Source organism: Pogoniulus pusillus, chromosome 4, assembly GCF_015220805.1.
Source record: "Pogoniulus pusillus isolate bPogPus1 chromosome 4, bPogPus1.pri, whole genome shotgun sequence".
Classification (NCBI taxonomy): domain Eukaryota; kingdom Metazoa; phylum Chordata; class Aves; order Piciformes; family Lybiidae; genus Pogoniulus; species Pogoniulus pusillus.
This window is the reverse complement of record NC_087267.1, coordinates 18,164,479-18,229,482: the sequence shown is the minus strand read 5'-3', so window position 1 is coordinate 18,229,482 and position 65,004 is coordinate 18,164,479. Positions and strand designations below refer to the sequence as shown.

General features: G+C 47.7%; 2 protein-coding genes and 1 long non-coding RNA gene across 4 annotated transcripts; 2 read left to right on the top strand and 1 right to left on the bottom strand.

The window, feature by feature from the left end:
- Window positions 1–7,070: 7,070 nt before the first annotated feature.
- CREBL2 (cAMP responsive element binding protein like 2) lies at window positions 7,071–25,023 on the top strand. 2 transcript variants are annotated; one of them, XM_064142290.1, is made up of 4 exons: window positions 7,071–7,208; window positions 16,454–16,651; window positions 18,195–18,342; window positions 24,373–25,023. In XM_064142290.1, exons 1-4 carry the CDS (start codon window positions 7,194–7,196, stop codon window positions 24,375–24,377), a joined length of 366 nt encoding a protein of 121 aa, XP_063998360.1. In that variant the 5' UTR covers window positions 7,071–7,193; the 3' UTR covers window positions 24,378–25,023. The 2 variants fall into 2 exon arrangements, with proteins under 2 accessions (XP_063998360.1, XP_063998361.1); XM_064142291.1 differs by lacking the exon at window positions 24,373–25,023 and adding an exon at window positions 19,028–20,185.
- A 212-nt stretch (window positions 25,024–25,235) lies between these two features.
- LOC135174758 (uncharacterized) lies at window positions 25,236–30,446 on the top strand. The gene is made up of 3 exons (XR_010302078.1): window positions 25,236–25,293; window positions 25,469–25,556; window positions 30,377–30,446. It is a non-coding gene; the product is annotated as an uncharacterized LOC135174758 (long non-coding RNA).
- Window positions 30,447–32,658: 2,212 nt separating this feature from the next.
- GPR19 (G protein-coupled receptor 19) lies at window positions 32,659–42,237 on the bottom strand. The gene is made up of 2 exons (XM_064142288.1): window positions 41,632–42,237; window positions 32,659–34,083 (listed from the first exon to the last, which is right to left on the bottom strand). Exon 2 carries the CDS (start codon window positions 34,061–34,063, stop codon window positions 32,819–32,821), a length of 1,245 nt encoding a protein of 414 aa, XP_063998358.1. The 5' UTR covers window positions 34,064–34,083; window positions 41,632–42,237; the 3' UTR covers window positions 32,659–32,818.
- Window positions 42,238–65,004: the final 22,767 nt, after the last annotated feature.

The following is a 65,004-nucleotide window of genomic DNA, read 5'->3' as shown; positions in this document are numbered from 1 at the left end:
GGCTGTCTGCTTAAAAAAAAAGGTAGCTTGATTTCAGTGTTTGCCAGTGCTTCACAGAGACTGTTTCCTTCTTCCTTTGATTCAGTCTTGTCTGAAACCTATTTAGCAGTATTGTAACATTTAAAATGAAAAAAAAAAAAAAGAGAGAGAGTCCAGAGTGTGTCTTTTTGGTTTAAAATATGATCCTTTTAAACACCTCCCCCCTAGAGCTTGTATTTTTTTTCTCCTTTTTTTTTTTTTCCCCAACTAGTCACTATTTTCTAATTTTGATCTTCTAGAATCATGGAATCCTAGAATGAATCAGGTTGGAAGGCACCTCAGAGCTCATCTACTCCAATCTCCCCACCATGGGCAGGGACATCCCTCAACTAGACTCGGCTGCTCAAGGACTCCTCCAGCCTTGCCTTGAACATTCCCAGGCAGAAGACATACACAACCTCCCTGGGCAGCCTATTCCAGAGTCTCATCACCCTCACACTGAAAAACTTCTTCCAGTCTAACTCTGTTCTCTCTCAGCTTCAAACCATTCCCCCTTGTCCTGTCTCTAGACACCCTTAGGAAAAGCCCCTCTGCAGCCTTCTTGGAGGATCCCTTCAGGTAATGGAAGGCAGCTCTAAGGTCTTGGAGTCTTCTCTTCTCTAGGCTGAACAACCCCAGCTCTCTCAACCTGTCCTCATATCAGAGGTGTTCTAAGGAAGAATTACTATTTTCTGGTTCTGTGGAAGGGCTTTCTAAAGCTTTGGGGCTTTTGATCAATCCTAGCAATCTTGAATAGAAATTTGAGATCATAATAAATATTCTTTACAGAAAAGGCACATAATAGCCTTTGACCAGGAAACAGAACAATGAAATGGTGTTCTCCAGAGACAGACTCTCTGTGGCCCTGAGTTACCAAGAGAGAGGAAGAGCCCTGGAGCAGGCTTCCCAGAGAGGTTGTAGAGTCTCCTATGGAGATTCTCAAAACCCACCTGGATGTGTTTCTGTGTGACCTGGCTTGGGTGATCCTGCTCTGGCAGGGAGGTGGGATTTGGAGATCTTTAGAGGTCCCTTCCAAATCCTACCATTTTGTGATTCTGTGATTTATGAAAGTGGTTAAAGTCACCATGAAAGTCCTCAGACCCACTTACAGCACATATCCAGCTTGCTGTACGAGTCTGACATTTTGTGCTCAAACTGTGTGGAAACCTTGTTTGTGCCCTTGAACAAGACCATGGTATCAGACTGAGATTAGTAAATGTTTTGAGTGTGAGCAGAGCCCACGACATGGAATCTGGGCCTGGCCAAAACGGTTTCAAAGGATTTTATAGCCTTTTGGAAAGCAAGCAGGGCCAGCTTCAGACAGCAGCTCTTGGCTGGCTCCAGTAGGTATGCATATGCAGGCATATTTGTTGGCGTAGGCCAAAGGGGAGAAGCACGTTGCAAAATATCTTCAGAATAAAAACTGACACTGAGCTGAAGCAGATTTTTAAACCTCTTGAGAGTCAACAGTATGCTTCCCCTCCCCCACCCAAACCAGCTCTGCATAGAGATCAATGTCCACAATTAAAAGCAAAAGACTAATCCTGCTGTAAGCTCACCTCAAGTATTCCATGAATTTCACATGATCCACCCACTTTTCTCTGTACCTCTGCAATTACCATATCAGCATCAATAATTCTCTGTTGTTCAAGTGCCAGATACAACATGGCTCTCACATTCCTGAACGTGGCATTATTGTGCTGCTCTGTTTGTTTGTTGTTTCAGAACAAGACTCAGTTTTCTTCCCTTTCACACCACATTGAACTTTAACCCACTCCTCATCATCTTCTTAACCAGAGATTTGTTTTGCTTTCTGCTCCTCCTTTTTTTAGAGTTAGTTTAAACTCTGCTTGCAATCCATGCTATTCAAATGACATTTTGAATCATTCCTTGTTTTACCCTCTTGTCTTACTTGGACCTATCAATCATATCACAGAATCCTAGAATGGCTCAGGTTGGAAGGGACCTCGGAGACCATTTGCTCTAACCTCCCCACCACGGGCAGGGACACATCTCAAACTAGACCTGGCTGCTCAATGCCTCATCCAACCTGGCCTTCAACACCCCCAGGCAGGAGGCAGCCACAACATCCCTGGGCAGCCTATTCCAGAATCTCACCACCCTCACACTGAAGAACTTCTTCCTAAGATCCAGTCTAACCCTGCTCTCCCTCAGCTTCAAACCATTTCCCCTTATCCTATCTTTAGACACCCTCAGGAAAAGTCCCTCTGCAGCCTTCCTGGAGGATCCCTTTGGTTACTGTAAGGCAGCTCTAAGGTCCCCACAGAGTCTTCTCTTCTCCAGGCTGAACAACCCCAGCTCCCTCAGCCTGTTCTCACAGCAGAGGTGCTCCAGCCCTTGTGTGAATTATATTCTCCCTTCTAATAGCTAGAAAGGATGGAGTAGTTCCCTTCCAACTACACCATAAGCATTTTCATGCAGTATTTTAATTTACAAAAAGTTTACTCCTTCTGCAATATAAAAACTTCATGAGCACTATGTGCTGTTCCTGTGTTTACCAGATCTTTCAGAGCTTCAGCACATAGATATATGTATAGGACACAGAATGGTACATAAATAAGCATTTTTTGTCACTTACCAAGCTGAGTGATGCTGTCAGTACACCAGAGGGACAGGATGGCATCCAGAGGGACCTGGACAAGCTGGAGAGGTGGGCCCAGGTGGACCTCATGAGGTTCAACGAGAGCAAGTGCAGGGTTCCTCACTATCAATACAGACTGGGGGAGGAGGTGATAGAAAGCAGCCCTGGGGAAAAGAACATGGAGGTGCTGATGGATGAGAAGCTGGACATGAGCAGACAGTGTGAGCTTGCAGCCCAAAAGGCAAATCACGTCCTGGGCTGCATCAAAAGCAGCATTGGCAGCAGATCCAGAGAGGTGATTCTGACACTTTGCTCTGGGGAGACCTCAGCTGAGTACTGCGTCCGAGTCTGAAGCCCTCAACACAGGAAGGACATGGACATGATGGAGTAGGTCCAGAGGAGGGCCATGAAAGTGTCAGGAGGCTGGAGCACCTCTGCTATGAGGACAAGCTGAGGGAGCTGGGGTCCTTCAGCCTGGAGAAGAGGAGGCTGGCAGGAGACATAACAGTGGCCTTCCAGTATCTGAAGGGGACTACAAGAAGGATGGAGAGAGACTGTTTGCAAAGGCCTGAGGTGATAGGACAAGGGGCAGTGGCTTCAAAAGAGAGAAGAGCAGATTTAGATTGGATATTAGGAACAAGTTCTTTACTATGAGAGTCATGGAACACTGGAACAGAGGGCCCAGGGAGGTGGGTGGGTCCCCATCCCTGGAGATACTCAAGGTGAGGCTTGACAGGGCTCTGGGCAGACTGATTTAGTGGAGGATATCCCTGCAGACTGCAGGGGGAGTTGGGCTAGATGACCTTCATAGGTCCCTTTCAACCCAGACCATTCTATGATTGTATCATTCTATGATTTTTATGCTTCTAGAAATGCTTCCTGGCTATCATACTAAAGAGTGTGGGCAAACACAGTTTCTTTCTCAGTTGTACAAAAAAAACCCCAGGCATTCAAACAGAGGCTGTTCTCGCACAGTCTCTTCCTCCTAGCAAATGAGTTAGCATCTCTGCTAAAGCAACTGGCATCTAGAAACACTGGGAAACAAACAAGAAAATATCTGAACTGCATCCTTGTTTTCTCCTCCATGAAGGAACGGACCTCAAAGACTCTGAATCTGTGGAGACTCCACAAATGGATGTGTGCTAGTTTGAAGCAGGCTAGAATGTTTTGGTGAGAAGAACTACATTACAAGCTGTGAAAGACACACAATGGTGATGTCTGCTTCACTCACCGTCTCGCTGAGATGTATGGGAAGAAGAAATTGAAACATTAGATAACACTCTCACCATTTTTTTCTCTCACTCTCACTTGGGTTGCTGGCTAAGCAACATCGTACCCTCTAACCTCACCCTTCATTTGGAGCAAGCCACCTTTGCTTCTTAACCTCTTGGCTGAACCTCTATTCTTCCTTAGGACTGGGGTAAGGTTGAGAGGGGCAGGGGGAAGGTGAAGGGGTGGCTGAGAGCCCCTCCTGGGGACTCAGGTTTCTGGGAGGGATGTTGTGTTTCTGTATTACTTTTTCCCTTGTCTATTTCTGTCTATAACTGTATATACTGTAAATATCTGCTTGTATATTGTGCTAGCTGTAAATATAAGCTTCATTCATATTTCCAGAGCTGGCTGAGTCTAGTCTGGGTGATTTCTAAAGTGGGGGGGGGGGGGCAGGGAACACCCAAACCATCACAGGATGGTAGAGCAATTTCAGCAGAATGCTGAACCTTGATATCAACAGGTTGTAAAAAAAATTCTTATTTCAGGTGGGCTTTCAGAGGAACAAATTTCCATTTGCCCAGATTAGAACATTTACAGTTCTAAAGAGAATGAACATCTCTTGGAGATGTGTTGACATCATGTTAAATATGAGCATATGGTCCTAAATCACCCTATGATTTTTATCTCCCTTTTAGTCACACTGACATATGCAATGATATTTACACCATTGCCTCATCACTGAACAAAGTTTGTTTACATACCTCAAAGTCTCTCTGGATCTGAGAAGTGCAACTCTTCTTTTAATAAAGAGAATTCACTTGAGCAGGGAACTGCCAATATTTTGGGTTCAATACAGGGTAGTGTTTCCTTGGTATGCATCACCATGGCTTAGCAATAAACCTGTCAGGACATCTTGTCCATTCCTTTTTCTTTTGCCTTACAGCATCCTGGAGCAGTAAACTCCAAGTGTTTAGCGTTTGCTCTGTGCAGTACTTTCTTCTAGCTGCTAAAATCAGTTTTAAACATCGTGAGCTGGTGTGCACCATGTATCTGCATACATATATATATATATATATATATAAGATGCAATTCCATTCACAACTCTTCTTTCTGACAGACTGCGATTTGCTTTGCATGTTTATATTCAGCCAGAGTGGAAAAGCAGGCTGAAATGTGTATTTTGAGTTGTTCTGTGCTAGAATACCCTCTTCTCCCAGGCAACCAGCAATAGAACAAGGGGACACAGTCTCAAGTTGTGCCAGGGTAGGTATAGGCTGGATGTTAGGAAGAAGTTCTTCACAGAGAGAGTGATTTCCCATTGGAATGGGCTTCCCAGGGAGGTGGTGGAGGCACCGTCCCTGGGGGTCTTCAAGAAAAGCCTGGCTGAGGCACTTAGTGCCATGGTCTAGTTGATTGGATAGGGCTGGGTGCTAGGTTGGACTGGATGATCTTGGAGGTCTCTTCCAACCTGGCTGATTCTATGATTCTCTTAAATGTTTGGGCAGGGAACTTGTGCTTATTGTGGTCAGAAGCTGAGAGCTCTGTTTCTTAAGTGACACAAAGAAGATTGGGTAGTGTGGAGTAATGTAGTGGAAGGAAAAGATGCAGCTGTAACTTTAATTTACTGGTGAGAAGGATTCTGCCCTTTCTGAATCAGCATCAGGGCTCTGCCTAATCTCCTTCCTCCACTCATGTTGCAACAGAGGGTTGCTTAAGTGAGCCATGTTGGCTCTTTGCCACTCAATATTTCCCTTCACCAGGGAAACCCCCAACTGGCTTTTAAAGCCAGCTTTATGGCCTCAGGATAGTGCCAAAGGTGGTATGAGGCACTTCACCACCTTCTTCAAGAATTTGAAGGCAAAGAGGGGGGGAGGAGGCAAATTTGGTGAGCTGATAGAGAGCTATTCCTTCCACTTCCTTAGCTGCTGCTTCTTGTTTATCACACTGGTCGCCCTTGCTTTAAGCTTTTCGTCTGTGTGTTTAATTTCAGGCACAGAGCTGCAAGAACCGACCACATTGGCTTTGGATAGGCAGATAGGCAGCAGCGTGCAAGCTGCCTGCCCTTTAACAACTGAGAAGCACACAAGATTCTAGAAAAGAAAAACAACCACCACCACCAAAGCAGAAAGCTGAGAAAAGTTCTTTGTTTCTGCCACCCAGAAAGCGTATCCCTCCAAGAGGAAGGTCTGTGATTCAGGGGGAAAATCCCATGGCAAAGCCTTTAGCCCGAACAATTGCATGTAAGCGAGGTTAAGTCATGGGAAACTCTTGTGAATAGAGTTGCATGAACAAAGAAGGAACATGCAGCAACATGAAACATGCCTGGCTTCAGCTTTGGCTGCCAGCATCAAAGGCGGGCAGCGCTGACAGGGCTGTTCGCTGGGGGACAGGCCTCTTTTGAGCTAGCAGGGGCCGAATTGCAAGGGACCCAGGAGGGGCATTCGTGCTTTGCATCAAAAGCCTCCAGTGTTAACCTTTTGTGGTCAACGTGAAGAGGGGAAAACAGGTATTTTTCAAAGAATAATTCCTAAAGAGTCTGCTTCTTCGCAGGCAGGGTGGCTTGGGACCTCAGTCCATGGACACCGTGAAGTGTCCAGGAGGCCAAGGAGACTCAATGGCCTGCAGGAGCTCGCAGGGCAAAGCATGGCAGGCAATAGCAGGGAACTGAATTTCGGGGCCGGGGGGTGGGGGTGTGTTGTTTAATTTTAAAGTCATTACACAGCTGCTCAGCTGGCACCTTATCGGTTCTGGAACAGTAAGAGGTTGCTGCCTGACAGAACTGCTGCCCACTAGCTTGGCGGTGAAGGAGGCACTGTCAGTGGCTACATCAGCGGTAGGGAGGATTTGGGTTAAAACAAGCGTTCGAAGTCTAGAGAGCCTGTATGAGAGTCGGATCAGACAGTCTCCCTCACGGCCAAGATACAGGTGAGGGCTGGCGCCCGTCGCAGACCCCCTAAGCCTCCCCGCGGCGCCTTTGCTGGAGGGCAGGGCCGAGGCAAGGCCTCCACAACGCGGCAGTAGACGCCGGCAGCCGTGCGGGCAATGTAGTTCTCCCGCCCGAGAGGGGGGGGGCAATCATCGCGCCGCTGCCCGCCTCTCTCCGCGGGGCCTGCTGGGAGTTGTAGTTTGTCTCGCCTCACAGCTACGGCAGACCAGTGGCGGAGGGCCCGTACGAGACTACTCTTCCCAGCATGCGCCGCTCCGCCGGCCCGCTCCAGCGCAGGGCGGGGCGGGGGGGGCTGTAAACAAACAGGGCGGCGAGTGATGGCGGCGGCGGCGGGCCGCGGCAGCGGCTGCTTTTGAGTGCTCGGTGCCGTCGGCGCGGGGCCGAGGCGGGTCTGGTGCGGGGCCGGCGGCACACATGGATGACAGCAAGGTAAGAAGCTGAGGGGCGCGCCTAGGAGCTGGGGCTGGTTTGTGGCCGAGGGCAGACGGTGAGGTGGTAAGTTGGTGCCGGGAGCTTGGGTAACCTTCCGACCTCTGAACCTGATGGGTATAGGCTCCCAGGGGTGAGCAGTTATGTGATGTAACACACACGCACCCCAAACCCACCCCCCCTTAAAGCCTCGTAGCAGTTACGGGGCAACTGAGTATGAGCTCAGTGCTCCCGATAAAGGCTTTTGATATAAACTGCTCTGAAGCGCCTGGAAGGCCTCTGGCCCTTGCCGGCAGGGAGGAAGAGTTGTCCCCGTCCTTCTCCCTCCGTGCTGCCTGTGGTGAGGCACAGTGCTTGAATGCTGCTTCGTGAGGGTTTTCTCTGAGGATCTAGCTGTGAGCCAGAGTTTGGGTCCAGATCAGTGATTTGGTCGTGTGTGGTGAATCACGTTCCTAGGACACCCTAAATCTCTTGGGTAAATAGGAACTGTACAAGTGCTAAGGTACTGGGGTAGGCGTTTGTGCTGCAGCCCTGTGATGGGTGCTGGTGGTTCTATTCCGTCTGTATCTTACGAGAACAGCACACTGCCCTCTCTGGAGCTAGAGATATTCCATACAATCAGAGCAAAACATCAGAAGATGCACAAGGAGTGTCTCCTCTGCCTACTTGTGCTGGGGTGCCCTTAAAGCACGACCTATGTGGCACATGTGAGGACTGAAAAAATAACTCCTGTGTCCATTCAGTGCCTTGTTTTGCAACTGAAACTCCCTTGAGTTTGGGTATTTCAGCTTACTTCAATAGTGGTTATGGTATTATCATATAGAATAGTTTGGGTTGGAAGGGACCTCCAAAGCTCATCTAGTATAACCCCCATGCAGTCAGCAGAGACATCCTCCACTACAGTCGGTTGCTCACAGCCTTGTCCAGCCTCACACTGAAGATCTTAAGGGACGGGGCCTCAACTACCTACCTGGGCAACTTGTTGCAGTGTTCCACCACCCTCTTGATAAAGAACTTGTTCCTCACTTCCAATCTAAATCTACTCTTCTGTCATTTCAAACCATTGCCCCTTTTCCTGTTACTGCAGGCCTTTGCAGTCAGTCCCTCTGCAGCCTTCTTGGAGGCCCCTTCATGTACTGTCAGGCTGCTCTTAGGTCTGCCTGGAGCCTCCTTGTCTCCAGACTGAACGACCCCAGTTCCTTCAGCCTGTCCTCGTAGCAGAGGTGCTCCACCTCCTGATAATTTTGATGGTCCTCTTCTGGATCTGCTCCCTCAGATTCATGGCATTCCTGCATAGAGGGTTTTAGAGCTAGATGTAGCACTCCAGCTGAGGTCTGAACAGAGCATAGTGGCAGAATCCCTTTTCTGCATCTGCTGTCAGCACTGCTTTTGATACAGCCCAGAATGTGATAGCTCAGCAGATTTTACTCCAGGCAGTAATCTTGGGTGATACTGGGTTGTGGATCCTCATATCTTCTGCAGCTCTTTAGCTGATTTTAGTTAGTAAGTGCCTGCTGCTCTGAAGGACTTCACTGTAATTGTTTTGAAGGGCTGCAGTTAAGGAGGCTGCAAGTTGCCATGAGTGTTTGATGGCTCCATTCAGGAGATCCCATTTCTCCTGGGAGGGTGCTTCCCATTGCTTGTTGTTATGTTAGGATGAGGCAAGCACTATTTATACTTCGTTTTGTAGCCAGTGCTGTCCTACAGCCTGAGCCAGCATGTCCTTAAGACCTTCTGCAAGATGCACTGAGTCACATTCTGCTCCTAACTGTGAGGGCTGGCCTGTCTGATGAGAGGAGGAATTGTCTGGGAATTGAAGTGTGGCTGTGAAATCAATTTCCCTGGAAAAATGGCGACAAGTAAGTTAACATTTGTAGTGGAGTAACCATTCCATAGCTGCAGCTACCCAAGGTCACTGTTTTCTTCCAGTTACATGACATAAGGAATTCAGACCTCACCTGTAATGATTTTTCCTAGTTGTTACTGCACTGTGATTTAGCCTCACGTGGTCTAAGAGAGCATGAGGAAAATTGCTCTTTGTAGCATCCTGTGATGTTCCTTAAAGTGGGAAGGAAGCAGTTAAGAATGTCTGAATGTCAGGTCTGGAAAACTTTGATGTTCCAGTTTTCACACAATTGCAGAAGATTAGGGGTTGGAAGGGATCTCCAAAGATCATCCAGTCCAACTGCACTGCCAGAGCAGGATCACCCAGGGCAGGTCACTTAGGAACACATCTAGGTGGGTTTGGAATGTCTCCACAGAAGGACGCTATATAATCTTGGGAAAGTGGGAAGGTTCTTCTCCTACTCTACCCTGCTGAGACCGTATCTGCAATACTGTGTCCAGTTTGGGGCTCCCCAGTTCAAGAGAGACAGGGATCTGCTGGAGAGAGTCCAGTGGAGGCTAGGAGGATGACTGAGGGACTTAAACATCTCTGCTATAAAGAAAGGCTGAGACACCTGAGGCTGTTTGGTCTGGAGAGGAGAAGGCTGAGAGGGGATCTGATCAATGTCTCTCAATACCTATGGGCCCTGTGCAGAGGGACCTGGGAGTGCTGGTGGATAACAAGTTAACCATGGCACAGCAATATGCCCTTGTGGCCAAGAAAGCCAATGGGATCTTGGGGTGTATTAAGAAGGGTGTGTCCAGCAGATCAAGGGAGGTTCTCCTCCCCCTCTTCTCTGCCCTGGTGAGACCTCCTCTTTAATGCTGCTTTCAGTTTTAGGCTCTCCAGTTTAAGAGAGACGGGGACCTGCTGGAGAGGGTCCAGTGGAGGGCTAGGAGGATGATTAGGGGACTGGAGGGCACTGCCTTATGAGGAGAGGCTGAGTGACCTGGGTCGTTTTAGTCTAGAGTAGACAAGACTGAGAGGGGATCTAGTAAATGTTTATAAATATCTGAGGGCTGGTCAGAAGTGAGGGGACAGCCTCTGCTCACTTGCTACGTGTTGCAGCACAAGAGATTCCACCTCAACACAAGGGGGAACTTCTTTAAGGGACACAGAGCAGTGGAACAGGCTCCCCAGAGAGATTGTGGAATCTCCTTCCCTGGAGACTTTCAAGGCCTGTCTGGATGTGTTCCTCTGTGATCTGTGCTAGATTGTGTGCTCCTGCTCTGGCAGGGGGTTGGACTCGATGATCTCCTTGTGTCCCTTCCAACCCCTAATATCCTGTGATCCTGCGTGCCAAGATGAAGGTGCCAGGCTCTTTGTGCTGGTTCCTAGTGACAGGCCAAGGAGCACCAGGTACAAGCTGGAACACAGAAGGTTCCTCCTCAACATGAGGAGACACTTCTTTATGACAAGGTTGGCAGAACTCTGGAGCAGGCTGCCCAGAGAGATTATGGAGTCTCCTTCTCTGGAGACATTCCAAACCCACCTGGATGGGTTCCCGGATGACCTGCTGTCCCAGTTTGGACCATGAGCTCACCCAGTTCTGGAGAGCAAAATCGACTCTTACCCTTCTCCAGGAGTAAGAATGAGGACACTGTACACTGATTGGAAGTTTAGAGAGAGATTCTGTTTATAAGAGCATACATATATATATATATATATATATATATATATATATATATATAAGGCAATCGGGTAGAATAAGTACAAAATCCACTAGGTCCAAACTGGGCTTCTGGAATCCTCCACCCCTCCCACCCTCAGTCAGCCTGTAAGGTAGGCTGGAACTGCCCCCCACCCCTTCCAAAACTGGGCCTACAAGGCCTTGGTGGCTCAACTCCCTGCTTGCCAGCTTCTTCATGAACCATAAGATAAGAGGAATGTGTGCTGCTCTGAGAGAGAAGAAGTGGAAGCAAGGAAGGGGAGAAGTGCAGTCAAGCACTATCATTTAAGCTGTGATACCAGAAAGGGAATAGAATAACAATATTGCAATATCCTGGGATGGGCTTCTGTGTCTATGGTTTTAAGGGGGATCTAGGACCCCTCACACTACCACACCTACCCTGGGTGATTCTGCTCTGGCAGCAGGATTGGACTGGATGATCACTAGAGGTCACTTCCAACTTGTGCCATTCTGTGATATACATTGAGAGGCAGGGGAATTGTACTAGGATAAGAATCCTACACCTGAACATTGATGCCAGGCAAGAATGATTGTATGGTCGAAGTACTGTATTAAGAAGGGGATTCTGTTTGTCTGTCTTCTGAAGTCTAAGTGAGCTGAAGTAGGAGTTTGGTCAGATTTTGGACAAATCTATGTCATTAGTAGTACTGCTGTGACCAATTTTTGGGTCTTGACTGCATATGTCTCCCTGGGAACAAACCCTAACCCCTCCTGCTGCATGCTAAAAGATCATATCCCTTTATAAATTCTGGAGAAATACAAAGGGAATTAAAAAAGTTTGCTTGCTTGTTTTTTCTTGGTCTGCTGCCACGTTCAGCATCAACTAGCACTTCTGTTTTGTCTCCTTTCTGCTGCCACGTTCAACATCAGCCAGCACTTCTGTTTTGTCTCCTTTCTGTCACATCAGCATAGCAAATCAATAGGCAAATGGGGAGATGTCAGATGATGGCAAAGGTTTTATCAGGCTTTTTTTTTTCCTCCTCCATCTGAATTGTTTAGAATTATGGCAGAAGCATCTAAATACTGGTGAGGAAAAACTGCTAAGGGTGCAGGGTGTGGTTAAATCACTTACTGCAGAATCACAGAATATTAGAGGTTGGAAGGAACTTCCAGAGATCATAGAGTCCAACCCCCCTTGCCAAGGCAGGATCAGCTAGGGTAGTCCATGTGGGGTGGCACCTAACTATATAATGACCTGCAGTTCAGAAGCCATGGAAATGGCACAAGTCTTTCAAAGTGGTGTGAAGGCAGAATATTAGTCTCACTGCACTGCTTTAAAGTCAGAGTTAAAAGAGAAGGAAGTTTTTTGGTTTTTTAATAGTCCTGGTGGTTAGAGCATTGGCAGGCTGTGATGCAAGAGATACAAGCCTTTTTCCTGCCATAAGAGAGCTTGTGTGCAGGGTTGCTGCAGTAGAAAAGACACTGGGGCAGAGAAAGCAATGAATCCACCCAACTGTAGAAAGCTCCTTAAGAGTGACTAAAGGGAAAGCAGTAGATTGAAAGTGCTGGATCCAGGATGCATTTGAATGTGTAAAGACTCACGTCCAGTGTCCGACTACCTTATGGACTGCAAAGTGCCTTTAGCTGAGTTGTGTCTACATCTTCAGTGCCATTCATAAAAATCTGCCTTTAAACTCAAGTTTGTACAAGCTCACTCAATAATCTCCTAGCATAAAGATCTTCTCTCCCTTCCCTTTGCATGTTTTCTGTGTTGGGGTGACCTGTACTTTAAAAAGGCATCAGCTGTATCTAAACATGCAAGATGCTTAAAAATAACAGATACTTAGAAAAAATATTTTGTGAGATTGTCCTGGTGAATGTGAGCCTACAGTGTGCACTTACACCTCAGAGCCAGTGGCATCTTGAGCCACATCAAAAGCAGTGTGGCCAGAGGTGGAGAGAGGGAATTCTGCCACTTTAATGCTCTGGTGAGACTTTGCCCGCAGTGCTGCGTCTAGAGCCCTCAACACAGGAGGGACATGGACCTGATGGAGTGGGTCCAGAGGAGGGCCACAAAACTTGACAGGGGGATGGGGCAGATCGCTATGAGGGCAAGCTGAAGGAACTGGGGTTGTTTGGACTGGAGAAGAGGAGGCTCCAGGCAGACCTAAGAGCAGCCTGACTACCTGAAGGGGAAGCCAAGAAGGCTGCAGAGGGACTGTTTGCAAAGGCCTGCAGTGACAGGACAAGGGGCAATGGTTTGAAATGACAGAAGAGTAGATTTAGATTGGATGCAAGGAACAAGTTCTTTAACAGGAGGGTGGTGGAACACTGCAGCAGGTCGTCCAGGTAGGTAGTTGAGGCCTCATCCCTGGAGATCTTCAATGTGAGGCTGGACAAGGCTGCGAGCAACATGTTGTAGTGGAGCATGTTCCTGCTGACTGCATGGGGGTTGGACTAGATGAGCTTTGGAGGTCACTTCCAACCCATTCTACAATCGTAGTGTTGGATGGTTTTAACCTATGTGAAGCTGTGCTGCCTTGCAATCACTTCTTGTTGCCATTTCCTGCCCAGGATGCTGGCTGTACAAAAGGTCAGGTGATATTTGCCAGCAGCTTTAATTCACTGGTTATGAGAAACAGCATGGTAGCAACTACTCACCTGCCTCATGTTCTGGTGAAAGGGCACGGCTGAGACATCCTCTTGTGCAGAACTAAGACTCAGATTATTTTGTTGTTCATTCAGAATACTGGGACTCACACCTTGAGTGCTAGCTCATGCTTCTTGAGAGTCAGAAGTGAGAATGTAAAGGTGTTGTGTTTTTTTTTTAAAGAGGGCTGGAGTGTGTGTCTCTACCAGACCTTACCTAGATCATTAATTCAAAGATTTAAACTACTTTTTATTGGCACACAAAAGTCTCAGGTGCTGAAAGTCTTTGAGAATGGAAATACTGTGGCCATTGTGTATAATGCAATGCCCAGAAATGTTTGAAGTGCAAGTAAGAATAGCAAGCAAACAGAGAGTACCTACTTTGTACATTGACCTCCTGCTGGGCTAGGAGTAGGAGTCACACCAAAATTAAACCTGAGTGTGGTTCCATCAGAGGACAGAGCTGTACTTGGCATGCCTGAAAGGGGGCATACACCTTGCTTTCCTTGAAACTTCTTCCAGTGTCAAGTAGAGATCCTTGGGGATCTGTACTGGGTTCAGGGCTGTTTAACATCTTTGTCAGTAGCATGGACAGTGCAATCAAGTGCACCTTCAGCAGGTTTGCAGATGACACCAAGCTGTGTGGCATGCTGGACTCACCTGAGGGCAGGGATCCATTCAGAAGGGTCTCGATGGGCTTGAGAAGTGTGCCAGTGTCAACTGCATGAGGTCCTGTAGCTGGGTGGGGCCAATCTCAGGCACTTCTCCAGGCTGGCTGCGGAGTGAATCAGAATGGTCTGGATTGGAAGAGGCCTCCAGAGGTCATCTTTGCTGGTTGAAGTATCTGAACTAAAGATCTTAAGGTGAACTCCACTTTGTGGGAGTCGAATGGATTATTCAGTAACTTAACTGAATTGAGCAGTTCGGATGGAAAGGTTCTGGTTTGATTGAGCCATTCTTGGCCCAATTCTTGGCCATTCTGAATGCATTGTGCTTCTTTCATTATCTCTAGACCTCCTTTAGGTACTTTGTTTCTCTATTTGCTTATGGTGGGCAGTTATTACTGAATAAATTAGTTGAGGCAGTATAGAGAGGGTAGAATTCTGTTGGCATGTGATCGTTGACTCACTTGCCAAAGAAAGAATGGCCTCAATTGTATAATCTTGATGATTTTTTTTCTCCCTTTGTTCTAGCACATCAAGTCACTCTGTCATTGTTTTTATTGCAGACAGCTAAGCTTGTAGAAAAAGTGACTTCTTTGAATGCCAAAGCTGGCTTATTTTATAGCATCACACCATGCTATAAAAAAAAATGCTTTTTTTTCATCATCAACTCTGTTTCAGGCCCCACCTATTGAGAAAAAAATTACTTCTGTATGCAGTATGGTGAAGCACTAAGCCAGGAGTTAAATTCTTCTGTGTAGGAGTGTATGTGTTAGGTGTTTCTCCACACCCCCTTCATTCAAGCAGTATGATCACAATGCAAATAAAGGGGAGAAAAACTGATTTCAGAGGGGTGTGTGGCTGAGGTAATGCTTCCAGATGATGCTACCTGATGGCCAGGGTACTGTTTCAGGCCACGTTTAAGACTTTCTTCTCCTGTGCTCTGGTGGTAAGAGTAAAATGTTTGGGTGGGAAAGCATAGAGTAAACACTGAGGAAATTAGTCCTTTTGTTCATTTGTTTTATCTGTAGCAAAAGAAGCTTTTAGGCCTGTTTAAAAACAAAACACATACCCCAAAAACTCTTTTCAACCCAAAAACCCAACAAGCAAACAAACAAAACCCAAAAGAACACAATGAACCAAAAAAAGAAAAGGCCAAAACAAAAAACTCAAAACACAAAGAGGGGAAAATTATTGCAAAATCTGCACTCCATAACTAGGAGGTTATGTTTCTGTAAGGGAAATGTGGCTGTGTGATAAAGTATTGAAGGCAAGCATAGCTAGAGTGGTTATGTACAACTAGAGTGGAGGCAGCAGGAGTAGGACTCAGGGTAACTGAGTTCCCTGCTGAGTAAAAACCCTCAGAAAATCCCTTTTGAAAGAAATTGAGGAAGCTCAGGTGGCTGGTGAGTAATTCTGACAAGTTTCATCTTTAGAGTAGGCTGGAACGGTGGTGACATCATTGGAGCAAAACTAAGTTTTGGATTCTCTTGGGATAAGTAATTTGATTATTTGTTTTCTTCCATATTAAATTGTTCCACTTCATAATATAACATTTCTAGAGCTGGCAAGGTTTAGGGGTTGTTGGTAATATTAAAACAGTTTCACTGCAAGTTGACTATATCTGACTTCTCACGTGCCAGATGTCCTCCTGGTTATCTGAAATAGTGTGTCTGCCTCTGCCCCACCCAGTACAAGAGAGGAATGGGGCTGCTGGAGAGGGCCCAACAAAAGGCCACTAAGATGGTGAAGGAACCGGAGCATCTCTCGTATGAAGAAAGGCTGAGAAGGCCAGGGGAAGGAAGAGAAAGCTCAGGAGATCTCATCAGTGTGTACACATGCTGGAAGTCGTGGGGTATGGAAGACTAGGACAGGCTCTCTTTAGTGGCACCCAGTGCCAGGACCAGAGTTGATGGATACAAACCAAAATACAGGAGGCTCCCTTTGAACACTGGGAACTGCTTTTGATTGTGAGGGTGACTGAGCACTGGCAGAAGTTGATCAGAAGGCTTCTGGAATCTCCCTCCTTGGAGATATTCACAAGCCACCTGGGCATGGTCCTGGGCATCTACTTCTAGGTGGCGCTGCTTGAGCAGAGGCATTGGACCAGATGACCTCCAGAGGCCTCTGCCAACCTCAGCCATTCTGTGAAACTCCTTCAAATCACAGAATTAATCAGGTTGATAGCATTTCCAATAGGACTGCTTAAGCACTGGCCTCACTGTGAAGTTCTGTCTCTCCCTTTTTGTGTTTATGTAATTGCTGAAAACTTCAGACTGCAGCTCCCTTATTTCCTCTTGCTCCAGAAGCAGTGAAAGTGTGTGCAAGATTTTCTACTGGAGACACTCATCAGGCACAGTGGCATGGTTACAGCATTACCTGTGCAGAGCAGGGTCTTAACTGCACTCTTCTCTTTCAGGTGGTTGGAGGTAAGGTAAAGAAACCAGGCAAGCGAGGTCGCAAACCAGCCAAAATAGACTTGAAGGCAAAACTTGAAAGAAGTCGTCAGAGTGCGAGAGAGTGCAGAGCCAGAAAGAAGCTGAGGTACCAGTACCTGGAAGAGCTGGTTTCAAGCAGAGAGCGAGCCATCTGTGCTCTCAGAGAAGAGCTTGAAATGGTAAGCAACCAGCACTGATCCTATCCCTTCCAGTACCTGAAGGGGCTACAGGAGAGCTGAGAAGGGACTTCTGACAAGGGCTTGTAGCGATAAGGTGAGAGGCAGTGACTTAGAGGTGGAAGAGGGGAGTTTGAGACTGGAGATTAGGAAGAAGTTCTTTGCAGTGAAGGTGGCGAGACACTGGAACAGGTTGCCCAGGGAAGTTGTGGATGCCTCCTCCCTGGAGGTGTTCATAGCCAGGTTGAGTGGGCCCTTGAGCAACCTGATGTAGTGAGAGGTGTCCCCGCCCATGGCACGGGGGTTGGAACTAGATGATCTTTAAAGTCCCTTCCAACCCAAGCCACTCCATGATTCTGTGATTATTTGGGATCTCTCTTTGTGGGCATTTGTTCTTGAAATGACTGTGAATGAGAGTGGGATTTTGCTAGCCATAAGGTATCAAAACATCAGTAACAGATGACCTCAGCTATTTGCCTACATTGCCTGTGTTGATCATGAACCTCATGGTGCCAGTTATCTGCTGATTTTTGAACTGGAAGCAAGGAAAGCATCATTGCATTGAGCAATGGGAAACTTGGGAAAGTTTGTGTTGGAAAACCTCTGACAGAGGTAGAAGGAGATAGAGGATGGAAAGCGATGTGTTAAAGTAGATGGGACTTGATCTTGAAGGTCTTTTCCAACATGGTTAATTCTATGATTCTCTGAATATCAAGGAGGAAAATTATTCACAGTGTGTCACTGCTTCACACAGAGCTTTGTTTCTGCTAGAGAGGGTAATTCCTGCAGCATAGTCTGTGTAGATAGTTGCACAGCACATGTAGGTGTGTTCCAGCACATGTAGGATGGGTGTCTTGGCCAAGTAAGTTACATTAACTGAAGAGAATGTTTCATGGGGAAGTGCAGGCTCAGCTCCTCAGGGATACTGAGATGCATTAAAAATTCACTGGAGCTCAGGATATTTCCTTGACCTTGCATTAAGTTTGTTGGAATAGGCAGGGCTGATGGCCACAGGTGAGTAGGCATGCTAGTTTGAAGCAAGCTAGAATGCTTTGTTGAGAAGAAGGGTTGGGATAGAGTGGGAAGTCAGGCAGGTTTTCCAGTGTGCTTTAGGGTTTGCCAGTGAAGAATGAGGGAACTAGGAGTAAGACACATGTGCTGTAACCATGCCTTGCATAATCAGAGAGACCTCTTAACAGGCAGTCGTGTGAAATGTTTGGTTTTAACAGGCCATGAACTGGAACGGAGTTCTGGCATGCCAGCAGCAAGCACTGCACAAAGTGTTCCATCCTGTTTAATAATTACAGCATTGTGTCTGCTGCTGCTGAGCAGCACTTAAGTGACTGAAACAGGATTTGCTAAGGACAGGTATGCCACTACAGGCATGTGCTTGGCTCATTAGTGCTCTTGCAGCTCTGTAAGAAGCTTCACCCAGTAAAACTCAAACCTTAAATAAGTCTAGGTGAAGGCAAAGATTACAGCTGTGTTTTGTCTGCTGGTGTGCTCCTGGCAGTTGGCTGATGCTTGATGTCTTTGCATATTGCAGTACAAGCAGTGGTGCATGGCGATGGACCAAGGGAAAATCCCCTCTGAAATAAAAGCCCTGCTGACTGGAGAGGAGCAAAGCAAAACACAGCAGAACTCAACCAAACTTGTGAAGACTGGAAAGACAGAAGCAAACAGCAGCAATCCCTGTAAGTATCCAGCCTGTGATTAATTCATATTTTGTTACATCTATTGTGGTGTAGGAGGATGGCTGTGCTGTAGCAAGCAGCATAAGGATGTGCTTTTGGGCACAAATGGTTGATTGAAGCAAAGAGCTCAGTGGGTGGTACAAAGACTCTGTGTAGTGTTTACATGCAGAGCTCAGAAATTACACTAGCTAGGAAGCTGGGCAGTTAGTTTAAAGGAAGACTCAGCCTTTGTGTTTCCCCAAGGCCTGCGGAGGCCTGCGAAGATGCCAGAGCTTCATCTTTTACCATGTTCTGGTAAATGGAGCACAGAACACAGACCTGGATTTTAAAAACTCCATCAAGAAAACATTTTTCTAGCTGCAAGCATTCAAAAGGGAATGGACTCAGAGATTGCTGTGCAGTTTTCTTTCTGCCTCACTTGTGCTTGCCCAGGGAATGAAATGACTGAATGTGGGGACTGAAAGAGGAAAAGGTTGTGTGATGTGAAGTCTGTGCAAGGGAACAGAGTTCAGTGTAGCACAGGCAGTTCTCTGTCTAACGTTGTCTAATTCTATAGTATTTCATGCTAAATGACACTTCAAGGTTTGTAAGAAGAGGAATGGGTAGCTTTTGTGTTTCTTCAGAAACCACATGAACCCCACGTTTGTCAGTGTAACAACCTTCCCCCGTGGTGCATCCTTCACAGGAGGCCAGTGCAGAACCTTTGGTGCTGCAGCAGTGCTAACTTGGTAGCTAGCAGAAGCATGCTGTGATGGGAGAAGTGGATGCACCCCGAGATGCAGGGTGAAGGATTCCCCTTCTGCTGCCTTCACTTTGTTCCTGCCCACGTGAATCTCTTTGACTGTGGTGTTCCTAAGCCTGCATGGAGTGGGGCTTTTGAAGTAATAGGCATTTGTGTAAGGGGAGTCTTGTTCTTCCTTTCTCTACATCACCCTCCCCATATACAGGTAGGGCAATTTCTGGGCATTCTTGAGAAGAGATGTGGGCTACTTTTGTGTCAGAGCCCAGAATGAGACTGGCATTGTGCCTAGTAGTTTGGTTTGTAACCTTTGTGGGAGTCTGAGAGGTGCTGTGAAATGTAAAAGCAAGAGGAGGATCTAGTAATGGCTTTGCTAAGGCTGAATGAAGAACTGTGGATGAAGGAGAAGGAGCCTGATCAAAAGCTTTCAGTAAGCATGTAATGGTAACCTGAATAAAGATGTTGCTCTCAGAATCTTTTTCTAATGCAGTATGGGTTTGATATTATTGGGACCCTCAAAAAGAAGTACTAGATCTACTCAGGACTTTGCCCATACTTCTTTCACAGGATGCATTTCTCACCCCCCCATACTCTCAGTAAGGGAGTCAAAGCCTGTCTTTCCACATTGCTTCAAGCAGTGGAACAACCTCTGTCTCCTACCCCTTGTGCCCTGCTATATTTCTGTATCTACCTACACTTTGGGCCCTTTCTAGGCTGCAGCTTCACCTGAATCCTGCTGTGCTATGGTTTCTCGGCCAAAAAGAATGCCAAGAACTGGTAGCAAGGAAAAATAAGCTGCACTGATTTGGTTTTCTGATGCAAACTGATGGCAAAAGTCTTGTGAGCTGATTTCCTCATCCTAGCTATTGACAGGTAACTCCCCGCTTTCCTTTAGACTGCTTTTTCTCCTGTATGAGCTTTTCTGCCTTGATCTGATCAATGTGGAGAATGGAGCTCTCCAGATTTTCAGCAGAGGTTTAGCTTGCTCACTCTGTGACAGTGTCTGCCTTTGTGTGTTGTGAAATGCATGGAACTTTTTTTTTTTTACTCTTATGTTTTCTTTTTTGTTTCATAGAATAAATATTATAATGAATGGCTTCACTAGACTGAATGTCGCCTTCTTTTTGTTGGACTAATTGGGCCTGTTGAGCGTTCTCTCAGCTCAGGATTAATGGGAAGCAGTGAGAATAATGAAGTGCTGTATTCCAGTGTCCAACACAGCTGTTTTCAGAATGCCATTCTGAGCACTCATATTAGTCCTTGGGGCATGATTTGAAGTTTATTCTTTAGACCCTCCACACACATACTTATTTAGCAAATGCTAGAAGTGGAATCAGAGAATCATTCAGGTTGGCAAAGACCCTTGAGGTCATCAGGTCCAGCCATGAACCCTACTCTGCCAAGGTCACCAATAAACTATGGTGCTAAGTACCACATCTAAACAACCTTTAAACACATCCAGGGATGGTGACTTCATCTTCCTGGGCAGGCTATTGCAGTGCTTGGCCATTCTTGGAGTAAAAAATTTTGTCCTAATGTCCAGCCTAAATCTCCCCTGGTGCAGCTTGAGGCTATTCCTTCTTGTTCTGTCACTGATTCCCAGTGGGAAGAGACTAGCACCAGCCTCCCTCTGTCCTTTCAGGCAGCTGTAGAGGGCCATGAGGTCTCCCCTCAGCCTCCACTTCCTCACACTAAACAGTCCCAATTCCCTCAAACCCCTCTTTGTCAGACTCCTCCTCCAGGCTCTTCCCCACCTTAGCTGCTCCTCTTTGCACCTATTCCAACCCCTTGATGTCTTTCTTGTACGAAAGTGCCCAAAACTGCATCCAGCACTCAAGGGATAGTCTCACTAGTGCCATGTACAGTGACAATCCCTGCTCTACTTCTGCTGGTCACATCATTGCTGATCCAAGCCAGGATGCCGTTGGCTTTCTGTGTCACTGCTGTCTCATGTTCAGCCATTCGTTGATCAGCACCATAGGTCTCTTTCTGCCAGACACCTTTCCAGCCACTCTGCCTCAAGCCTGTAGCATTGCCTGGGGTTATTGTGGCCCAAGTGCAGGATGCAGCACTTGGCCTTGTTGAAGTTCATCCCACTGACCTTAGCCCACTGATCCAATCTGTCTGTAGAGGCCCCTACCCTCAAACTGCATGGACATGGAAAACTGTTATGAAAGATGAAGTAACGTCGAGGCAGAGTTGGGAAGGGTGTGACAATCATGTCCTCACAGACCTGGTATGTTAAGCTCTGAGCTGCAGTTTGTTCTGAAAGACAGCCACAAAGCCAGCCTGTAAGTGTTGGGATTTTTTGTCTGCTGAGTGCTTGCCTGTCATTTTTTCTGGATTCACAGACACTGAAGGGGAAAAAACCTACCCCTTGGCTAGATGTCCAGAATTATATGAACAAATTGGATTTTGTAAGGTGATCATGCCAGAAGTGTAGTGCATTATTTTTTATTAGAATAGCACATTCTAGTTTCAAATGTAAAGTATCTATTGTGGTTCATGGTATTTCAAATGCTATCTGTGTGCTTCAGTGTCTTATTTAATCAAGGACACAGAAAACATGCAGGGGGGTTATGGTTTGCGTGACCAGAACAGCTCCACTCAGTTTTGATCTCTCCAGCCAGCAGTGTCCTCAAGCAGCCCAGAAGGCAGCCCTGTGATGGACTGCATCCGGAGGAGGGTAAGCAGCAGAGCAGGAAAGGGGATTCTGCCCCTTTACTCTTCTCTGCTGAGACCTCACCTCCAGTCTTGCATCCAGGTCTGGTGTCCCCAGCATAAGGAGGACACACCTGGTGGAGAGAGTCTGGAGGAGGCCAAGAACTGCAACACCTCTGCCATGAGGATAGGCTGAGTGAGCTGGGGTTATACTCTTAGCACCACATCTCTGCCTCTTTTAGACACCTCCAGGGATGGGGATTCAACCACAGCATCACAGAAGGTTAGGGGCTGGAAGGGACTTTGACAGATCATCTAGTCCAACACCCCTGTCAGAGCAGGATGACCTACACCAGATCACACTGGAATGCATTCATTAAGGTCTTTATCTCCAGAGAGGGAGAATCCACAACTCCCTTGGGCAGCCTGTTCCAGTGTTCCATCACCCTCACAGTGAAAAAACTTTCTCATGTTTACATAGAATTTCCTGTGCCTCAACTTCCTCCTGTTGCCCCTTGTCCTGTCATTGGACATCACCAAGAGAGCCTGGCTCCATCCTCTTGACACTTGCCTTTTTCATATTTATAAACATGAATGAGGTCACATCTCAGTCTCCTCCTCTCCCAGCTAAAAAGCCACAGTTTCCGCAGCCTCTCTTTGTAATGATGATGTTCCATTCCCTTAATCATTTTTATGTCTCCATTCTGGACTCTTTCAAACAGTTCCCTGAGGTTCTTCTTGAACTGAGGAGCCCAGAACTGGACACTATATTCCAGATGAGACCTCACCAGGGCAGAGTAGAGGAGGAGGAGAACCTCTTTCCACTTACCAAGCACAGCCATTCTAATGCACCCCAGGATTGTATTCACCTTGGCCACCAGAGCACATTGTTGGCTCATGGTCAATCTTCCATCAGCCAGAAACCCCAGGTCCCTCTCCCCTTCCCTGCTCTCTAACAGGTCAATGCCCAACCTATACTGACACATGGGGTTGTTCTTTCCCAGGTGCAAGACTCTACACTTGCCCTTGTTGAACTTCATTCAGTTTCTCCAGCCTGTCTGAGTCTCGCTGAATGGCAGCACCAGCCCTCTGGTCTGTCAGCCACTGCACCCAGTTTTGTGTCTCAGCAAACTTGCTGGCAGTGCTCTCTGTTCCCTCATCCAGGTCATTGATGAATATATTGAATAGTACTGGTTCCAAGACTGACCCCTGAGGGACCCCGCTAGCTACAGGCCTCCAACTAGAGACTGTTCCAGTGACCACCTCCCTAGGCAGCCAGTTCCAGTTTTTGTGAATCCTTTCAGTGAAGATGCTTCTTCTCATAGCCAACCTAAACCTGTCCTGACACAACTTGAGGCCATTTTCTCTTGTCCTGTCACTTTTTGCTAGGGCAAAGAGACAAACATCCGCCTTGCTATAACCTCCCTTTAGGTAGCTGTAGAGAATGCTAAGGTCTTCCCTCAGGTTCCTTTTCTCCAGAGAGGTGCAGCCTTCCACCCATTTATCCTGCAGTGAGTATGTGCAGCTAGTTCACTCTCACAAATATTGGAAAGGAAATAATCCTGGAAATGCTTCATTTTCCCACTTGCCATGGAAGTCTAATGGTCATCTAGAATTACTTGCTGAGGTGGGTATCTCTTGGAAACTATCCACAGTCCTCAAGAAAGTCTGTAATATTTGGTGTTTACAGCACTTGAACTCTGTTACAGAAAGGTATAAAACAGGAAGGACTTGGACCTGATGGAGCAGGGTCCAGAGTAAGGCCATGAAAATGATCAAGGGGCTGGAGAACCACTACTGCAGTGACAGGCTGAGGGAGTTGGGATTGTTCAGCCTGGAGAAGAGAAGGCTTCAGGGATACCTAATAATGACATGAAGTGGGCTTCAAGAAGGCTGCAGAGGGACTGTTTGCAAAGGCTTGCAATGACAGGATGAGAGCAGTGGTTTGAAATGAGAGAAGAAGGGATTTAGATTGGATGTGAGGAACAAGTTCTTTAGCAGAGGATGCTGGAACACTCAACAGGTTGCCTAGAGAGGTAGTTGAGGTCCCATCCTTGGAGATCTTCAAGGTGAGGCTTGCCAAGTCTTTGAGCAACCTGTTCTAGTGGTGATGGCAGTGATGTTGGACTAGATGACCTTAGGAGGTCCCTTCCAACCCAAACCATCTGATGGTAATGGAGGTGAGGTAGGGCTGAACCTGGATGGTGCCGCTGGAGTTAAGCAGTGCACAGTCAGCTTTGCTGACCCTTTAGGAGAAGGAACCACAAAGTTTTACAGGACAGTGAAAACCTCCTGAGGAAAACATGCAAGGAGTCTTGGTTTTTATGATCTGTTTGTATGCTTTGTACAGAAAACCCTAAGCAATGAAGTCACTCCACTGTCCATTTTGTAATGACATGCAAAAAACCCATCAGCCTGCTTTCATAGTCTAATAATGAGTGTTTGCCAAGGAATCTGTGCTCTGGGAAGTGCTTTTCAGAAGGCTCATAACTTACATCAGAGGTGTTTGGGGTTCAGATACATTTCAAAAAGCTTTTCTCTTTCCTGACAGCTGGAACCTGCCTAGATCTGTGAGAATGCCTGTGACTCAGTTGCTTTTTCCTTTGTGTTGTCCCCTTTAACATCTGTAGGGTGAAGATTGAATCTACGTCACTAACTCATCTGGTTCTCCCTGTCACGCCATGAAGAGATGGAGAAGATTTGCTATCAGAGTTCCATTTACTGCTTCCCAAGAAATTCTGTCTGTAGCCAGCTACAAAACTGCTGTTAGCATAAGGACCAAAATTTTGAGACTAGTCTAAAGAGGCAGAGAAATCAGAGGAAAAGCTGAAGTAAGAACCCTAGTCTTTCTCATTACGCTATAGTGTCTCCTGATGTAGATACACCTGCTGTGGGTAACCTTTGGGAGTGTCCTGCTCTTTGTGCCACTGAGCATTCATTTCTCTGTAAGATTATGGCAGGAGCTGAGTTTCTTTTATGACTGTTGTGGATTTCTATGACAAAAGAGGAGCTTCTAATCTGCAGGAAAATCTGAGCTGTCTCACTTGAGTGGACTGAAACCCAACTGCCCCTGTACTTACAGAATTACAGATGGGGAGTTTTAGTGTCAGTTTTAGCCGTTGCCTTGAGTAGATTTGGTTGCTTGATATTATTTATGCTGTTGTTTGTATTTTCTTGGCCTTAAATTGTAGCTAGAAAACACTGTCATTGTTCATCCAATGATTCTCAGCAACACTTCGTTAAAAGTAAATAAATATTAAAAAATCAACCTCCCTAAACAACTGACTTCCAGTTTCTTTGTTTTCCTTCCTTAAAAAGCACGTAGGAGGTGGAAGCTTTGCTTCCCTAATTAGTGCAAGATTAGCCCTGCTGTTCTGTATGTGTGTCTGCAAGTCACAACTGGCTTAATCAGTGCTGATGCTGCATTCTGCTGGTAGCATAGCTCCTGCTATGAGGACCAAGGGCCAGCATCCTTCTTCTTAAGGAAGACAAAAATACAACCTCAAGATTTCATTATGGGAAAGATGCCCTGGATTCATATAAAAGACCAGGTGAGTGACATGGCAAGATCTGTTTCAGAGTCTGCAGAAGGCAGAGCTCCTGTCAGTGCTGTGAGCTAAGAGAATCAGGGCTATTCCTGCTGCATTTACAGCTGACTGGAAAATAATCTGAAATCTAACTCTGGATAGGGCTTAATTGTTTTCCTTCCTGTGTTTGGATCAAAAGGGAGAGGGACTCTTCAGAGGAAGTATGGCCGTGAAGATGGTGACTGTCCAGGGCTGCAGAGAAGTGCCACAGTACCTTTGGAAACAAGGTGGGTAATTACAGCTGGATGTGGCCTCTGCTGGCCACACATGATGGAAGTCCTTCATCAATCCCTCCTCTCCAGAAACAAGAGGATCTCTTGCTCTTGTGTGTAGGTGGCCAAGAGAGCCAATGGCATCTTGGCCTGTGTCAGGAACAGTGGGGCCAGTAGGACAAGGGAGGTTATTCCTCCCCTGTACTCAGCACTGGTCAGGCCACACCTTGAGTGCTGTGTCCAGTTCTGGGCTCCTCAATTCAAGAGAGATGTTGAGATACTGGAACATGTCCAGAGAAGGGCGACAAAGATGATGAAAGGTCTAGAACACAGCCTTGTGAGGAGAGGCTGAGGGAGCTGGGGGTGTGCAGTCTGCAGCAGAGGAGGCTCAGGGGAGACCTCATTGCTGTCTACAACTACCTGATGGGAGGCTGTAGCCAGGTGAAGGTTGGTCTCTTCTCCCAGGCAGCCAGCAACAGAACAAGGGGACACAGTCTCAAGTTGTGCTGGGGGAGGTCTAGGCTGGATGTTAGGAGGAAGTTGTTGCCAGAGAGAGTGATTGGCGTTGGAATGGGCTGCCCAGGGAGGTGGTGGAGTCACTGTCCCTGGAGGCGTTCAAGCAAAGCCTGGCTGAGGCACTTAGTGCCATGGTCTGGTTGATTGGACAGGGCTGGGTGCTAGGTTGGACTGGATGATCTTGGAGGTCTTTTCCAACCTGGTTGGTTCTATGATTCTACTGTCTGGTCAGACATGAGCCAAGGACCAACTAAATTATTTGGTGATGTGATCTTTTATTTTTCTCCTGTTCTCTTGCACACATAGACCCAAGTCAAGAGCTGGTCCAAAATGGCTGAGATGCTGAACACAAATCAATTATTGCTCTCTAGTCCACTGCTGCTTTTTATCCAGAGACTGGTTTCATGAAGAAACTAGAAGGCGGCTTTGTGTGTGTGTGTTAGCAGTAGTGCAGAATAAATCTATAGTTCAGTTCAGCCTGCTCCCCAGAGGTTGGCATTTATCTAACAATCTTAAGGTAGGTGTGTTCTGGTTTATTAGAAGCCAGTTCAAATAAAGCTCATGTAATTCAACTCCAAGCAATGCTACAGTCTTGGGGCAGTGTGGCTGGAAACCTGTTTAGCTGGAAGGCACCTGGGGTTGTAACTGATGAGCAGCTGAATATGAGCAAGCAGTGTGCCCAGGTGGCAAAGAAAGCCAATGGCATCCTGGCTTGGATTAGAAATGCTGTGCCCAGCAGGAGTAGGGAGGTGATTGTCCCCTTGTACTCAGCTCTGGTGAGGCTACACCTTAAGTACTGTGTTCAGTTTTGAGCACCTCAATACAAGAGAGGTGTGGAGGTGCTGGAGCAAGTGCGGAGGAGGGCAGCAAAGCTGGTGAAGGGCCTAGAGGATCCTATGAGGAATGACTGTGGGAGCTGGGAATGGTTTGTTTGAAAAAGTGGAGGCTGAGAGGAGAAATCATTGCTGTCTACAACTGCCTGAAAGGACACTTTGGAGAGGCTTCTGCTGGTCTCTTATCACAGGTAATTAGTGATAGAACAAGAGGGAATGGACTCGAGCTGCAATTGGATAGGTTTAGACTGGACATTAGGGAAAAAAAAATGTCCCAGCAAGAGTTCAGGCACTGGATTGAGCTGCCCAGGGAGGTGGTTGAGTCACCAAACCTGGATGTGTTTAAAGGTCGTCTGGGTGTGGTGCTTAGGGATATGGTTTAGGGTGAACCTTGTAGGGTAGGGATATTTGTTGGACTTGGTGATCCTGAGGAGCTTTTCCAACCTGAATGTTTCTGTGATTCTGTGTAATTTATAATGGCCAATTCCACAACACTTGTTAGGTTGAAAAGAGCCAAGTAAAAAAAACATAGTAACTTACAGAATCGTTTAGGAGGGAAATAAGCCTTCCTTTGAGCATATGGATCTGGTTTAACATAGTTCAGGTCTGCTTTTTGTTCTCTTAAATAGATACTGAGACAGGCTGAGCACTCAGAATTGCAGCTCAAGTCTATGGCGTGCGCTCAACACCTAGGAAAACGTACTCTTAAAACAAAGACAATTCTGAAGTCAAACTAGTTGGGTTGAGGAGGCTGGGAAAACTCAGGAAATTCTTAACTGGGCATATGGAAACTCTTAAGTCCGATTATGGGTGATAGCTACCTTGCTGTCATATGCAGCAGGCTGAAAAACAGGTTCAGGCAGCATGTGTCTGCTTCTCACTAGCTCTCAGCCCTTAACTTGGGAATGTGTTTAACCAAAAATCCAGCTGTCTGTTGAAATAAAAAGGAGGTGACATAATTTGACAGTTTGAAATAGTAATTCCCAAGTGCAAGCTACTTAATACCAAAAGTAAATAGTAGTGATGGAATTTCCACTTAATGGGTGTCCTTCTAGCAGAGAAAAATAGTTTCATAGTTGGAGCCGTGTCATGGTTCTGCACAGAAAACATTCCAAGACTAAGGGGTGAATGGGGCAGAGATCCAGGAGTCCTGTCCCACACCTTCTCCTTTGCAAATGGGGTTAAGATATGTTTGTAAATGGGGAGGTTTTGTTTGTTCAGTGCCAAACCTGCCCTAATAGCTTCTGTCAGCTTCAGCCCATGTCTGCACACTGGTTTGCTCCTGACTTACACACACACAGGTACCCGTGCAGCACTCATCATCTGGGGCATCTAAGCAACCTTTCTGGGTTTGTGAAGCTCCAGGGCAGTCTCTGGCTATTCCCACATCAAGTGTATTTCTTCAAGATGCCTTTGTCTGAATAGTGTTGCTCAGTTTATTCTTAAAGTGTCACCCGGAGTAAATCACACAGGAACACGTCCAGGTGGGCTTTGATGCTTCTCTCCGTTGCTCAAGAGTAAGGCCTGTGGTGGTGGAGTGAGACTTGCAAAGGCCTGTGGTGACAGGACAAGGGGCAATGGCTTCAAACTAGAGAAGAGCAGATTTAGATTGGATGTTAGGACCAAGCTCTTTACTATGAGGGCAGTGGAACACTGCAGCAGGATGCCCAGGTTGGTGGTTAGATCTCCATCTCTGGAGGTATTCTGAATGAGGATTGACAGGGCTCTGGGCAACCTGATGTAGTTGAGGATGTCCCTGCTGACTGCAGAGGGGGTTGGACTAGATGACCTTTGGAGGTCCCTTCCAACCCAAACCTCTTTATGACTCTATGATAAAGTTTCCTGACCCCTCTGCATGAGCTGGCACAGGTGAGATGCAGGAACAACCATAAAAATTGCAGATGAAAAGCAAGAGGCAAATTTGATTTTGTCACCTTGCAAAGCAGAAGATCCCCAAAACATCACCTGGCAGAGGCACACAAGTGAAGAAGCAGGCATGACAGAGCTGGGTCTATGCTAGAGACCTACTGTTTGCATCTAATTTTTGCAGGCTTAGTTCAGCACTGTGCTGAAATCTGTCCCACAGCAGGGCAGGAATCCCAAGAATATTCAAAAGTACTTTGCCACAGGCTTAAGTTGTTGAAACACAGATGTTCTGCTTGTCCAGCACAGGAGGCTAGACAGCCTTTAAAGTGATTAATGTGTTTTTCTACACCTCAGCTGCAAGTCACTTCAGCCTGTTGGTTCTTCTCACCACTGTTCTGTTATTTCTCCTCAAGCTCGTTACCTTTACTGTTCCGTTAGATGTGTCACTGGAATGATCTGTCAGCAAGCAGGAGTCATGGGGAAAGATTTGTTTATATTGCTCAAGGGAATCCTGCCACATTTTTCATTTCTTGCTTCAATCATCCATGATCTTTCTTATAGAATCATAGACTCAACCAGGTTGGAAGAGACCTCCAAGATCAGCCAGCCCAACCTAGCACCCAGCCCTATCCAGTCAACCAGACCATGGCACTAAGTGCCTCAGCCAGGCTTTGCTTGAACAGCTCCAGGGACGGTGACTCCACCACCTCCCTGGGCAGCCCATTCCAATGCCAATCACTCTCTCTGCCAACAACTTCCTCCTAACATCCAGCCTAGACCTCCCCCAGCACAACTTGAAACTGTGTGCCCTTGTTCTATTGGTGGTTGCCTGGGAGAAGAGACCAACCCCACCTGGCTACAGCCTCCCTTCAGGTAGTTGTAGACAGCAATGAGGTCACCCCTGAGCCTCCTCTTCTCCAGGCTAAACAACCCCAGCTCCCTCAGCCTCTCCTCATAGGATTTGTGCTCCAGGCCCCTCACCAGCTTTGTTGCCCTTCTCTGGACATGTTCCAGCACCTCAACATCTCTCTTGAATTGAGGGGCCCAGAACTGGACACAGCACGCAAGGTGTGGCCTGACCAGTGCTGAGTACAGGGGAGGAATAACCTCCCTTGTCCTACTGGCCACACTGTTCCTGATGCAGGCCAGGATGCCATTGTCTCTGTTGGCCACCTGGGCACACTGCTGGCTCATCTTCAGCTACTATCTATCAGCACCCCCAGATCCCTCTCTGCCTGGCTGCTCTCCAGCCACTCAGTCCCCAGCCTGTCGTTCTGCTTGGGGTTGTTGTGGCCAAAGTGTTGAGCCCTGCACTTGGCCTTGTTAAATCTCATCCCATTGGCCTCTGCCCACCCATCTAGCCTATCCAGGTCCCTCTGCAAGGCTCTCCTACCTTCCAACAGCTCCACACCTGCTCCTAGCTTGTTTTGTAGCAGAGGTGATCCATCCCCCTGATTGTCTTTGTGGCCTCCTCTGGGCCTGTTCCATCAGGTCCATGTCTTTTCTCAGACCAAACACTCAAGCAAAATGCTCAGATGGGGTCTGAACAAGGAGAGTGGTCCCATCTCTGGGACTTTGTGGCTTGGCCCAGATTTACTGAATGGCATCACTCTTTGGCAGCTACACTGCAAAGGGTGCTAATTCTCAGCAGCGATGGCTGAAGACTGGAACAAGATGCCAGGAGTCTGCTTTGTAGTTTCACTACTTCCTGTGCTTTATCTTCAAGCACCTGCTTCTGACAATGGTCAATGATTCTGGGATGGACATGCTTCTGGTTAAACCCCCCTGGGGTTCTCATGTGCATGTTGTAACAATCATAGAATCAACCAGGTTGGAAGAGACCTCCAAGATCATCCAGGCCAACCTAGCACCCAGCCCTAGCCAGTCAACTAGACCATGGCACTAAGTGCCTCACCCAGACTTTTCTTGAACACCTCCAGGGACAGTGAGTCCACCACCTCCCTGGGCAGCCCATTCCAATGCCAATCACTCTCTCTGTGAAGAACTTCCTCCTAAGATCCAGCCTATACTTCCCCTGGCACAACAAGAAGACAATGGAAAGTATCCCAGATGTGAAGTGCAGTAGCCTAGGCTGGATTTTCCACACCTCTGGCTTCTGGGGCTGTATTGATCCAGCAGAGTGAGGAGAATTCCCCAACCAGATGCTGTTGCTGACCTTATGTGGTGGATAAATAGTGGTGTTTTCTGAAGGCGTGCTGCTGTGCTTCTGGGCGTTGCTATCAGAATTACAACAGTAAATCAATATTGCACACAGATCCTTAGTCCAGTTATTACTAATGAAGTTGATAACTGGAAGAAAAACAAATAATTAAAAAAAAAAAGCTTTCTGTTTGAGGAAGTGTTTTGATGCCTTTGAGTGTATTTATACATTTGTACACTATGGCCCATGTACGGAGCTACTCAGCTGCCTTAGTAGCCAAACACCTCCCAGCCTCCTGCCCTGTGCCAACAAAGCCCAAGATCAGCCTCTGCATGGCCTGCACGTGAGTGGCTGTGTCCCCCATGCCTGTGCACCAGTGTCCTTTTCTCCTGAGCACATCACGGTCATGGGTTGCAGAGTGATGCAGAGGAGACCCTGCCTCTGGTCATAGAATCATAGAATGGTTTGGGTTGGAAGGGACCTCCAAAGCTCATCTAGTCCAACCCCTTCTGCAGTAAGCAGGGACATCCTCCACTGGATCAGGTTGCCCAGAGCCCTGTTGAGCTTCACCTTGAATATATCCAGGGATAGGGCCTCGACTACCTCTCTGGACAACCTGTTGTGGTGTTCCACCACCCTCATGTTAAAGAACTTGTTCCCTGGTCCCCTTGGGTTCTTGTCCTGACCAGAAAAGCAGCAGGAGATGACTCCGCCTGCTGCCACAGCTCTCTGCCTCATATGCAGTGTGAGGAATAAACTGCTGACCTGGTCTGAGATTGGATGCAGCAGCAACTAAGCTCCTCTCTGAGATGGAATTTAGAGAGCAAGGGGCTCCATTCTGGAAACCTGATCACTTGACAGGAGGCCACCTTTACCTTTCCTATTCCTAGCTTCTGTGCATATCACCCTAACCCAGCTGTAAATCACTTTCCTCTGTACTCACATATATCTAGCTACTCATAAGAGCATTTTAATCCCTTGTCCTGTCTCTAGACCCCTCAGGAAAAGTCCCTCTGCAGCCTCCCTGCAGGATCCCTTCAGCTACTGGCAAGCAGCTCTAAGGTCCCTCCAGAGCTTTCTCTTCTTCAGGCTGGACAACCCCAGCTCCCTCAGCCTATCTTCATAGCAGAGGTGCTCCAGCCCTTGGATTGTCTTTGTGGCCTCCTCTGGCCTCAATCCACCAGCTCTGTGACTTTCTTATGCTGGGGACACCAAAACTGGAGGCAGGATTGGAGGTGAGGTCTCAGCAGAACAGAGTCAAGGGGCAGAATCCCCTCTCTTGCCCTGCGGCCCACACTGCTCTGGCTGCAGCCCAGCACAGGGCTGCCCTCTGGGCTGTATAAGGGCACTGCTGGTTCATGGGGAGCTTCTCAGTAACCAACACCCCCAAGTCTCACTCTTCAGAGTTGCTCGCAACCCACTCGGCACCCAGCCTGGGGTTTGGCTGACCCAGATGCAGGATCTTGCACTTTGGATTGGGCTAAGAACAGAACAAGAAGGAAACCTTAGTACAATGCTATTCACAGGGGTATGATGAAAGGCAGTGTAGAGGGCTCAGGGTGCATGTTGCATTTACACAATGTAGCCAAGGCACAGGAATTTCAAAAAGGACTGGAGTTTTCCTTCCTTTTTTTCCTTCCAGACAGTGTAAGAGTTCTAGTTTGTAAAAAACCTTGTGCTTGTGATCATGGTAAAGCAATTCCAAAGAGCAGTGTAGCTGAAATGACATAGACTGGACACATCAAAATCAAGGCATTTAATAAAATAAACCATATCTTTTTTTTTTTCCCCATCCCTAAAAGCTGTGTTAAAAATGTGTAACCCTAAGTGAGTTCAAAACTGAGGAACAGCTCCTTGTTTTGGGGATACACAGCAACTTTTTTTGAGAGCACTGGAGCCAGCTAGACAAATGTATTTGGGGGGTTGGACTGAATAGGCCAGGCAAGCTTTTTTTCCTTTGCCTCCCTGTTAAAAGCTTCGTAGATTGAGTCCTTGGTGACAGTTTTGGCTGGAGCTGGGATATCTGCAATCCCAACATGGTTTGTTTTGGCTATCCTGGAGCTGGAGGTGATGGTGTATGCATTGCTCCTGTAGCATTTCATGGCAGACATGCAAAAGGTTTCTTTCATTCCTCTTCTGAAGTTGGCATTATACATGGAGTAGAGGGTTGGCTTAGAGGCTGAAGAGCTGAAGGAGGTCCAGGTGATTGCCAGGAAAACCAAGTTGCTCTTTCTGTACTCTGTTTCCTGTGGGTGGCACAGCTGCACCACGTAAAAAGGGAGCCAGGAGAGGAGAAACACTGCATTTAACATCAAGAACATCTTGATGGTTTTCACTTTTGTTCTTGGGACAATATTCATCGTCCTCCTGACAGTCCTGCCATCCGTGCCTATTCTCCAAATGTGCTTGATGACCTTCTGGTAGAAGAGGATAATGAGGAGTGATGGGATCAAAAACACCACCAGGAGGTGGATGACACCATAGAGGGCTCCTTCCCAAGAAGCAGGGAGGAAGAAGTTGCAGTGGCCATTGCCATTGGAGCCATAGAAGAAGAAAGTTGGAGATGCAAACAGAGCCTCAAAGAGCCAAGAGGCCAGGATCATTTTCTTGGCTTTCTCCCTGGACACTTTGAAGCTCAGGGGGTAGACGATGGTGTAGAAGCGATCCACGCATATGGAGAGGAGCACACCTATCTGGACCCCAGGGGTGAGGTACTGAATGTACCTGACCAGCTTGCACATCACAGTGCCCAGCACCCACCTGCCATAGGCAAACTGCAGCAGCACGAAGGGCATGCTTGCCACAGTGATGAGCAGGTCTGCACAAGCCATGGAGATGACAAAATAGTTGGTGGTGGATTGGGTCCTCCTGCTCCTGTGGATCACTAAGCACACCAGTGAGTTTCCAAAGAAAGAAACCAGCCACAGTGCTCCCAGAACCACGCTGGCTGCTGCAATTTCCCCTGGCCACAGTGCAGACTGCAGAACGGTGTGGTTCCTGCTGGAACTGGCTCCTGAGGGCGACTCCATCGTGCTGTAGCCAGCAGGAGGGATGGAGGGTTCAGGGTAGCTCTCATTCTGCATCGGGAGTGGTAGGGTGGGGAGAATGAAAAGACCACTGCTGTTGTCCATGCTATCGGCAGACATGACCAAGTCTTTTGCTCAGGCTGTGTACAGAGAGAAAAGAAAAGGTTTGACATGCCAGGTACCTGTGAAAAGCCTGTCTGAAGCAGTGAAACTAGCAGAGGTCCTACTCAGAGTTGTAAATTGCTAGATAGAGTTTTTAGTTTAGACAGATGGTTGGGTTGGTCTTAGCCTTCTACAAGGATAAAGTGGAAAACAATATTATTGGCTATGTGTCTGCACACTCATCCTCAGGACTGATGCTCTAAAAAGTATCCTTTTGATTGTGGTGTAGTCATGCAAAGGGTCTTACTAGAAATTGAAACTTTTTCCCTAGGTATACTCTGTTAATACTTAATTCTAGCGTTGTGATACTGTGCAAGAGAAATCAGGATTCAGTTTATGACCAGAAGATCAAAAATTCATCCCAGAAACCAAATGGACATATTCAAAAAGCCACTATCATCATCATCCCTCATCTTTCCAAGGGATTCAGCTCTGCTTTTTGAGGTTTATTTCAGTGCTTTGCTGATGGTTTATGCTCTGCCTGCTCTGTGTCTACATGTATCACCAACTGCAGCCTTCTTGTCTGCCTACTCCAAGCACAGCCTGGACAAGTTTGAGATGTTGCTCCTTGTGCTGCCTTGCAAGTCATCCTCAATAACACAAAGCAAAAATATAGTCAAACGTGGAAGAGCGAAAGATATATTCATCACTTGATGTGCTTAGAGATGATTTTTTATCCTCTAGCTTTTTAGAGCATTCAGTAGCTGTGCTGAGTATGGCATGGTGTGTTTCACATGAATGGGCTTGATTTGCCATCAGTTGCACAGCACAGGCATCAGTTGAGCATCCTTGAAAAGGCAGGGTATGTTCGAGAGCAAAGCAACACAGCCAGTATGTGAAAGGTTGCCACAGGTCCCCACTGCACATCTCCTCCATGCTTTGCACTGCATCCAGCTGCCGACCCTGTATCATTGGAAAGTCAATCAATACGTGAGTCACCAAGGCTGCTCCCAAAGCAGTTGGCTTTATTTAGCAGCTTTCACATGCAGGTAGTGTTGGGGAGCTGAAAACATGACTCAGGTTAAAGTTGGAATCTTAGTTGAAGCAGTCTGAGGCTGGTACCAACTGGGTTTGTTTCAGTGGGGTGCGGTAAACAAGGAATTTTGCATGGCACTTCCCTGTCAAAAACAACATTGGGGGATATCAGTAGTGAGACCCAGAAGTGGATGATTTCAGGATAGCTGAATTGTCAACCACCTGCAAGGGGCACCATTGCTGAGGGGACTGGGGAGGGTAGGTTTGTGAAACATTGCTCACTCCTCAGCCCATCTTCTGCTGGAGGGTTGTGGGTGCTGCCCAACCTGGTCTCCACTTTCCCATCTCCCTTAGTTGCCTTCCCTCATCTCTTTCTTAGTAACTTTGCCTGGCAGATGAATCCTGGTTTCTCAAACTCCTCCTGCTTGCCTTTCCCCACCCTCCATCAGATGAATCTGCTCTGCTGGAGATACCCTGCCACCATCACTCTCTACAGGGTTTTTGGACTGCTGTCTCTGGAAAAGTGACAATACAACCAGCTAAATTACATGTTAGAACTATCTGTAATAGGATAAAACATGTGAATCCCATTAGAAAATAACCTTATGGGGTAATTATCTTCCTTAATCCCTTCCTTAATTACCCTTATTGAATTAGCACTAAGAACCCTAATGTTTAAAGCCCCATATATCAGTGTCCCAGTTCAAGAGGGACAGAGAAATACTGGAGAGCATTCACAAAAGCTGTGAAGATGCTGAAGAGACTGGAACACCTGTCTGATGAGGCAAGGCTGAGAGATCTGGAGTTGTTGAGTCTGGAGTTGAGAAGGCTGAGAGGGGATCTGATCAATGTCTATAAATATTTGAGGGGTGACTGTCAAAGCCATCTGCAGATGTGGTGCTGAGGGCCATAGTTCAACAGCAGACTTAGCAGAGTTAGAGAATGGTTGGACTTGATGATCTCAAGGGTCTTTTCCAATCAAAGCGATTTTGTGATTGCATGGTGATATAGCTCAATAGCTCCAAGTGCAGGGTGCTGCACTTTGGCCACAACAACCCCATGCAGAGATACAGGCTGGGGTCGGAGTGGCTGGAGAGCAGCCAGACAGAGAGGGATCTGGGGGTGCTGATTGATACCCGCCTGAACATGAGCCAGCAGTGTGCCCAGGTGGCCAAGAGAGCCAGTGGCATCCTGGCCTGCATCAGGAACGGTGTGGCCAGCAGGAGCAGGGAGGTCATTCTGCCCCTGTACTCTGCACTGGTTAGACCACACCTTGAGTGCTGTGTTCAGTTCTGGGCCCCCCAGTTTAGGAAGGACACTGAGATGCTTGAGTGTGTCCAGAGAAGGGCGACAAGGCTGGTGAGAGGCCTTGAGCACAGCCCTACGAGGAGAGGCTGAGGGAGCTGGGATTGTTTAGCCTGGAGAAGAGGAGGCTCAGGGGTGACCTTATTGCTGTCTACAACTACCTGAAGGGTGGTTGCGGCCAGGGGGAGGTTGCTCTCTTCTCTCAGGTGGCCAGCACCAGAACAAGAGGACACAGCCTCAGGCTGCACCAGGGGAAATTTAGGCTTGAGGTGAGGAGAAAGTTCTTCACTGAGAGAGTCATTGGACACTGGAATGGGCTGCCCGGGGAGGTGGTGGAGTCGCCATCCCTGGAGCTGTTCAAGGCAAGGTTGGATGTGGCACTTGGTGCCATGGTCTAGCCTTGGGCTCTGTGGTAAAGGGTTGGACTTGATGATCTGTGAGGTCTCTTCCAACCTTGGTGATACTGTGATACTGTGATATAAAGCCCAGGTTAGCAGCATTTGAGAGCTTAGCCTGTACTACAGGGTCAATCAAAGGAAAGAAATGTGTATTCTAATCAGCTACCACATGAGCATCAATCCAAACAAATTTTTTTCTGCTGTATGCTTGAGGAAAGTAAGGGCAACAAGAGAGTCTCTTTGCTATCAACCTTCACTGGCTCTTTGTGTTCTTTCCTGACTGCTTGAATGAGGTGTGAAAGCTAAGAACAAGGATATAATGCTGCAACACTTGAGGCTTGGGACTAGTTTGTATTTCTTGTACTGGTCAGCTGAGGAAGAATCCATTTACAGCTTTATCCTTTCAACTGGCCTTAGTAAGTGGCAAGCCATGCAGTAACCAATGAGACCAAGAACAGGGCTGTTCTATTGCTTCTGGGTCTATCCGTTCACATCGGGAGCAACTAACTGCAGAACTGTGGACATGATGATCCCAAGGGTCTTTTCCAACCCAATTGATTCTGTGATTCTGTGATTCTGTGATTCTGTGATTGGGTCAAATCCATGTGGCATGATTTAGATGAACATTCAGGGTTCAAAGCCATAAATAAGTTACAAGTCACTGCGTTTTGGCTGAGTCTTCTTGAGAGGTGTTGCCATCTTTTGAGGTTCAGTTTGGTGCTCAAGATTCTGGGAGCAGTGGCTTTATCCTGCATCTGAAGGGAATGGATTTTTCCCCACGTATTTTTTTCTCATGGGTTAGGACTGATATGCAGGGACTTGGTGTTTGTTAACCTGAAGTGAGTTGCTAAATCCCAGGATTTTATTCAGGCACCTAAGCCTTAAGAGTGTGTTTATCCTCTGTTGTCAGTGGGAAGAAACCCTTACAAGAACTGCAAATTCTGCTTATAGCCCACATTGTGTTCTGGTTCAGGGACAGACAGTGGTAAAATATGAGCCAGGTTTGTGGTATCAAGATAGACACCTTCATCTCAGCATCTACAGAGTGAGGGAACAGGTGTAAGTCTCTTCAAGCAAGGCTGTGCCAAAGCTTGAAGAGCTGTGATTTTTTGATCTGTAGATAGGATGAATTTCTGGAGAGACAGTCAAGGGCACCTGATGCCAGAAGTTGATCCTGCAGTACTTATAGGGTAAGGTTATCCTTAAAGCTCAGGAAGGATACAGTCTTCCTTCCACAGACTTGGGTTGTGCCAAATGAATTGCATGGTTTGCCATGACCTTTGGACTGCCTGTTTCTCCCATCTGTCTCCTCAGCTCTTGCCCATTGCCTGTTCTGGCTAATTACAGGAGACTCACGGCACCATGCTCTGGCTACTCCTTTAAGAGCACAAGTGCAATTCATTGCTTACAGAATGACTCAGGTTGGAAAAGACCCTCAGCATCACCAAGTCCAACCAAGAACCCTACTCTACAAGGTTTACCCTAAACCATATCCCCAAGCACCAAATCCAAATGACCTTTAAACACATCCAGGACTGGTAACTCAACCACTTCTCTGGGCAGCCCATTCCAATGCCTGACCACTCTTTCTATGAAAAAAAATTTCCTATCATCCAGTTTAAACCTCCCAGTCAGAGCCTGACACCATTCCCTCTTGTTCTGTCACTAATTAGCTGTGTGAAGAGACCAGCACCAACCTCTCCACAATATCCCTTCAGGTAGCTGTAGACAGCGATGAGGTCTCCCCTCAGCCTTCTGTTTTTCAAACTAAACAGCCCCAGCTCCTTCAGTTGCTCCTCACAAGATTTATTCTCTAGGCCTTTCACCAGCTTTATTGCCCTCCTCTGCAGGTACACAGTAGTTAGGGGCCTCTTGCTACAGATAAGAACTCTTCTTCACCAAAGATAACACTTGCAGAGTTTTTAGTGTCTTAGAGGTTTACTCTTTCCTCCTACTGCTGCACTGTTCTAAAAATAATTGCAGAACTCAGATCTGTGCCCAGTGTGACTGTGGGGGCATGAAAAAGTGGGACTAAGGAGAAGAGAGACCAAATTAATTTTCAGCTCCGTTTTCAGGTTAGGTTCCACTAACTGGAGTTGTCCACAAAAAGTGCAAAGAAGTTTGAATTCTACCTTTGCAGGCTACTTGCCTTCCTTATGGGGGATTGGATCTGTCTTTGGACATGGCCAGGCTGGAACTTTTCTTGATTCAGAGGTAGAAAAATAGAGGCACTCCCACATACATTACTTTTTGGCAAGAGCAGGCCCTGTTCACAAAACACTGTGCTCTGCTGCTCGATGTGAGGAACGCGGTGCTTACAGGGCTGTTTTGCCATGGTGGGTGTTGACAGATGAGCTGTGATGAGTCTCAAGCTTGGCTGATTTCTCTGCCCATCTCTTGGAATTTCTCACCTTCTTCCCACTGTCCTCTCCCTCGCAGGGAAAATGCCAGCAGCTTCAAGTGAGGACTTTGACAACTTAGCTCACCCTCTCCCTAGCAGTGAGCACAGAGAAAACCTCAGGTTTTGGAATTGTTTCTATGTAGAAAGGTCACATTGACATAAATTCTTGATATTAACTTTTGTGAAGCTCATATGGTACTAGGATTTTTGCATTAGAGCAAGCATTTGTGCTGGGATGGACAATGTCCTGTCACAGGGGTCCTCACCCTCACAATAAAGTGAACCTAGTGCTCGCATAACACGGATCACCTGTGCTTGCCAGAGTGACAGCGTAGGGTGGCACTGGTGGCTAATAATCATGCCAGTATAGAATTGCTGGAAATCTTAAGATGCATCCAAGAGGACTTTTCTGCTAGGAAGAGAATAAGACTTGAATGAGCAGGAGAATATTCTCATGGACTGCCACTGGAGGATATAGAATCCCAGAATGACAGAAACATCCAGGTTAGAAAAGACCCTCAGGATCACCAAGTCCAACCTATAACACTAGTGTACAAGATTCACATTAAACCATATCCCTAAGCACCACATCCAAATAGCCATTACTGAGAGCATTTAATAGCCTCCCTCTACTAACTTTGTTGGAGAAACTGGGAGTGTTGAAGGCTGTGTAAAGATCACAGGCTGGAAGAGATGTCTCAGCTGAGCTAGGCTCAGAGAGGACAAAAGCAAAACAAGAGAAGCCACCAAGACAAGCTGAGCTGATTCCACCTGTACAGGAGATGTCTTCTCAGGCAGGGTGCCAGTTGCTGCCTGTCAGAAGGAAAGCCTAGAGAATGGTGGAAGCTGCTGGAATGGAGAAATCTTAGACACATGAATGTCAAGTTTTGGTGCTGGAGGAACTGTGTTTGTAGTGGGGAGGTTAAGTAGACTTTGCCTGAGGGTATTACTCTGCATTGTCTGTTTGGTATTGCTCTCGAACTGTTGAACACCTGAGGGAGGGTGCCTGCTGGGACTGCAAAGGGAGATGTGAATGGAGATCATACAGTGTGGCCCAGGTGGGAGAATTGCACTGCACAGTTCTGCAAAGAGGCTTCACAGGAGAACTGCTGAGGAGTAAGATTCTGCAAGCTCTTACTTTAAGCTAAGGAGCAGAGCTCCCCAAACATGGCTAAGATATAGAAGTCCCTCCCCTTACTGGCTCAGCTGAGACCAGGCTGTCTAAAACTAACTAAGTTAAGCCTCCAAAATCCATTATTTAGACACCCTACCATACAGATCAGCTTTTAAGGATGCCTCTGGGTTGGCAGCCAATTTTTCTGCAAACCAAGCCACTTATTTAAGTAGTTAACAGTGGCTTTCACAACAAACCTTCAAGAACCACATTTGAGCATCTTTGCCCAGAAGGAACTGGCTATGAATCCTGCCTCACACACATGAATGGCCTTTTGAAAGCAGAAGGCAGTTGTACTCTGTGGAGCCAACATACTGCTTGAAATGCTGTATGAATGGAAAATCATGTTGTGCATGTGCCTGAATTATCTTCTCTCAGGTGGCCAGCGCCAGAACAAGAGGACACAGCCTTAGGCTGCGCTAGGGGAGATTTAGGCTTGAGGTGAGGAGAAAGTTCTTCATTGAGAGAGTCATTGGACACTGGAATGGGCTGCCCGGGGAGGTGGTGGAGTCGCTGTCCCTGGGGCTGTTCAAGGCAGGATTGGATGTGGCACTTGGTGCCATGGTCTAGCCTTGAGCTCTGTGGTAAAGGGTTGGACTTGATGATCTGTGAGGTCTCTTCCAACCTTGGTGATACTATGATACTTCTTGCCTCACCTGGCTACAGAAGTCAAAGATTACTATGCCCGTGGTGTTTCCCTGAGTAGATGCATCCAGGAATCCACACAGAAAATGGGAGAGAAGGCTTTCAAGAAAGGATGATTTCAAATTTATGACTGAAAACACAAAAGCAACTCTTTCAGTGTAGTGACATGAGGAGGGAAGAAGCTGTTTGATGAACGTATCTAGAGACAGATGAAAAGCAGATGGACAGATTGGTCTTCTCCATCTTGGTACAAGTGATTTTCTGCTTTCATGGAACTGGCCACAGCAAGGGATTTATTTTATTTATACAGATATATTTTTAAAGACAAATAGGTGGCATCATTTAAAAAGAATGGCCCCAGGTACACAGAATGTAAATCTGTGTAGAGAATACAAGGAGTTACTCTGCAGCAATTCAACAACAGCAGCAGCAGCTTAAAATTCAAGCTTTGCAGAGCATTTGCTCCTGAGGAATGAGTCCTCTTTGCCAAACCCCAAGCGTTTGGAATGCATGTACGGAAACGCAGGGAAGATACATGGCTGGAAAAGCCCACCCCGCTCGGCTCTGCCAGGAGGTCTGTCCCCTTAGCCACAGTGCTGCCCAGCACAGCACCTCTCCGCCCACCTACCTGCTCCAAAGCATAATCCCGGAGGCGTCGTTCCCGTCCTTTCTCCGTTTATTGTCCCAGCTGAAGGCGCCTACGGGAAGGTGGAAACCACGGAATGCGTTCCCATCTGCAGCAGCCTCTGTCCGGGTACTTGTGAACCCGGGCGAGGAGGAGGGGGGTGGGTATTCTGCCCCTCTTCTTTGACGGAAGGAAAAAATGACGTTCCGCAGGGCAGGCTGCTGCCACCCCTTTCTTTCCGTGTCATGTGGCATGCGGATCAGGTGCCAGTCCCTTCCCCGGACCCCTGCGCCCCGGGTCCTCCTCCTCCTCCTCCCTCGGCCCCGTCGGGGACTGTCAGCACCACGGACAGCGGCGTGGCCTCTTCCTTCGCCCCCGCCCCGCAGCCCCGACGGGGCAGGCTCGCCGCTGCCCACGCCCGGCACCGCCCGGGGTCCTGCCGGCGCTGCCGCCGCGGCCCGGCCTGCAGCAAGGCCCCAGCGGGGCCGGGAGGGTCAGCTCTGGGGGCACTGCAGCCCCTCGGCCGGCTGCGGGCTGTGGCCGCCGGCGCTGACGTCCCGGTTGCTATGGCGAGGTGAGGCTGCTGAAGAGGATGCTTTTCTTCCCCGATGGTCGCCATGGGACCCCGCCAATTGAAAGAAAGGGAGCGGCTGAATAAGGAGAAGGAGGTGGGGAGAATATTTAATTAACTTCCTCTGGGAATCTGTGCGCCTTTTTTTTCCCCCTTCCCCTTTTGTGAATTCCCATGTAGATACTGAGACTTGCAGAGGAAAACATGGTCTTTAAACACCTCCAGGGATGGTGAGTCCACCACCTCGCTGGGCAGCCTGTTTCACTGCCTGACCGCTCTTGCAGTAGAGGGAGTTTTCCTACATCCAATCTAAACCTCTCCTGGCACAACCCGAGGCATTGGGCACATGTTATTTTCTGGTTTGAGGAGTGGTACTGGCACTGTTTCACAGTATCACAGTATCACCAAGCAAACCAGAGCATTTGCCACTCTCTCCAAATCTCAGTGAGCAGCACCTCACAAACATTTGCCCCACAGAAGCACAACACTGCAAAAATTGGGTTAGCCCTCAAGCTTAAAAGCAAGGATGTATTATTTTAGTCCTGAGAAACTCTCTGCTTGTGAACTAACCGAGAAGTAACCAAGAAAGCCTGCTCCTGTAAGAACAGTCTTGCCCCCTCTAAAGATTCCTTGTGACTCCTTGGCCAGGAGGAAAGAGACCTGGGGGTACTGGTAGATAGTAGCTGAAGATGAGCCAGCCAGCAGTGTGCCCAGGTGGCCAAGAGAGCCAATGGCATCCTGGCCTGCATCAGGAACAGTGTGGCCAGTAGGACAAGGGAGGTTATTCTGCCCCTGTACTCAGCACTGGTCAGGCCACACCTTGAGTGCTGTGTCCAGTTCTGGGCTCCTCAATTCAAGAGAGATGTTGAGGTGCTGGAACGTGTCCAGAGAAGGGCAACAAAGCTGGAGAGGGGCCTGGAGCACAGCCCTGTGAGGAGAGGCTGAGGGAGCTGGGGGTGTGCAGCCTGGAGAAGAGGAGGCTCAGGGGTGACCTCATTGCTGTCTACAACTACCTGATGGGAGGTTGTAGCCAGATGGGGTTGGTCTCTTCTCCCAGGCAACCAGCAACAGAACAAGGGGACACAGTCTCAAGTTGTGCCGGGGGAAGTATAGGCTGGATGTTAGGAGGAAGTTGTTGGCAGAGAGAGTGATTGGCATTGGAATGGGCTGCCCAGGGAGGTGGTGGAGTCACTGTCCCTGGAGGTGTTCACGAAAAGCCTGGATGAGGCACTTAGTGCCATGGTCTTGTTGAGTGAATAGGGATGAGTGCTAGGTTGGACTGGATGATTTTGGAGGTCTCTTCCAACCTGGTTGATTCTATGATTCTATGATTCTATGGCTCTTGGCTGTCCTTAACTACAGAGAGCAAGAGGCAGGAGATGCCAAATTTTACCTGCAGATTTACTGTGCATCTACTGTCTATTGGGCTTTAGCAGACTTTGCACACAAAGCAGCCAGCACTCACTGGCTCTTCAAGTTAATACACTGCATTATGCATTCTAATAAATGACACTTCTTGTGACCTACATGCACAGAGTGCTGCTGAGATGAGTCATATTTCGTGTCTGTGGCTGCCACATCTTCTGTGCTCTTAAATCAATGCATGTATTTGAAGCCCACTTCAAATTTGTATTTGAAGCAGCAGAGAGGTCTGTACCTGCTGGAAAGCAGAACTCTTTTCCCTGGAGACACAGATCCTGTGCCTCTTACTCAGAGACACTTTTCAGTCACGCAGTGATGTCGCCAGAAGCAGAACAGAAAGGATTCCTGGCAATGCCAGTCAGGCACTCCTAAGCAGTGGGGAAGTGCTGTGAAGGGTTCTGTGACAAGCAGAGGAAGTGTGGATAACCAAGGTCAATGGAGAACCAAGCCACAGTTTATTATTTTAACCTGGTAACACACTTTGGGCTGAAAATGACTGAGGAGGAGAGATTTTTTTGATTGTTCAGCTACCTACCTTCCACTTAGCAGAGCAAAAAGAAAAGAGTTTTGACTTTCATGCTTCAGGGCAGTATTTTTTGATTTGAGGTGGTGTGAGAGAGCTGGCAGAGATGATCCCTTGTAGACACAGCGGGTCAGAGAATCACGTTTTAGTTAGGGGGCTTTGCGTAGACCAGAACTGGTGATGTGAACTCACCTTAAACCAAAACAGATCAAAACAACCCCCAGTGGACCCTAAATATATGAACTGCTTTGGTCTACCTACCTTCAGAAAAGAAAAGTGGATGCCTGCATCGTTCCACAGCTCTCCACAGAAGAACTATCCCCATTGTAAGTTTAATATGCTGCTCAATAAGCAGGGTTGGTTTCCCACAGTGTTAACCTGGCTGTGCAGCAGCAGCAGCAGCAGCAGGCTGCTGGGAGGCAGAAACCTGAGCTGGCTATACATCAACAGTGTAAAATATAATACTGCTCCTGTCAGCAGGTCTAAATTGACAGGGCTATGGAGGGCCATGAGGAGGTGGTCTCCTTAACTGGTGTGTTACATGCTCACGTTCAAATATGAATGTGTGCCTCGAATTGGCACAGCAGCATGGAAGTCTGCCTGGTTCAGTGCCAAGGACAGGTGCCTAAGGTGTGCAGGTATTTGAACAAATTATCATAGAATGGCTCAGGTTGGAAGGGACCTCAGAGATCATCTCCTCCAACCTCCCCACCATGGGCAGGCACACCTCTCAACTAGACTCAGATGCTCAAGGCCTCATCCAGCCTGGCCTTAACACCCCCAGGCAGAAGACATCCACAGCCTCCCTGGGCAGCCTATGCCACAGTCTCACCAGCCTCGTCCTGAAGAACTTCTTCCTAAGATCCAGTCTACCTCTGCTCTTTCTCAGCTTCAAACCATTCCCCTTTGTCCTGTCTCTAGACACCCTTAGGAAAAGTCCCTCTGCAGCCTTCCTTTAGGATCCCTTCAAGCATTGGAAGGCAGCTCTAAGGTTCCTCTGGAGTCTTCTCCAGGCTGAACAACCCCAGCTCCCTCAGCCTATCTTCATAGCAAAGGTGTTCTACTACACAGATCTTGCAACACACAGAATCACTGTAGCCACAGAAATACCCTTTCACATCCTGATAACCAGCAGCCCTTAGTCCTCAGCATCTTTCACCCAGTGAAGGTTTTGACACAAAATTTTACCCAGTAAGACAAAAATGAGCTTAAGCATTCAGAAGACCAAGTGCTCCTCATAGAAATGGTAATTTCTTTTCCTCTGCTGTGCAATAAACTCTGAGGCTGTTTGTGAAGCACTCCTGCACTAAGTTTGAATCCTGCCTTGCTGCAAAGAACTTAAATGGAGTCAAGCCTTTGAAGTATCAATAGCTGTGCTGAGGGACTCAGGTCCTTTGTGCTCCTGGGTGAAGCAGTAGCTGCATACCAAATCTCAGTGCCAAAGTGAGAATGGGGACCCTGCTGGTGCAGAAAGCTGAAGGTGACCACAAAGACACCAATTCTGACTCTGCACCAAGCTAGGGGCAAGCAAGGGTTTGGAAGTGGTCATAACCAGGATGTACACTTCTGCTCAGTGTGCCTGAGCTGGATTTGTTGAGGAGGCCCTTGTGCCAGCATGTAAATTCCTTCCTGGAGCATCAAATCAGCACCCAGGTCATTAATGCTTCCTTGGACAGGTTCAGGCTTAACTCTGTGAGCAACTTTCTGATGGCTTCTAGGAGCTGAGAGTTCTCATAGAGGTGTGTGGCTCTTAGGAAAGGCTCTAGCAGTGCCTCGGCAGCTTGCCTTGGGAAAAGATGGAGAAGGATGCACATTACAGGGACTTGAACTGTTCCCCTGTCTCCCCAACAGGTTGTCATGGCTATGGCAGAGAAAACTCTCATGTGCATAAAACTGTATGAGAGAGAAGTGCACTCCAAAGAGACACAGAAAACAATGGCCAGAGGGGGGTGTTGTTATTTACCATCAGTAATCAGCATGATTTGGGGACAGTGATGTTCAAAGGGATCTCTTTTTTATCCCAGCCTTCCAGCCAAGAAGGCTTCAGCATAGTCAGTTTGACCTGAACGGTCTATAAAACAGAAAAGAAATGCACCCGAAATGTGCCAAGGCTGCATTTGTGCTCGCTCAGTGGCACTCCAGGATAGCTTTTCACACTTCACCCAGACGAACTCCCGCAGCACTCTTGTGTAGATGCTCCCAGAAGCTCCCTCCCTGAAGGAGCGCTGCGCTTCGGCAAGCAAATCAATGCTGCCCCCCCGCGGCCCCGGCTGCTGCCTGCCAGGAGGGAGCCGCAGGTGATCCTCAGCCTCTCCGCAGCCTTTCTCTGCCCTGGAGGGAGAGCCACCAGGCAGTGGGGTTGCTACACTGCAGTTTTCCACGTCTCTTTCCGTTCTGATACCTAAATGAGGCATCTGAGTTTGAAGCCGCAGCTGGTATACCAAAGAATTGTAACAGCTTAACTGAGTCCTTCACCACTGCCCTTTGGGGGACTGTGCCTTCTTCCCTGGGCTGGGTGCTGAACTCAAGACTGTCAGTGCCCAAATAGCCCTCAGAGCCAGCACGTATTCTGGGTAGTGCTAACCATAACCAGGCTTCCTTGAATCCAAATTTTCATCTGCTGTGCCTCTATCAGACTTCTCAGTTGCCAGATGGAGAAGGTGGTGGCTCTTATCATATCACAGAATCGTAGAAGCATAGGCTCAACCAGGTTGGAAGAGACCTCCAAGATCATCCAGGGAGGTTGTAGCCAGGTGGGGGTCAGTCTTTTCTCCCAGGCAACCAGCAACAGAACAAGGGGACAGAGTCTCAAGTTGTGCAGGGGGAGGTCTAGGCTGGATGTTAGGAGGAAGTTGTTGTCAGAGAGAGTGATTGGCATTGGAATGGGCTGCCCAGGGAGGTGGTGGAGTCACCGTCCCTGGAGGTGTTCAAGCAAAGCCTGGATGAGGCACTTAGTGCCATGGTCTGGTTGATTGGCTAGGGCTGGGTGCTAGGTTGGACTGGAAGATCTTGGAGGTCTCTTCCAACCTGGTCGATTCTACGATTCTAAATTCTATGACTCTCTTCCTGTCCTTCTCTGGCCCCTGTGCACTCCTGGCTCTGATCAGTAGGTGACAGCAAGCTCCAGCCAATGTGTCCAGAGCTCCCAGACTGTCTCCCGGGCATCCAGCGTTGAGAAACCCCCGGTGAAATCAGGAGGAAATGTGTGGCAAAGAAAGGCATAGAGGATGGAGTGCAAGGATAATAATGTGACAGGGAGACGAAGCGTTTGGGGAGCTCCTTCTCAGTGAGTCTTAGTAACTGAGGAAGAACAACCACATGGACCAGTATAGGCTGGGGGCTGATCTGTTGGAAAGCAGCTCTGGGGAAAAAGACCTTGGGGTCCTGGTGGACAGGACGACCATGAGCCCAGAAGCCTGTCAAAAAATACCAGGAATCTACTGTCTGCTCAAAGAGCCTTCACAAAAATCAAACAAACAAAAGCCTCAAACCAAAACAACAACAACAACAAAAAAACCCCCACAGCATATTCTGGAACTTTACCTTGTACCTTCTGAACATGAGAGATGAGTACAGGTGACAGAATCTTGGAAGTCCTGCAGCACTTGGGAGCTTTACTGTACTATCCTGTACCCCACAGAAGATACATGATTAATCCACTTAACTTGTGGGCAACAAATCACTGTATCACAGTATCACCAAGGTTGGAAGAGACCTCATAGATCATAGAGTCCAACCCTTTACCACAGAGCTCAAGGCCAGACCATGGCACCAAGTGCCACGTCCAATCCTGCCTTGAACTGCCCCAGGGACGGCGACTCCACCACCTCCCCAGGCAGCCCATTCCAGTGCCCAATGACTCTCTCAGTGAAGAACTTTCTCCTCACCTCCAGCCTAAATCTCCCCTGGCACAGCCTGAGGCTGTGTCCTCTTGTTCTGGTGCTGGCTACCTGAGAGAAGAGAGCAACCTCCCCCTGGCCACAACCACCCCTCAGGTAGCTGTAGACAGCAATAAGGTCCCCCCTGAGCCTCCTCTTCTCCAGGCTAAACAATCCCAGCTCCCTCAGCCTCTCCTCGTAGGGCTGTGCTCAAGGCCTCTCACCAGCCTCGTCACCCTTCTCTGGACACGCTCAAGCATCTCAATGTCCCTCCTAAACTGGGGGGCCCAGAACTGAACACAGTAGTCAAGGTGTGGTCTAACCAGTGCAGAGTACAGGGGCAGAATGACCTCCCTGCTCCTGCTGACCACACCATTCCTGATGCAGGCCAGGATGCCACTGGCTCTCTTGGCCACCTGGGCACACTGCTGGCTCATGTTCAGGTGGGTATCAATCAGCACCCCCAGATCCCTCTCTGTCTGGCTGCTCTCCAGCCACTCCGACCCCAGCCTGTATCTCTGCATGGGGTTGTTGTGGCCAAAGTGCAGCACCCTGCACTTGGAGCTATTGAACCCCATCCCATTGGACTCTGCCCATCTGTGCAGGCGACTTAAGAAAGGAAAGGATCTAATACGAGGCTTAATGTCTCATGTGGATTTCATAGAATCATAGAATTACAGAATGGTCTGGGTTGAAAGGGACCTGCAAAGGTCATCTAGTCCAACCCCATCTGCAGTCAGCTTGGACAATCTCCACTGGATCAGGTTGCCCAGAGCCCTGTCGAGCCTCATGTTGAATATCTCCAGGGCTGAGGCCCCAACTACCTCCTTGGGCAGCCTTAGGCATGAGATTTTTCTTAGACATTAGTTAGATTATGCAGTGGAAGTGGAAATCAGAAGACCTAGATGTGCTTAAAGGAAGAAAAGGATGAAAAAATGGTGTAATTGCAAGTTCTTGCATGGAGGATGGCAAGATGTGAAATGTATTTTGGGAGGTGGAAGGCAGGTGTGGTTTTTTTAGTGAGGAAAAAGCACTTCACTTGGAAAAGCCACACTATGAGTGGGATGGAAATGGAGGATATGTAGAGATAGAAATCTCTGAGATCAAGACAACATAGTTATGAAGTTGTGTAGCCAAGTGAGAAGTAATGTAGCAGGGAGAGAACAGCTCTCCACGTATACAACAACTTTTTTATTCACCATTTTCCTGGGATAGCATGGAAAAGTCACAAAGATGGTCCAAAATTGCCAGTTCACACCACGTGTCAGCTTCCAGCTGTGACAACAGCTTGGTTACTTCTGTAGCTGAAGCCTCCAAAACATGCCTTGGAAAGAAGGGACTGATTTATCCTTCTCTTGGAAACAGCACCTCTGAAGTTAACTGGAGGAGTGTTGGGGCTGGCAGCTCCTCAGCCCAGATGCTGTGGCTGATTGAGCATCCTTCAGTGACACCGCACCAAGGACCTTTAACAACAGCTTGGAGGTCTGTCAATGTTCTTAGGGTGGTTCATACATAGTCATGTTGTCCTGCTTTAAGGCAGGCAGCTCTCAGAAGCCTCCCTCCCCCAGAGACTGCGAGGAGAAGTAACACAAAAGAACAACGTGAGATAAGGAGTTGACTGAGGTGATCCAGCATGCAATACCTTGGCAGAAAAGCACAGCAAAAGCAGAAGCAGCAGCAGAAGGCAGCCATAAAATGGCCTTCCCATGCCTCAAGCCCACACAGCCAGCCCAGGTGAAAGGACCTGCACTCCAAAGCAGCAACAGGAAGACTCTCATGTTCCCATCCAAACTTCAAGCTCCATGATACTTTGCTCAGCAAGATATGAGCATGGTATCAGATTCTTACCCCCAGGTTCAGTTGGCTAAACCCATGGCACACCCCAATATTTATCTGAGGAAATTTGTCTCCTGGAGCCAGTGCTGTCCTGTTCTGCCTCTCCAGCTTCTTCCCCACCGGAGGAGCAGGGTGAGTGGTTCTCCTCTGGTTCCTTCACGGCCTGTCACCCTCCTAGAGGGAGAGATGAAGATGCAAGAGGTGGGAAGAATTTGGAAACCACCACTGATATATTCTGGACCCAGCAGACATGAGTTGTGTGACAGGCTCAGCAGAGGGAGCCTTGGGTTCAGTCAAGGAGCAGAGGGAGGGAGCAAACTTCCTGCAGTTCAGAAAGCAAAGACTCCTTTCCTTTCCCTCCCTCATCTGGGAGCCTGGGGTTGCTGCTCAGCCTGGAATGACCAAGCACCATCACACAGTTCCCTTATATATATATATATATATGTGTGTGTGTGTGTGTGTGTGTGTGTGTTTGTCAGAATATTTTATATCACATATGCAGTGTATGAAGCACTTAGGTCCTGCCCCTGTGATGTTGTGCTCCAAAGCTGAGCTCTCCACATCCCTGGGGAAGCTGTCACCCTTCTGGCAAAAGAGAGTGCTAGAGGAGAGCTCCATAGAGAATTGGACTGGACTGTCCAAACTTGTTTGCTATTCAGTGTAGTTCTAGTACTTCAGAACTGTCCAAACATCCTTCTGTCTGGCATTCCTTCACCACTAAAAGGCTGGTGTGTGCTGGCTGCACCAGAGGTGTTGCTCTTACAGCTACCTGGGGTTGTTCAGCCTGGAGAAGACTCCAGGGTGACCTTAGAGCTGCCTTCCATTGCCTGAAGGAATTCTCCAGGAAGGCTGCAGAGGGACTTTTCCTGAAGGTGTCTAGAGACCTGTCTGGAGAGCGGAGGGAGAGCAGGGTTAGAGTGGAGCTTAGGAAGAAGTTCTTCAGTGTGAGGGTGGTGAGACTCTGGAATAGGCTGCCCAGGGTTGTTGTGGCTGCCTTCTGCCTGGGGGTGTTGAAGGCCAGGTTGGATGAGGCCTTCCTTGAGCAGCTGAGTTTAACTGAGAGGTGTCCCTGCCTGTGGTGGGGAGGTTGGAGGAGATGATCTCTGAGGTCCTTTCCAACCTGAGCCATTCTAGGACTGTACAGTTCTACACAGCAGCTCCCAAAGGGCCTCCTTGTGTTAAACATTAACTCAGTGCAACTGATCTTGCAGGGCACTTTACTGTGTCTGCAGCTCTCCTAACACACAGGGGCACTATTTGGAGCAGGAGATGAATTTTCTGACTGTTCATTTTTTGACTGAAAACTCAAACTTTTGGCTCAATGAATCTTTTAGAAAATGCCTGCTTTCCACACAGAATCTTTTTGGTCAAAACCTAGGATTTCTTCACTTTCCTCTGAAAGGCTTTAGTTTTTGTGGCAGTCATTGTGTCAAAACGTTTGCTTCTCAAGTTAGCAGGGTTTATTTTCAACAGCAATTAGGGGTTTATTTTGGAAGCTTCCTGTTTTCCAGAGAGTTTTGTGCTTGAGCAGCCCCTGTGCCCAGCCCTGGTTCAACAAAAGCTGTTGTTGTGCCAGGCCAAGAAGCAGAGGAGAAGATGGGTAGGCAGTGGTGCCTGCCTTTGTGGCTGCTCACTGTTGTTCAGGAGAGGAACTGTGAAGCAGAGATGGTTTTAAAACATAACCAGCAAAGAGCCATTTTCCTGAAGTCTGTAGTGACAAAATTTTCCTTCTTCTTCCCCTCAGAAATTCAAGGTCTGAAATATTTTCAAGTGAGATTTGAGTATGGTGTTTGAAATGTATTTATCCATAACCTAGCTGAGATGAAGCAGTTGTCAAAAAGCTGTGTCAGCAGTGGGCAGGAGCTAAAGCCCCAGCTCAAAGATTCAGACATGGCATTGCTGTGAGCCCCCTTGCTGTTTTCTTCACCTTTTATCTGTTTTTCTTTGCAGTGGGTGAGAAGCCTGTCCCTTACAGGGTCTTATAGTGAGTTTTGATGCAGCAATCTTGCAACCTGAGTTTAAACTGCTTTGCCTGTTTGAGCCATACAACAAGCCCTACTGGAAAGGGTATTGGGCTGTGACATCTGTCATTTCCAGGCATAAATCCAGGCTGGGTGCAGAATGGGTTGACAGCAGCTCTGAAGAAAGAGATTTGGGGGTGTTGGTTGCTGAGAAGCTCCCCACGAGCCAGCAGTGCCCTCCTTCTGCCCAGAAGGCAACCCTGTGATGGGCTGCAGCCGGAGCAGTGTGGGCAGCAGGGCAAGAGAATGGATTCTGCCCCTTGACTCTGCTCTGCTGAGACCTCACCTCCCATCCTGCCTCCATTTCTGGTGTATCCAGCATAAGGACACAAAGCTGGTGGAGAGAGTCCAGAGGAGGCCACAAAGATGATCCAAGGTCTGGAGCACTTCTGCTATGAGGATAGGCTGAGGGAGCTGGGGTTGTTCAGCCTGGAAAAGAGAAGGCTCTGGGGGACCTTAGAGCTGCTTGCCAGTAGTTGAGGGTATCCTCCAAGAATGTCTGGAGACAGGACAAGGGGGAATGGTTTGAAGCTGAGGAAGGGCAGGGTTAGAGAGGATCTGAGGAAGAAGTTCTTCAGGACAAGGCTGGTGAGACTGTGGCATAGGCTGCCCGGGGAGGCTGTGGCTGCCTCCTCCCTGGAGGTGTTGTAGGCCAGGTTGGATGTGGCCTTGAGCAGCTGAGTCTAGTTGAGAGGTGTCCTTGCCCATGGTGGGGAGGTTGGAGTAGATGAGCTCTGAGGTCTCTTCCAACCTGAGCCATTCTAAGACTGGGCATGATGGAGACTGTCCAAGATACATGCAGGGTCTGCTAGCACCCATAAAAATGAGGTAATGATGGAGCTGGCTCCCTTCTCACTAATTAAGGGCAGTTGGTCAGAGTGGAGTTATAGGACAAACAAAATATGGCTTTACAGGGATTTTGTGCTTTTCTTTGGAAGTCAGCAGGTGCTTCTGGTCACCCTGCAAAGCCAGTTGAAAATATCTGCACACTACTCAACTAAAGCAACTTCAAACCAACCCCTGTGAAGAAACCCCCATCCTTTGCCTTCATTTTGCAGAAATGAATGGACAAAACCCCCTCAGCTCTGGGTTTTCATAATGATAGAGTGGGAGCTTTCATCACCATCCCACTTCTGGACCTCATCTGATGCAGTCTTACAGAGACAGGGGACTGTTATTAGAGCTGTGTGAATAATCTACAGCAAGTAACTGAATAGAAATGTTTGGCTTTTGTTTTTTTTTTCTTTCTGTTTTCAAACTATCTGTGAGCCTGCCTGGGTGTTCTTGAATGTGTTTTTGTTTGAAATAATACTGCCTATCATTTCTCTGGATAATCATTTATTTATAGTTCCTCTACATGCATTTAGATAGTCAAAAACCTCATCTCTGTTCTGTGGTTGTATGAGTGTGACCCTGAGATTTCCACCAAGAATCTCCACACTCAGCAGTGGTAAACTCCCTTTCTGCAGAAACCTACTAAATCCTTATTGGGCAGTGTGTGTTCATCTGCAGGATTCGTGGGGAAAAGTCAATAAAAGTCAGGAAAAGAGGGCAAATATAGTGAAAGAACAGATCTCTGCAGAGCATTGAAAAGTATTTCCTATGATTCTTTCTATGGCTAAATGGATAATTTAAATTTTTAAGGTTTGCAGTCTGCAGTCACTCAATCAGGAGGAAATGTGCTCAGAACCTCTCTGCTTGAGCCAGACACAATCCTTTGGCCTTTTGGCTCCAAAAGGGTGTCTGAGTGCTGTAGCCCAGACATGAACCATCTCTGGACTCCAGGAGTGGGGTACTGAATTACTCAGGTCTCTGACTGTCAAAGGACTGCTCAAAGGTGAAAATAAGACCTCACCATTTAGTTTGCAGGTGAGGCTACCCCTGTGCTAGTTTGAAGCAGGGTAGAATGCTTTGGTGAGAACTAGATCACAGGCTGTGAAAGGAAAACAGTGGTGATGTCTGCTCCCCTCAGAGTCTTGCTGAAGAAGAAAGGAAAACATTAGATAACACTCTTGCCATTTTGTCACACTCTGCCTTGGGCTGCTGACTGAGCTGCAGCTCCCCAACCTCACCTTCCACTCACCTTTGCTTCTTAACCTCTTGGCTGAACCTCTGTTCTTCTTTAGGACTGGGGTAAGGTTGAGAGGGGCAGGGGGAAGGTGCAGGGGTGGTTGAGAGCCTCTCCTGGGGACTCAGGTTTCTGGGAGGGGAGTTGTGTTTCTGTCTTACCTTCTACCTTATACATTTCTGTCTATAACTGTATCTACTGTAAACATCTGCTTGTCTATTGTGCTAGCTGTAAATAAATAGCTTCATTTATATTCCCAGAGCTGGCTGAGTCTAGTCTGGGCAATTTCTAAACTGTGGGGGGTGGGGTACACCCAAACCATCACAATCCCTAGCATTAAAGATCAACCTGGTTGTTGAGGTGATGGTGTCCTCACCTGAGCCTGTTACCTCATTTCTTCCACTAGCCACAGCTTTGGATACCAGCACCACTGTCATTCACTCAGCTCAGCTGCCAAGCTTTCAAGAGAAGCAAGATACTCTTTCCAGGAGGAACCTGGCATACCAGGGGCATTTGCCATGTGCTTTTGGGGCCAAGGCAAAGACAAAGCTGACATCTCACCCTCAAGCCACCAAAGCCTGTGGGGATGCACCAGGTGGGTAGTCAAGGGGCAACAGGATTTTGTAACCTCTCTGCCCTCCAAAAAAATGGTACATAATTGGTGCACAGAGCACTTCAAGCTCTGGTTTATTGTAGCCACTTGGCCAGCAACATCCAAACTAGGTCTTTGACATCCAACAAGCTCTACTAACAGCTCTGCAAGGAGTTTCTGTGGCAGCATTGTTGAACATCTACCCAGGCACAACTCAGGGAGTTTTAGAGAGGAGGGGTTGAACTAGGAAGAGCTCTTGTGTCTGTTTTCATCCATAGCCTTTCGGTACCAGGCATGGCTGGATGGGTTTGTGATAAGGACACGTTAAGGGGTAAACTACACAGGCACAAAATGGAATCATGGAACAGTTTGGGTTGGAAAAGACCTTAAAGGTCATCAAGTCCAACCATTATCGAACTTGATTCTATTCTATCTATTTTCAGCAAATCAACAGCAGAAACTAGAACTGTGTAAACAACAAAGCAGTTCTCAGATGATAAGTAATTGTTCTGCACTCCAGTGTTTAAATGTGTTGATTTAGATTTCCAGTATGAACCAGAAATCATAGAATCAAAGAGGTTAGAAGAGACCTCCAAGATCATCCAGTCCAACCTATTTCCCAGCCCTAACCAGTCAACTAGACCATGGCACTAAGTGCCTCATCCAGGCTTCTGTTGAACACTTCCAGGGACAGTGCCTCCACCATCTCCTTGGGCAGCCCATTCCAATGGGAAATCACTCTCTCTGTGAAGAACTTCTTCCTAACAATGCATACTAAAGAATAAATAGCCAATAGCCAAGCTCAGCACCTCCACCTCAACATAGCATTCATTTTTTCATGGAGGAAAAGTACTATTTTGCAAACAAAACAATGACAACAAGTGCACAAATCCATTTTGGAGCTCTTTAAAATATTCTTCAGTTCTGATTTTCTTGGGTTTTTTAAATACAGGCTTCTTGTTTACCCATTGCCCTCTGAAAGAAATATACTACAGGAAATGTGTTTTGGGGTTGGTTTTTTTTCTGCAAATGTATCCTGAGCCCTCTGTTTTCAAACAGCTCTTCCCTGGACCATGAGTGGATATGAGTTTTCAAAGCACTGGATCTCTCTGGACACATCAAAGAGCAGTGTGGGCTATCAGCTTTTGGCAGGTGCAACTGCCCTGGCAGACACATGACTAAGGCAAGGACTTGCCAGTGACCTGATGAAGACCAGCTTGGCACCTGATGTCCATTAAGCAGCACCTCAGGGTCTAGGCCCTTAGCCTGGACTTGCCCCCAGCTGACCACAGTTGAAACTTGATTAGGGTATAAATGGAGCCCCCAGCAGCAAGGTGGTTTTCAATTGGTTCTCTTGGAGCAAGCAGCCTTTATGGTTGTCTTTTTCCTGTAAACTGGGATGCCAGGTAAGGATCTTTCCACAGATTTAGTGAATCTTGAGCTCTGCTTTATCACAGAACCCTAGAATAGCTCAGGGGAAGAATGGAAGGGACCTCAGAGCTCATCTCCTCCAACCTCCCCACCATGGGCAGGGACCCCTCTCAATTAGACTCAGCTGCTCAAGGCCTCATCCAACCTGGCCTACAACATCCCCAGTCATCACAGCCTCCCTGGGCAGCCTATTCCAGAGTCTCACCACCCTCCTCCTGAAGCACAACTTTCTAAGCTGCAGTCCAACCCTGCATTTTCTGGATAGCTGTTGCTGTCTGTTTCGTGGGACAGGTGTGCCTGTGTCATGAAAACGCTAGGCAGATCAGCTCTGAGAACTGAGGCTCTCCTCTTTCACGAGTCAGATGTCCCCAGAGCAGTGGATTTTTTGGCATTTAAAAGCCCTAATTTCTGCTATCTTGTAACTTCTCCAAATGAGATTCCATGGGGGATACTGGTGCTGCCCTCCAGAACCTGAAGGGTTCCTACAAGAAGACTGCAGAGGGACTTTTCCTAAGGGTGTCTAGAGACAGGACAAGGGGGAATGGTTTGAAGCTGAGGGAGAGCAGAGTTGGACTGGATCTGAGGAAGAAATTCTTCAGCAGGAGGCTGGTGAGACTCTGGAATAGGCTGCCCAGGGTGGTTGTGGCTGCCTCTGCCTGTAAGTGTTGTAGGCCAGGTTGAATGTGGCCTTGAGCAGCTGAGTCTAGTTGAGAGGTGTCCCTGCCCATGGTGGGGAGGTTGCAGGAGCTCTGAAGTCCTTTCCAACCTGAGCTATTCCAGGATTGGACGTGATGGAGATCTTGTCAAAGATGCATGTAGGGTCTGCTAGCACCCATAAAAATGAAGTAATGATAGAGCTGGCTCCCTTCTCATTAATTAAGGGCAGCTGGTCACAATGGGGAAGCTCAGGCCAGGCTGGGAGTTAGGTACACAATACATTTTGCTTCTCACTCACTATAGCAATGACTATGCTGCTTTCATAGGGGCTGTACAAGACCCACACTGAATTTGGATGTGTTGTGAAAATATTCCCCACCCCTGCAGCCTGGGTAATTTGTGGCATGACTGGAAAAATAATGGAAAGAGACTTGGGGGTTTCTGTCATCCTGTGACCACCTAATTTAAACCCTGCCTCATGCCAATGGACTTTCACTGACTCCTGCAGTGTCCTAACCTTTCTTGATGTAGCCCTAAAGGTCACATACTTGTGTCTTAGTTCTCACTAATTAGAGACACAATCTTGGAGCAGAGTTTGGCAGGTGGACAGGAAGGTCAAGACCAAGATGCTCTATAGTCCTTGTGGCTTGCTCTGCCTCTGGACTTTCTCTTCACAGTCTGTCCCAGAATGGATGTTCAAGTGGACTCTTAGGAAGTGCCCAGTGTAGGAATAACCTAGCTTAATGGCTCATGTTGAAATCTTCCTACCAGATGTATCTACACCTGGCCAAACAAGCTTTGTTATCCTCCTGATGAAGATGAATGTCCTCATTAGTGGCAAACAAGTGAGAACGAGGGAATTCAGGAGAAAAACCTCCTTTGTGCAGTCCCAGAAGGTAAGGCTTTGTCTGGATAAGTGTGACTAGTGGCTTAGTGCTTGTTATGTCTGAACAGGAATCTGCTCTGTCCTCCCGGTTTCTCACTTGCACACTGCCTGAGCAAGTTCTCAGCTAAATTTGCTGTTCAGAGTTTTTCACTGAGCAATTTCTGGTGATAATTCTTGTGTATTTTTCTTGCCTGGGAAGTTCTGCTGTGTCTTATATTAGAGCTGTCCTCATCAGAGACATCAATCTTCCTTTTGTTTCAGAATCACACATCCCATGCTGCCAGTTGCAATCATACATATGAAACTTGTCTTCTTTGACTGCTCTTCAACACCCATTTATCAGTGGCAGCTCCAACTGCTCTTGAAATGCTCATAAACTGTGTCACTCCCACATTTGGGACTGAACATCATGCCCACAAGTGGAGAAATAAAATGGGAATGCCTGAAGTTTCCTTTTTTGAGGGATTTACTATACTTTGTGTGTCTCCTCTCTCTGTTGTCTAGATAAGCACCAGACTGGTGCAAAACAGAAAGGTGAGGCTGCCCATGGGCTGCCTGTGTTGAGGGCATGTGTCAAAGCCTTGCTCTTTGCTCACCAGACACTAATGCATCAATATCTATTCAAAGTGGCCTGTGCAAGCACAGAATAGACCTGAGAGATTTCTCCACTACTTAGAAAAGGCAGAAAGAAAAATAATTACTACTTTGCTCTGCTCTGGTGAGACCTCACATGGAATACTGTGTCCAGGTCTGGAGCCCTCAATATAGAAAGAACACAGAGCTGATGGAGTAGGCACAGAGGAAGGCTGAACCACCTCTGCTATGAGGACAGGCTGAGAGAGCAGGGGTTGTTCAGCCTGGAGAAGAAAAGGCTCCAGGGAGACCTAAGAGTGGCCTTCTGTTATCTGAGGGGGACTATAAGAAGGCTGCAGAGGGACTGTTTGTGAAGGCCTGCAGTGATAGGATGAGGGTAATGGCTTCAAACTAAAGAGGAGCAGATTTGGATTGGATGTTAGGAATAAGTTCTGCAACATGAAGGTGGTGGAACACTGCAAAAGGTTACTCAGGGTTTTAGCTGAGGCCCCATCCCTGGAGATACTCAAGTTGAGGCTGGACAAGACTCTGAGCAACCTGCTCTATTGGAGGATATCCCTGCTGACTGCAGGGCAGTTGGACTGGATGAGCTTTGGAGGTGCCTTCTAACCCAAACCATTCTAAAATTCTGTGATTCTGGCAGTGGCCCTTCAAATGGGGCACTTTGTGACAGATTCATCTGAGCAATGCTGGCCCAGGCTCATCAGGAGCAGTGAGGAAGGAGGCTGGCTGGATAGCTGGTCCCCATCTGTGTGGCAGGTGCTCCTTAAGGGCATCTCAAGAGACTGAGCCCCTGTACATGGAGAGAGAGGAAAGCAGCTACCTACCCTTCTAGGCCAGTGCTCTAACCAGCTGGGCCACAAAGAGAAGAGAAGAGAGCAGGAAGATGAACATGGACCACTGCTTCACTTTGTACTTGGGGAGAAAATGTTGCCCACCACAGTCTTTTGGAGGGAGGAGACTCTTGAAAATTGAGAAAGATCACTGGGTCAAAAGCCTCAGGGAAAAGAGGAGGAGAAAGGTTGTGTTCCTTGATTGTAACTCTCCTTAGGCTCTAAACTGCTGAGACACCTTTGGGCATGCAGACATGGAGATTTTTTGTCTCTGGGATCATGCTCCAGTTGAGAAAATGTTCTTCCAGGTCACAGTTTTTGGAATCATAGAATCAACCAGGTTGGAAGAGACCTCCAAGATCTTCCAGTCCAACCTAGCACCCAGCCCTGTCCAGTCAACCAGACCATGGCACTAAGTGCCTCATCCAGGCTTTGCTTGAACACCTTCAGGGACGGTGACTCCACCACCTCCCTGGGCAGCCCATTCCAATGCCAATCACTCTCTCTGCCAACAACTTCCTCCTAACATCCAGCCTAGACTTCCCCCAGCACAACTCAAGACTGTGTCCCCTTGTTCTGTTGCTGATTGCCTGGCAGAAGAGACCAACCCCACCTGGCTACAGCCTCCCTTCAGGTAGTTGTAGACAGCAGAGAGGTCTGCCCTGAGCCTCCTCTTCTGCAGGCTGCACACCCCCAGCTCCCTCAGCCTCTCCTCACAGGGCTGTGCTCCAGGCCCCTCACCAGCTTCATTGCCCTTCTCTGGACATGTTCCAGCACCTCAACATCTCTCTTGAATTGAGGGGCCCAGAACTGGACACAGCACTCAAGGTATGGCCTGACCAGTGCTGAGTACAGGGGCAGAATAACCTCCCTTGTCCTACTGGCCACACTGTTCCTGATGCAGGCCAGGATGCCATTGGCTCTCTTGGCCACCTGGGCACACTGCTGGCTCATCTTCAGCTACTATCTGTCAGTACTCCCAGGTCCCTTCCTGCCTGGCTGCTCTCCAGCCACTCTGTCCCCAGCCTGTAGCACTGCTTAGGGTTGTTGTGGCGAAAGTGTGGAACCCTGCACTTGGCCTTGTTAAATCTCATCCCATTGGCCTCTGCCTACCCATCCAGCCTGCCAAGGAACTGGGTGCCCAAATTTCCCTTGAAGTCTCTCACTGGCTACAGTCTCTGTGACCTCATCTGATGTAAGCATAAGGCTTTGGGGTGTTCTGCTCCAAGGTGAGCAGAGAAATTTTGTTCATGAAGGGAGAGGCTAGGACAGAAAAACATCTCAGTAGAGGACCTTTACCATTGTTGCTGGCACAGAATATTTTAGTGGAGTAACAAGGGGGAAATTTTCTGCCAAGCTTGAAGTTCACAGCATTCACCTTGAATTCAGCAAAGGGTGGCAGCTGATGGAATCAGAGTATCTGGACTCAGAAGCAAGCCAATGCGTGCATGCAAAAACATTTGGCAGTTGTCTAGTGGAACAAGGACAGCCTTAACAGCACAGCATTAGGCAGGGGGCCAAGAGGCAAAAATATTTGTAAATAGGGTTTGCTAATTTTTTCCACTGGCAAACACTGCAGAAGGAGAGGAGAATTAGTGCTTGAAGAAGCAGGCTTGGGAGCATAGGACCCTCTATGTTTAGGAACAGAATCCTTCTGGGTTCATGTCCCAAATGCAAATGAGAAGTTTGCCTCTCTGTGCGTGTGTGGAGAGCAGAAGGGTATAAAGTTGCAGTAAGAAGGCATTTCTCCAGGTCAGCTGTAGGATAAAACATACAAAAGGGTCCTTCCCCCTCCCCTAAAGGATACCAAGTCCTAATTGTGAAGCCAGCCCTGGCAGGTGGTGCTGGACATTTTTGCCCACAGATCTGTGCTTTTGAAGGCTCTCTCAGGGTATTTATGTCTGGGAGCTGTTGGAGTGGCTGCATCTGCTCCCCAACTCTGCTTCATCTCCTTCATGGCTGCCTCCTGCTGTGGCCATACGAAGTGGTTATCAGCTTAGAGACGTGCTCTGGAGCATGGGAAGATGATTTGGGAGAGCTGTAGCAGAATCAGCAGCTGGGCCTGGATTTACTCTCTCTTTGGTAGGTTACTTGAGGTTGTCTCTTCCACAACCCCTTTGCCTTTAGAAAGAAAACTTCTGGAGCAGAACCTGCCTGTTCCTGAGAGTGCTGAGGGAGCTGGCAGAGCAGCTTGCCAAGCAGCTCTCCATTATCTCTCAGCAGTCCTGGTCAACAGGGGAGTTGTCAGACAACTGGAAGCTTGCCAGTGTGACACCCACCTAGGAAAAGGGCCAAAAGGAGGATCTGGGAAGCTCCAGGCCTGTCAGCCTGACCTTGCTTCTGGGAAAGCCTCCCATAGGTTTGCTCACAAAGCAAGTGCAGGATGGGCTGAGGTCAATAGGATGAAGTTTAGTGTGGAGAAAGCTGAGGGGAGATCTCATTGTTCTCTACAGCTCCCTGAAAGGAGTCTGGAGTGAGGCTGCTCTTGTCTCTTCTCTCGAGTAACCAGCAACAAGACAAGAGGAAATAGGTTTGAGTTGTGCCAGAGGAGGTTTAGGTTAGACATTAAGAAAAACTTCTTTAGTGAGAGAGTGGTGAGGGGTTGGGACAAGCTGCCAGGGAGGTAGTGGAGTCATCATCCCTGGAGGTGTTCAAGAAGCTGTAGATGTTGTGCTTCAGGAGATGGTTTAGTGGTCGTGGGAGTTGGGTTATGGTTGGACTTGATGATCTTAAAGGTCTTTACCAGCTGTAGTGATTCTGTGGTTCTATTCTGTGGCTGTTGCTGCTGCTCACACCTGCACAGGGTTTGAACCTGAGCTATGTGTTCCTGGCAGAGAAACACGAAGCAGGAGTCGTCATATAGATAAATGAAATCACTGTGATCATAAACAGCAGAGCCCTGGTCACAAACAGATGTGCTTTTCACTGGAGTCACAAAGATGGGCTGAAATTCTGGGAGAGCAGCTCACTTGTCTCCTTTCTAACATTTGATCACTGGATGGTGAGATCCAATTTTGAGCTCACCTTCTGCTCCTTGCAGATGTGACTGAGTTGGAAGGCAGAAGGGCTCTGCAGCGGGACCTTGACCGCCTGGACAGATGGGCAGAGTCCAATGGGATGGGGTTCAATAGCTCCAAGTGCAGGGTGCTGCACTTTGGCCACAACAACCCCATGCAGAGATACAGGCTAGGGTCGGAGTGGCTGGAGAGCAGCCAGACAGAGAGGGATCTGGGGGTGCTGATTGATACTCACCTGAACATGAGCCAGCAGTGTGCCCAGGTGGCCAAGAGAGCCAGTGGCATCCTGGCCTGCATCAGGAATGGTGTGGTCAGCAGGAGCAGGGAGGTCATTCTGCCCCTGTACTCTGCACTGGTTAGACCACACCTTGAGTACTGTGTTCAGTTCTGGGCCCCCCAGTTTAGGAGGGACATTGAGATGCTTGAGTGTGTCCAGAGAAGGGCGACGAGGCTGGTGAGAGGCCTTGAGCACAGCCCTACGAGGAGAGGCTGAGGGAGCTGGGGTTGTTTAGCCTGGAGAAGAGGAGGCTCAGGGGTGACCTTATTGCTATCTACAACTACCTGAGGGGTGGTTGTGGCCAGGGGGAGGTTGCTCTCTTCTCTCAGGTGGCCAGCACCAGAACAAGAGGACACAGCCTCAGGCTGCGCCAGGGGAGATTTAGGCTGGAGGTGAGGAGAAAGTTCTTCACTGAGAGAGTCATTGGACACTGGAATGGGCTGCCCGGGGAGGTGGTGGAGTCGCCGTCCCTGGGGCTGTTCAAGGCAGGATTGGACGTGGCACTTGGTGCCATGGTCTAGCCTTGAGCTCTGTGGTAAAGGGTTGGACTTGATGATCTGTGAGGTCTCTTCCAACCCTGATGATACTATGATACTATGATACTAATGAGAACAAACCTGACTGAGGTACAGCTTTATTGTAGAGAAGAGCAGGCTAGGAGGATTATTTTTTACTTATGCAGTGGATGAATTAAATGAACTCCTCAAATTCAAGGTCAGACTGTTAATATTTCTTCTTTCCCCTGATGCATAACTCATCTCATTTTACTATCCAGTTACTGATACTTGTATCATAACTTGACTTAAATTTAAGCCTTTAGAGGTTAAGGCAGATGTTATCTCTTTCTGTTTAGATAAAGCTCAAGCTCTGAATCGTTTGTATCTAAAGAACACAGAAGGAGTCACACAAAACACAGAGTTCAATAGAATAAAATAAACCCTTACCAAACCCCAAAGATGACTAAAGATAAACCTCCTCTTAACTGCACCCCTCAGGAAAAAAAAAAAAAAGATATAAAAAGGCATCTTAAAAGTGGCAAGAAGGAGCTAACAAGTGGTTTGCACAAACAGTGATGGTATTTCAGCAGTGCTCTGCTGTTCTTCCTCCCTCTCAAGTAATCTGAGCATATATAAATGAAAAAGTGTTCATGAGAGAACTTGCAGACCTCAGCAGTGCTTCAGAAGGGACTGGGAGCAGAGTAAACACAGAATGTGTTAAGCTGCAGCTATCATATGATGAGTAATTAACTTCCTGATGGCAGATTTAGTTTTTTCTACAGAGTGTTTTGCACCACAAAGTTCTTACTTGCATGAGAAAAAAAAAATGAGTGACTGTGTAGAAGAGCTTTGGGCATCCATCCTATTTCAAACCAAACAATGTGCTGCTGTTACATCCTAGCTGAGATAGAGAAGCCAGGAGCCACTCTTCAGTCAGTCACTTTGGTAAAGGTCAAAACACAGATTTCTACATCTCCTTTTTGATTTCTCTGCTGCATACCTGAAGATTCCATGAAAGGCTGAGCCAAATTCCCTCTCCAGTTCACTGATGCTGCACCTTTGCACCATCCTGATTTTGGAGGGGATCTTGAGAGCCATGCAGGAACCAGGCAAGGTAGCTTAAATACCTTAGGCCTCCACCAGATCTTTCCCATCCCTCCTTTGTTATGTATTAGTCCTGGACAGGTGAAGTGGTGATATAGATTCACAGAATCAATCAGGTAGGAAAAGACCTTTGAGATAATCAAGTCCAACCCAACACCTTCTAATTAACTAAACCATGGCACTAAGTGTTCCAACCAGTCTCCTTTTAAACACCTCCAGGGATGGTGACTGCACCACCTCCTTGGGCAGCCCATTCCAATGCCAATCACTTGTCTGTGAAGAACTTCTTCCTAACATCCAGCCTAAACCTGCCCAGGCACAGCTTGAGACTGCTTCCTCTTGTTCTGCCAGTGGGTGTCTGGGAGAAGAGACCAACCCCACCTGGCCACAACCTCCTTTCAGGTAGTTGTAGACAGCAATGAGATCATCTCCCCTGGCCTAACCAGTACTGAGTACAGGGGCATAATGAGTTTTCTAGTCATTCATTAGCAAGCCATCCAGTTTGGTCTATGGCTACTGTTTGCTGCAGACTTGGGCTTCAGGTACCTAGAACTTAGTCCTAGGAGTGCAAGAAGTTGTATTTATCAATGTATTTAATAAATATTGGAAGGTCAAGAAGTCAAAGGCTGACTCTCACATGGAAGTTTTGCTCTTTGCAGAGGAAGATTGAGAAGCCTGGAGCACAGCCCTGTGAGGATGTGCTAAGTAAGCTGGGGTTGTGCAGCCTGGAGAAGAGGAGGCTCAGGGCTGACCTCACTGCTGTCTACAACTACCTGAAGGGAGGCTGTAGCCAGGTGGGGGTTGGTCTCTTCTGCCAGGCAACCAGCAACAGAACAAGGGGACACAGTCTTGAGTTGTGCCAGGGGAGGTCTAGGCTGGATATTAGGAGGAAGTTGTTGGCAGAGAGAGTGATTGGCATTGGAATGGGCTGCCCAGGGAGGTGGTGGAGTCACCGTCCCTGGAGGTGTTCAAGCAAAGCCTGGCTGAGGCACTTAGTGCCATGGTCTGGTTGACTGGATAGGGCTGGGTGCTAGGTTGGACTGGATGATCTTGGAGGTCTCTTCCAACCTGGTTGATTCTGTGATAAGCAAGCTGTGATTTATTTCAGCTGCACAATAATATTACAAAGCAGTAAAAACAAAAGCATAGTTAATGATGTCCTTGCATTA

Coding starts and splice junctions, on each gene's coding strand:
- CREBL2 (XM_064142290.1), top strand. Junction 16,652..18,194: donor TCAGAGAAGAGCTTGAAATG/GTAAGCAACCAG, acceptor TGCATATTGCAG/TACAAGCAGTGGTGCATGGC.
- GPR19 (XM_064142288.1), bottom strand. CDS start 34,063: ATGTCTGCCGATAGCATGGACAACAGCAGTGGTCTTTTCATTCTCCCC.